This window comes from Chelon labrosus (genome assembly GCF_963514085.1).
Source record: "Chelon labrosus genome assembly, chromosome: 5".
Taxonomy (NCBI): domain Eukaryota; kingdom Metazoa; phylum Chordata; class Actinopteri; order Mugiliformes; family Mugilidae; genus Chelon; species Chelon labrosus.
In genome coordinates, this window is record NC_140341.1 from 9,450,938 (window position 1) to 9,523,026 (window position 72,089).

Consider the following 72,089-nt stretch of genomic DNA (forward strand, 5'->3'; position numbering starts at 1 on the left):
CGAACACAACCATACATTGAACAACAGTACATGAGATCATCACACTCAGGAGGGCTAGGTCTGCACGAGGTTTAATGGGGCAGATTATTAAGTGCCATGATAGCGGAGGGTACGAAGCTCTTGTTAAAGCGCGCCCTTCTCCACTTTAGGGTTCTATATCTGCGCCCAGACGGCAGCAGTGTGAAGTGTGGGTTGAGGGGGTGATCCGGGTCACTGGATATTGTCCGTGCGAGGCGTGTGACAGCTCTGTGATTGAGTTCTGAGAGGTTAGGTGTGGGGTGGCTAATGATCTTGGATGCAGTGTGTGTGATTTTTGTGAGCTTGTTCCTGTTGGTAGTGGACAGCATGTTGTGGAAGCAGGGGGAACAGTACAATAGGATGGGTTGGATGATGCTGGTGTACAGTAATAACAGAAGGTGAGGGGCAACAGAGAGGGCACGGAGCTTGCGGATGACATAGAGTCTCTGCTGGGACCTTTTGTATATGTCAGTGATGTGTTGATCAAATGTCAGTTTATTGTCGATGGTGAGTCCGAGGTATTTGAAATAGCTGACCTGTTCTACTGTTTGGTTATGGACCAAGGTAGGGACCAGTCCAGATGGTTGTGTGCGTGAGTTGTAGATGACCATTTCCTTTGTTTTATCCACATTCAGTTCTAGGAAGTTGTCGGTGCACCACTGAGTGAAGTGAGAGATGGAAAGTTGATAGGCAGTGATTGAGTTATTGTCACTTAGCAGTCCTGGAATGGCAGTGTCATCTGAGTACTTGTAATATGTGGTGATTGGTGAGGGGCTGATGCAGTCATTAGTGTAGAGGGTGTAAAGAAAAGGGCTGAGGACACAACCTTGCGGGTCAACAGTCTCTGCGGTCCTGAGGTTCTCTCACAAATCTCATGAAAATTCATCTGCCTTGCAAAATACAGATTTGCTGCTGCTGCAGTGTAGTAATATAATGTAGGTGCCACCATCTTGACAGTACTGATTCAAGTTTGATTTATAAAAAGTCTCAAAAGAGAAGACTCAAAAGACTCACGCTGAAGTGTTTTCAACTCTTTAGTCATCTCAGTCAGGTTGGCATCTCTCTCTGCAGTCATGGAGGAGAGTTTGCTGTTGCTGGTCTGGAGACACTCAGTCAGGTTGTCTTTGACGGCAGAGAGCTCTGCAGCTGAATCATGCACTGAGTGATGGACAGAAATAAATAAATACAGAGACATGTTTCAGAAACACAAATGAATTAATTGATTCTATACTAGTAGCAATACTTTAATCAAAATTCAAAATGCTTCCAAATTTTGGTTCATCTTTGGTTCTCAAACTGTGGGGCAGGCCCCAAAATAAACAATTAAAATTGACATCAACTCACAGTGGGCACAAGCGGCGATGAGGCCGGCCAGCAGGAAAACACTCAGCAGCCCCAAAAAGGCGATAACGCCTAAATAAAGTTTCTTCTCAGGGGCCCTAGAATCTGAATAGAACAGATAAAAGACCAGTGAAAACAATAAAGTGCACAGTAATAATGGCATATGATAAAACACAGTCACTCTACACACAGCTTCATATGCTTTCACCACAACAGGTCTAAGCCAAGCTGAGTGTGGTAATGTTGGTTTTTTTCTCTTGCCCGCTGCAAAGTGCTTGATAATTATTGGATTTCTCTCTAAATTATTGCGACATCTTAGCCTTTCTGAGATAACATACACATTAAAAAGCACATGAATGAATTTGAACTGAATAGAAATTCATTCTTACGCGTGCAATTCCTCGAACATCTTGGGTGGAGCGGTTCAGTGTTGGCATAGATTTCGTCCATACCTACTGCTTGGACAGGCAGCGCTGCAGTACAGGCTGTGGCACATGTGAACTGCAAATAGGCCAGTGGGTTTAGTTTTTCTTTCTCTTTTTTCAACCTCTGAGGAAGTCACATGTTTCAGAGGTGATGCATGTATTGTGTGCAGACAAACATTTTCCCACTGATACTGAATCTCATTGTCCTCTACAGACACGCAACTTCAACTTTTCTCACGGTGCTATTGAAATAGATCAAATTTGTTGATGCAACTTTCCAACTACCAATATAAAACAAGTGAGTCATTTTTGTCTGTGTGCCATCACCTTCTATTTCAGTGTAATGACATTTTTTCACACATTTACTGTAGAGATTGCGGACATGAAACTTCATTCTAAGAAGTGATGTCATCAGTTCTGATATGCACACAGTCCTCTTCATCCCACTTTGGGTGGGTAGTTGCTATTGCTATTTTCAACTGTACTACTGTACTCAGTTGTATTTATATATTTTGTCAATAACAATACAAATTGTCTCAAGATGCTTCACAAAACCTTTCCTGAAACCCCCAGAGCAAGCACGAAGATGACTGTAGTCAAGAAAAACTCCCTTTTAACGGGAAGAAATCTTGAGCAGAACCCAGGTCATATACATACGTCTGATGTAGATGTACATGTAGAATCCAATTGTGACACAAGTACAAGATATAACTGATGAGATGGGACACCCCCTCCCTTCCCTAGGGGAAACAATAAATTCAGCTGTTGCGCAAGTTAATGTGGTTACCGTGAACGTATGTGCTCTGTATGTGATGTTGCGGTGCGTCCTGCCTCGTCATTAGAACTTCATGAGACTTCAGTGAGGCAGATATTCAGCAGATCATATTCTTGAATTGATTCAAACAGTCTCAACGCACACACATGCATTCACACACACCACACCTCTTCCTTGATGCTTTGTGGTGAAAACCTCACATGCTTCTGCTCAGCTTCTCTGCATCTCACGAACACACGACAGCTGGAACAAAACAAACAAAATCATATTTGCACTCGTCTGATCAAAGTCAACGCTGAAGGCCTGATTGAGACAGTTGGGTTGTGTTTCTGCAACTTCAAGTCTTCGTATTATTGATGTGCTCTCGAATAGTAAGTGCTGTTAAGTGGTGATGACTCTTATGAACTTGTCCAGCAGAGGGAACTCTTGTCCTCTGTCCTGGGGCCGTCTTCATGAGAGCCATTTTCATGTGAGGCTCATTTCAGATCCTCTGGCAGAATTCATCAGCCAAAGAAACAGCCTTGAGCGTGTCACTCAAGGCTCTGTCAGAGGTGACTGTTATATTCCTTTGCGCAGGAGCACTTTCAGTAAGTCGGCCTGGTCAGTAAGGAGTGCAAGTGTGTGGAACTCAGTACCTGAGGAGGTTAAACTGCTCACAACATACAAGGCCTTTACAAAAAAAATGAAAATGTGCCTTATCAACACCTACAGCTGCCAACACTAAAAGATAAGCCTGTTGTGATGCTGTGATGTTTTGATGCTATGATAAAATGTCATGTGTGATGTTGTATTTTTTCTTAATTGTACATGTATTATATTGTACATGTATTGTGTGCTTCTTATTGCCTTTTTTACATCATGGCCAGGGGACTACAGATGAAAATTAGCCTTCTGGCTAATTCTGGCTTTTTTAACCATGTGTAATCATGTGTTCTATGAAATTGCACTGTCCCTTTCTTAAATAAACAGTAGTCCATACGCCACAAGACCAACTTCCTCGTTGGTGTCTGGGGAAGTGGTTTGTTACCAGTCACACCACAGCTGGTATGACTGAGCCCATACTCAAAAACTTGAAAAGGAACATTTTACATTATGTTTTTATAAATGTGAAATTTTCCCCAAAATAGGGCGGGGACATGCTGCAAACCCACGTTGTGTCACTCTTACGTATGACCACTGTCTGTATAATATCTCTATAATGTAGTTAAGTAATTATATGCTAACCTGTGGCCTTTAAAGCTAATCTTAATAATAATACACTAGTTAGCCAGGAATGCTAACATTAGCAGCGTATCTTATAGCCAACAAACGCACTGTTTAATACGTTCATTCAATACATACCTTAAACCATGCCACAGCTGTAGGCTTTTAAGTTAATTATGAAGTAATAAGTAATTATACGTTGCTTTTGTTAAAACTGTTGTTTTGTGTTTCAGGGAGTCTAGCATTCAGCAGGTCTCTCTCTCTTCAGCTGTGGAGGAAAGCTGGATATTGACGGTGAAAAGATCTGAAGCTGAATCACAATTTTCAACAAGCTCTTAGACAGTGGACATCGTTTATTGAACTGAACACCTCTCACCATCTCTCACAGTCTCACCATCAGTTTCTGGGAAGCAGCCAAAGCAGTCCTTGTGTAACATCGTTTCATATTCCACAGAAATAAAATAAAAACAGGAAAAGCAACAACTAGGACATAAACTGAAACATCTACTCCATACACTCCCTCGTCCTCAGTGAACAAACTCAAAATGAAATACAGTTCAAAATATCACAACATCACCTTTGGTTCCACATATTCCTGAACTCTGTTACTGGACTTCCTCCCTCAGACAGTAACACTGTGTCCTCTCTGCTGTTGAAGTCAGCCTCTCTGGACTAGATGCTGATGTAAAAACACACAATTGATCCTGGGAAATGGGGTTTAATGTAGACAATCTGCTTTGGATAACTAATTTAAAAGTTATTTTTGTCTATAGGTGATTTTACAGTTGCAGAATAAATGAATAGTGCTTCAGTAGCTAAAGTTAAAGCATTGGCAAATATCTGATCTTTAACAAGATGTACAACAATGTTATGCCTTTTTTTCACAAATACACTGCAGAGACCTGTCACATGGAGCATCATTCCATTTAGTGCCCTGTGTCTGTCTGGTATGAACACAGTCCCCTCCACCTCCATTATCAGGTTGGCCTGGCCCCCAGTACCTGGAAGGTAGAAGAAAGTAAGGATTTCAATAGGAACATCAAAATGTTTTCATGAGTCCATGATCTGACTGTGCAGCCTCTTCATAGCATTTTTAACTTCTTTCTGTGCTACTACTGATAAAGAGTGAGGTTTATTTTTCTCAGAAGATGGTGGTGAATGAAACAAGGTGGTATAAACAGTCACACATACAAGTCGATGTGAAACCTAATGTTAGTTGAATTCTCCTCAATGTATCAAAGGGAAATACTTTGTCATTATATCATATTTGTCATAAAATATTCTTGACATGTTATTCTGTCCCCATGTGGCCACAAAATACAGTAAATCAGACATTTCTTTTAAAATTGTCTCCACCCACTGATTTCCACCAGTGAGGTTATTTCTGTATGATAGTGTCTGTGACTGAGAGAAATGACCTCTGGAAAGTTTTATAAAAGATAGAGTCTTATAGAACAACACTGTTAAATGGTATTGCCAATATTGGACCAAAATAAAGACTTACTGCAGAGTCAGTGGAGTCCCATCAACCCATTTCAAGGTTCCTTCCACTTCTTTGTCATTCAAACCAATCCAAGTGAATGTGTTGGTGATGTTAGTGATGAAAATCTGTTCAACAAGAAAAAAAACAACATATTTTAGTGTTGTATCACAATATAAAAAGTAATGTACATTAATCATTTACCATGTATGAATGACTACACTTGTAAACACAATAACAAACACACAGTACCTGTTCTTCAGAGCTGTCTATCACCACCAGATCTGCTCCTTTGTTTCTACAGTCCTGTCTGCCTTCATCCCAGGAACCAGACTCTCCAGAGAGGAAATAACAGGAACCACTGAACATGTTCCATCCTGCAGGACATGTTTTATCTGGAAGAAATGTCAGGACACCTTACAAATCAACCTCTCCATGGATTTGTGTTTTTTGTTGAAGTTAGTTGTATAGATGACCACTGACTATTTGACCATTTGAAACACCTGTAACAATGTTGATTTGATTGGTGTCTCTATACAAATACCCCACCACCACCACACCACACCACACCACTCCACACCACACCACACACACACACCACACACGCACACGCACACGCACACACACATATCTTACAAGAATATTTGAAATATGAATTTATTCAGCAAAGTGTGCCAGAAGGATTGTCTCATATGACAGGTGGCTGAACCCTTAAATATTATGGTTAAGCCAATAAACTTTAAACTTTAACATGTCCAAAGACTCACTCGGTTCAGACAAAGACTGAAGTTTTTTAGTCATTTCAGTCAGGTTGTCTTTGACAGCAGAGAACTCTGCAGCTGAGTTACCATCTGAAATAAATAAAGATTCATGTATCAGAAACAAAATAGACCTCATGACTTCATATAGTTTTTTTAGTCATAAGTCACAAAATGTCCATTTTTTCATGAAAGTAATAAAAGATGTTCATTACAGATGGCTCCCTATCACACACTGCATCACCTATAAAATCCTCCTCTTAACATTCAAAGCCCTCCACAACCTCGCCTCTCCTAATCTGGCTGAACTTCTCCACATCAACATACCCAGCCGGACTCTTCGATCATCATCATCCATCAACCTCACCATCCCTCCTGCCCCCATGACCACCATGGGGTCCAGAGCCTTCAGCCGTTCCGCCCCCCACCTCTGGAATTCCCTTCCACCCAACATCCATAACACTGACACATTGACTGTTTTTAAATCCCACCTCAAAACCCACGTTTTCCCGCAAGCCTACCCTCCCTGACTGTCACTCTCTGCAGATTGGTAAACAAATCTTTTACCTTTTTATCTTATCTTTTAGTGTCTAATACTTGTAGTTTCTGAATGTTTTTTATGTCTGTTATGTATTTTCAACCCTGTTTTACTTGTATGGTGACCTGGGGTGTTTTGAAAGGCGCCTATGCATAAAATGTATTACTATTAAATGATTTCTTATTTTTTTCTGTTAATCTATCGATTAATACTGAAAGAATAAATACAAAATAAAAATCTTTTACCATTAAACGTTTATTGAAATATTGTGGGATTAGATGTTTAACTTGTGAAAACCAGACTCACAGTGGACACCAAGGACGATGAGCCCAACCAACAGGAAAACACTCAGCAGTCCCAGAAAGACAGTAACACCTAAATATGAACTCTCCTCAGAGCTCCTTGGACCTGAACAGAGAAAACAAAAAAGTCAGTAAAAATGAAGAAGTGATAATATACATCTAATCACCTCTCTCTCGTCTTACCTGTGTGATTTGTTGAATGTTTTGGGCTGACATGTTCGACTTCTTCAGTGTTGACATAAATTTCCTCCATTGATCTCAAGGATGCAGATTATTTCCTAGAAGATCTCTGCTCTGCTGAGTGGACTGCTGTTCAGATAAATTATGAAACTGCTCTTTGCTTCATTTTTTCTTCTTCTCCTTTTCTTTAAATTGTGAGGAAGTCACGTGTTTCAGAGGTAATGAATAAACACTCACTCACCAGTTCATTAGGTACACTAATGAAAACAAATTAATTCTAATACAACAGTCCTGTTTTAATGTTATCTTCTTGAAGGTTATTTTATTTTATTTTTATATCTTAGAGGTTTGTAGTACTACTGAATTATCCCACAACAAAACAAAGTGACACATTTTGGAGAAAACATGAAAAACAAAAAATTGACGGGGCAGGATCCATGTCATCATAGTAATTCAAATATTAACATACCACTGACCCTAAACTTGGTGGTCTTGCATTTTTCTTCTGAGATGCGGCATTATGCATTTTTAAGGAACAACTGAAGCAAAAACTCACACTCTTTTCATGTGGCAACTCTAAACTGTGGTTAAGCTGTTGCACCACTTAGTGTGTTTTGACATAGCCTATTGTTGTTTCAAAATGTGTTGGAACTTCTAAAGAAACGACGATTACGACTGCTTCTCATTCAAGCTCATCATATTTACTGATTTAAACATATAAACACCGTTACAAGCAAGAAAACAACAACGGCGACATTAACAGAGGAAAAAGCCTAGATCAGTTACCTAGCAACCATAAGATTCTTTTGTAGCAACTTAACGTCTAAACGCTACTCTGTTGGAAGACAACACAACACATTTCTATTTCAAAATAAAAGCATTTCTTATTGTAACCTGCTACTATTATTATTAATCTATTGTCAGAGAAAAATATTTACAACATATATACCCACACTCGGATCACCATGACTGAACAACTTGTCAAAAACTATAAGCCCAGTTTTAAAGATAACATTTAGAATGAAAGTATTACATCCTTAAAAAGATGCAAATAAGTGAGTGGAGAATGTGTCATGAACAAATGTATGTCTAAATAATCTGAGAGGCAAACTGACCTCTAACCTATAAATGTCAAAGTGAAGGAAAACTTTGGTCTCAAGCTGCATCTCTACCCACTACGCCACAGCTCCCCTGTTAAAAATTTAAAAAAAAGTCTAAACACCTGGTTATGTTACATTTTTTAAAGTTTTTAAGGAACAACTGCATCAAAGAACTTCACAGTCACTTGAGAAACAAGAGTTTAGCTGTTGCACAAGTTAATGTGGTTACCGTGACTGTATGTGCTCTGTATGTGATGTTGTGGTGTGTCATACCTCGCCATTAGACCTTCATAAGATTTCAATGTGGCAGACATTCAGCGGGTTGTTTCTTCCCCGTTATAAGGTTTCTCATCAGAGCCTATAGTGGGTCTTCACCTGCCTCTGTATCTATCCCATTATATTCAGTTCCACATTGTCGTGAACTTTCCTGACCGTATAAGTGTTGTCCTCTTTGGTGCTGAAGTCAGCCTCTCTCCAGGTTTATATTCTCAGTCTGAACTACTAAATGCTGATAGTTGTACACCAAGTACAACCACAGAACTGATTCTCTTACTGGCGAAAAAGGTTTTAATTTAAAAGAAACAATGGATTTGTGATTTGTGTTTTTTGTTAAAGTTAGTTGTATAGATGACCACTGACTATTTGACCATTTGAAGCACCTGTAACAATATTGATTTATTATTATTATTATCATTATTATTATTACTATTATTAAATAATTTAGTAAAACATGTTCATCAATAAACAAGTAAACTTTAATACGCCCAAAGACTCACTCTGTTCAGAGAAACGGCAAAGTTCTTCCAACTTTTTAGTCATTTTAGTGAGTTTACTGTTCAGCAGGTCTCTCTCTTCAGTCATGGAGGAGAGTTGGTCGTTGCTAGTCTAGAGAAACTCAGTCAGGTTGTGTAGGACGGCAGAGAGCTCTGCAGCTGAGTTATCATCTGAAATAAATAAAGACATACACAAAATACAGACACGAAATAAATAAACTTTCTTTCCAGAAGGTAATAAAATATGTTCATTACAACTGCTACCAATGAGGATTTTCATTCATTGATTGTTGGTTAATTCACCACTTAATAATAGCCATGACTTTTATTCAAACTTCAAATCTTTTTTCTTAATATAATACTTAATATTTAATGATACTGTTCATCAGAAACATTTATATTCATTCTGTGTTGACCTAATCAGGGACAGTGTTGTTTAAACTGTTCCAAAAAGTGACCAAAAGACAAGAAGAAAAGGATAAAATGGAAAACAATTGAGAAAGAAGACCAGTAAATCACACTGACCATCTTGAGACAATTCAATGTTCTGCTGGGAAACTTTTGGACCTGGCATTCATTGGTGTGGATGTTACTTAGACATGTAGCACCCACCTAGACCAGACCAGGCACCCCCACCCCTGAGCAATGACACTCCTTGATGGCAGCAGCCATCCCCAGCAGGATGCAGACACACAAAAATGCTTTAGGAACAACGAAAAAAAAACATGAAGAACAGCACAAGGTGTTGACCTGGCCTCCAAATTCACTAGATCCCAACCTGATCAAGTATCTGTGGGATGATCCACAGAGGCCCCTCCCTTCAAAGGCCCCCGCTAACAACATCCTGTTGCCAGACACCACAGGACACCCTCAGAAGGCCCATGTCCATTCTCTGATGAGTCACAACTGTTTTAGATGCACAAGGGAGACCTACACAATATTAGGACATAAGGTCATTATGAAATCATAATGTCATAATGTTATGCCTGTTTGGTGTATATTATCTATTATACACATCTACAGTATTTCAAAATTAATATTGTAACCTGATTATCCTAAGCATAACAGCTCTAATTATTAGTGTAAAAGGCTTAATACAAAACAAGTAAGTGTGTTTTGATAGACTGACTTCTTGTCCACGGTGAGACAGAGTAATAGTTCTAGATGTATACTGATTAATTATAGGACACATACACATACCTGTTCTTCAGAGCTGTCTATCACCACTAGATCTACTCCTTGGTTTCTACAGTCCTCTCTGCCTTGATCCCAGGATCCAGACTCCTCAGAGAGGAAATAATAGGAACCACTGAAGATTTTCCATCCTGCAGGACACATTTTCTCTGGAAGAAACACCAAACAAGAGACATTACAAATCAACGAGTCCATGGATTTGGAGTCGTTGAGAGCTTGGCAAACTGGATTGTCCTGTGATCTCACAAATGAAAATCTCTCTTGAAAATCCAGCTGCCTTGCAAAGTATAGATTTGCTGCTGCTGCAGTGTAGTAATATAATGTAGTTGCCCCCGTCTTGACAGCACTGATTCAAGTTTGATTTATAAAAAGTCTCAGTCAATAAGATCTTAGCAAGGGCTAAGACTCAAAAGACTCACGCCAAAGTGTTTTCAACTCTTTAGTCATCTCAGTCAGGTTGGCGTTCAGCAGGTCTCTCTCTGCAGTCATAGAGGAGAGTTTGCTGTTGCTGGTCTGGAGACGCTCAGTCAGGTTGTCTTTGATGGCAGAGAGCTCTGATGGACAGAAATAAATAAATACAGAGACATGTTTCAGAAACACAAATGAATTAATTGATTCTATATTAGTAGCAATACTTTAACCAAAATTCAATATGCTTCCACATTTTGGTTCGTCTTTGGTTCTCAAACCGTGGGGCTGGCCCCAAAATAAACAATTAAAATCGACATCAACTCACAGTGGGCACAAGCGGCGATGAGGCCGGCCAGCAGGAAAACACTCAGCAGCCCCAAAAAGACAATAACGCCTCAATAAAGTTTCTTCTCAGGGGCCCTAGGATCTGAGTAGAACAGATAAAAGACTTGTGAAAACAATAAAGTGCACAGTAATAATGGCATATGATAAAACACATTCACTCTACACACAGCGGCATACGCTTTCACCACAACAGGTCTAAGCCAAGCCGAGTGTGGTAATGTTGTTTTTTTTCTCTTGCCCGCTGCAAAGTGCTTGATAATTATTGGATTTCTCTCTACATTATTGTGACATCTTAGCCTTTCTGAGATAACATACACATTAAAAAGCACATGAATGAATTTGAACTGAATAGAAATTCATTCTTACGCATGCAATTCCTCGAACATCTTGGGTGGAGCGGTTTAGTATTGACGTAGATTTCGTCCATATCTACTGCTTGGACAGGCAGCGCTGCAGTACAGGCTGTGACACATGGCAACTGTAAACAGGCCAGTGGGTTTCGTTTTTTTCTTTTTTTTCAACCTCTGAGGAAGTCACATGTTTCAGAGGTGATGCATGTAGTGTGTGCAGACAAACATTTTCCCACTGATACTGAATCTCATTGTCCTCTACAGACACGCAACTTAAACTTTTCTCACGGTGCTATTGAAATAGATCAAATTTGTTGATGCAACTTTCCAACAACCAATGTATAACATAATGACATTTTTTTACAGATTTGCTGTAGAGATTGTGAACAAGAAACATCAGTGGTGTCATCACTTCTGATATGCACACAGTCCTCTTCACCTCACTTTGGGTCTCCACCTTCATTATCATCTGTTTATCTAGTAGTAGCAGTAGTAAAATAGAAATATTTTCATGACCTGACCGTGCAGCTCTTCATATCATTTTCAACTGCAGATTAAGAGTTAAGATGGTGGCGATGGAATGAAACAGGGCAGTATAAACAGTTACACAGACACATTCATTCAATACATACCTTGAACCACGCCACAGCTGTAGGCTTTCAAATTAATTATGAAGTAATAAGTAATTATACGTTGCTTTTGTTAAAACTGTTGTTATTTCACTGAGTCGAGCATTCATCAGGTCTCTCTCTTCAGCTGTAGAGGAAAGCTGGATATTGACGGTGAAAAGATATGAAGCTGAATCACAATTCTCAACAAGCTCTTAGACAGTGGACATCGTTTATTGAACTGAACACCTCTCACCATCTCTCACAGTCTCACCATCAGTTTCTGGGAAGCAGCCAAAGCAGTCCTTGTGTAACATCGTTTCATATTCCACAGAAATAAAAGAAAAACAGCAAAAGGAACAACTGGCACATAAACTGAAACATCTACTCCATACACTCCCTCGTCCTCAGTGAGCAAACTCAAAATGAAATACAGTTCAAAATATCACAACATCACCTTTGGTTCCACATATTCCTGAACTCTGTTACTGGACTTCCTCCCTCAGACAGTAACACTGTGTCCTCTCTGCTGTTGAAGTCAGCCTCTCTGGACTAGATGCTGATACTTGTACATCATGTAAAACCACACAGTTGATCCCAGGAAATGGGGTTTAATTCAAAACAATCTGCTTTGGATAATTCATTTAAATGTTATATATATAATAAGTGAGTTATTTTTGTCTATAGGAGAATTTTACATTTGCAGCATAAATGAATAGTGCTTCAGTAGCTAAAGTTAAAACATTGGCAAATATCAGATCTTCAAGCAACAACATTATGGCTTTTTTTCACAAATCCACTGCAGAGACATTGTACATGAAAGATCATTCCAAGAAGGGGTGTCATCACTTATGATATGCGCACAGTCCTCTTCACCCCACTCTGGGTATCCACCTCCATTATCAGGTTGATTTGTCAACCAGTACCTGGAAAGTCAGTCAACAACACAATCACTAAACTGTTTATCTTTGACAAAAGACTCAAAGTAGTAGCAGTAGTAAAATAAAAATGTTTTCATGATCTGACCATGCAGCTCTTCATATCATTTCTAACTTCTTTCAGTGCTACTACCGATAAAGAGTGAGGTTTATTTTTCTCAGAAGATGGTTTTGAATGAAACAGGGCAGTATAAACATGTTCTGTCCTCATGTGGCCAAAAAATACTGTAAATCGGACATTTTTTAAAAAAAAAATTGTCTCCACTCATTTTAACCAATTAGGTTCTTAATTTCTGCATGATAGATTCTTCATGTGACCAAGAGAAATCTCATATGGAAAGTTTTATAAAAGATAGAGTCTTATAGAACAACATGGTATTGTCAATATTGAACCAAAATAAAGACTTACTGCAGAGTCAGTGGAGTCCCATCAACCCAATTCCAGGTTCCTTCCACTTCTTCATTCAAACCAATCCAAGCGTATTTGTTGGTAAAATCAGACAAAAACTTCTGTTCAACAGGAAAAATATTTTAGGGTTGTACTACAACATAAAAACAATGTACACAGTGTACATTAATTATTTGCCATGTATGAATGACTACATTTGTAAACTCAATAACAAACACACAGTACCTGTTCTTCAGAGCTGTCTATCACCACTAGATCTGCTCCTTTGTTTCTACAGTCCTGTCTGCTTTCATTCCAGGAACCAGACTCTTCAGAGAGGAAATAACAGGAACAACTGAACAGTTTCCATCCTGCAGGACATGTTTCAACTGGAAGAAACATTAAACAATAGACATTACAAATCAACCATCCATGGATTTGTGTTTTTTTGTTGAAGTAGTAGTTGATTTGATTGGTGTCTTTTTATTTTATTTTCAAGCTTATTAGGTACACAAGCATTATTATTATTATTATCATTATTATTATTATTATTATTATCAGTGACAATTGTTAATTTCTTACAATTCATTTGGAATTTGGATTACAATAATATTTGAAATTTAAATTCATTCAGCAAAGTATGAAGCCAGAAGGATCACCTCACATGCTGGGTGGCTGAACCATTAAATAATTTAGAAAAACATGTTCATCAATAAACAACAAGTAAACTTTAACACGTGTAAAGACTCACTCTGTTTAGACAAACGGCGAAGTTCTTCCAACTCTTCAGTCAGTTCAGTGAGTTTCCTGTTCTGCTGGTCTCTCTCTTCGGTCATGGAGGAGAGATTATTGTTCAGCAGGTTTCTTTCTTCAGTCATGGAGGAGAGTTTATTGTTCAGCAGGTTTCTTTCTTCAGTCATGGAGGAGAGTTTATTATTCAGCAGGTTTCTCTCTTCAGTCATGGAGGGGAGTTGATCGTTGCTGGTCTGGAGAAACTTCAGGTTGTGTTTGATGGCAGAGAGCTCTGCAGCTGAGTTACCGTCTGAAATAAATAAAGACATCACAAACATTTATATTCATTCCGTGTTCGCCTAATCACGGACAGTATTGCCTAAACTGTTCCAAAAAGTGAACAAAAGACAAGAAGAAAAGGATAAAAATGAAAAAAAAAAGACAATTACAGAAAATACAGAATGACAAAAAACTAAAACCACATAATAAGTCAGCCTCTATATGCCACTAGAGACCTCAGAATGATTTAGTTGTGAATGAGGAAGTATTACTGCTGGTAACTTGAAATTGTTCACACTGTTTGAACAGTCTATTAGGATATTACATACAATTAGATCTTCACTAACTGATCCACTGTCAGAGACAAAGCTGCATGGGTAGTTAAAATCAGAGAGAAAAATAAAACATAAATCTGTGTGCATACACATGTGCTGACCTTCAGTTTGTTTGTGAACAACATCTGTGGCATTTGTCTACATAAAAAAAATAATTGATTGTGACTGGTCCATGTTAGTGAGTCACAGTCAGTGGAGGCTGGAGGCACTGAGTGTTAGAGGTTAATTTATGAAAACCAGACTCACAGAGGACACCAAGGACCATGATCCCAACCAACAGGAAAACACTCAGCAGCCCCAGAAAGACAGTAACACCTGCACCGTAACACCTCTCGGAGATTCTTGGACCTGAACAGAGAAAACACCAGTGAAACCAACAAAGTCTACAACAGTAAAAATGACAGATGATAAAATACATCTATTCATCTCTCTGTCTCTTCTTACCTGTGTGATTTGATGAATGTTTTGGGTTGACATGTTCATTCAAATGCATTTCCTCCATTGCTTGTAACGATGCAGACTACTTTCTGGAAGATCTCTGCTTTACAGGCGGCAGTGCATTGAATATAAACTGTAAGACAACTATTGGCTTTATTTCAACTTGTGAGGAAGTCACATGATATAGAGATGGTTAATGACAGGAAATGATCTTCAGCTGAAACAGCATTTTATTAATGTCGCAGTTGTATAGTGCCACAAGAATAGAATTTGATTTTGTCTTTCAAATCAGTTTTATATATATATAAAGAAAACCTTTCTTGAACTAGATACACGATACAGATCCTACTTTTCAAAAGATTTCTGAAATGTCGTAAAATGATAACTGTAGGGGCACTGATGGGACTGGTGATTCATTAGTCGGACAGATTATAATTCATGTGTTTTTATTATTATCTCAGTTCTCACACAGAAAAACTAAAAGTCAATTCACTTGAGAGATGAGAATGTTTTTAAAAAGCTTCTTTTTAAATCAGACTTCAAGACAGATTTAAAACAATATGAACTTACTGAAAAGTCACTGAAGTTCTATCAAGTCTTCTCACAGGATTTATCTTGACAGTAGATACTGATCTCATGCAGATTAACCCGCACACCCATATCCGCAAAACTCAGAAAAAAAGAAATACATTTCAAGTGTTGCTGTGGTTTGATTAACTCCACTGTAATTTATTTTATTTTATTTTATTGGTTTATTTAAGACAGGGACCATGTACAAGGTTCATTAATTACACGAAGTAAAAAGATGGCTTGTACCAGATTATAGCTAAGAGCTAATTTCCATCTGCAGTCATGACGCTCTTTCTAACCCAAATTTAAACGCACTGTCTCACTTCACTCCAATAATATTTTAAGCTGCTGTTTTGATACTGTTTCCCCAGTACTCATCAAAAACACTCTTAAAATAACATTGAAAAGCTCAAATCATCTAATGGCCTCCTGTGAGATTTAACGGACCTGTACACTATTGTAGATGTTGTTTTTCATAAATGAAAGTGGACATTTTTGTCCTTAATAGCTCAAGAGGGTAGTATTTTTTTACAGTTCTGTTTTTTTTTTTTTTTTAATTTCAAACTTTGTGTAGAGAGTGGCTTTGTTACAAAAAAATGTGCCACATGCACTAACACAGCCAAAATGGATGTGAGGTAAAGAGGAACAATTTGTCCAAATGGACAAAAATGTCCTGTATGATGCTTGAGGATTACTGAAGTGCTTATAAGACGTTTAAAATACGTATTTTTGTTTTGTAACATATTTGATACATCGATTATTTATGGAAGTGTGAGGGAAATTCTCAAATGTCCCTTAATATTTTAATATCATATATGAAACCTAACATTTGTGGATGCAACATTAGATTGTATGTAGGGTGGAAGGTTGTGTTTTGGACAGAAGCTCGGCCTTATGATAACCATGTGGTTGCAAGGTATGAATGGATATGTTGTTGTATGCTCCATTGTATAATATGATGTGAGCGTTAACATAAGGAACTCACTTTAAGGAGTTCATCCTGAGAGGGTATATGTGTTCTGAAAATGGGTCACTGTATATCACACAATAATGGTTAAACCGTAGGAGAAGTTTTATGTGCGTCATGAGGTGTATGTTGAGATGTTAGTACAATATTGTGTCAAGTCATATGTAATCTTATGATGTGACTACAGATATGAACATTGTTTACACCATTATAAAAGCTGAGGAGAAACTGCCTCTCTTCAGTCATCATCTGTTGCTGATGAGTGGCTCTTGCTTGCAAGCAATAATGCTTTTCTAGAAAAGAAACATTGTGTCATAACTTGGTATTTTGACCAACTTTCATTAGAACTAGACAAAGGATTGATTTTCAGTTGCCACGACAGAAGAAACATCAAACTAGTCCGTACACCCCCTATAATGTTGTACCGATTAGCCAACTTCCTGCTTACAGCGTCATGGCACAGAATAGAAGTTCATATGTGGGGGTGGGGTAGGAGATCAGTTATACAAAAATAAACTTTCTTGAACTAGATACATGATACAGATCCTACTTTTCACAAGACCTCTGAAACATCGTATGTAAAATGAATAGAATGTAAAATGAATGTCCCTGAAGTTTTAGCAAGTCATCTCACAGGATTTATCTTGACAGTAGATATTGATCTCATGCAGGTTAACCCGCACACCCACATCCGCTAACAATGCACACTGTCTCACTTCACTCTTATAATATTTTAAGCTGCTGTTTTGATACTGTTTCCCCAGTACTCACCAAAAATACTCTTAAAATAACATTGAAAAGCTCAAATCCTCTACTGGACTCCTGTGAGATTTAAGGGATCTGTACACTATTGTTCTTATATATATATATGTTCTTAGGGCTATACCGCTAGAGACACTCTCCCAGTTTGGTGGTCACGGTATTAGTGGTTGTGACCCCTAATATGAAATAACACTCAGATAAAATCTATTCTATTCTAAAAAATTAGGGATGCACCGAAATTAAAATTCTTGGCCAAAACCGAAAACCGAAAATGAGGCCACCAAGGCCGAAAACCGAAACGCCGAAAGAAATTATTATGACAATTATTAGTACCATTGCATTTATGACTGTGTACTAACCTCACTAAAATCAAGGCATTACAATTGCATAAATTAATAGTAATGTTTCAAAGAATAAATCAATTACAAAATTATTCAAATATTTATTTAGCACATTCCAACAATGCACAATATAATTAAAATAAAATAGAATAAAATAAAATAATATCAAAATAAAATGTTTAACTTGACCCCACTCATATGTACATTAAATAATAATGGAGCAGAAGCTTTTGCAGGTGAAAATCAGCATCGATCCACTGTGCGGTTAGACTGAGCATATTTGTTTTTATTTTTATTAAGAAAAATTGGTGCACTGCACCTTTAGAAAAATAGCACTGTTCTTTTAAGAAAGACGGTAGTCTTAATTGATGTTGTGCATGGCTATGGATGTGTCGCAGTAAAAAGTGAAAAAACAAAACAAAAAGATGAACGTTTGTCTTTCTGTTTGTTTTGGTGGTGCAGCAGCTAAATGATTAGCATTTAAAAAAATAAATAAATAAATTCCCCAATATCACACGATCTACCGGTCGATCACGATCGACGCATTGGCACCATCACTGGGAAACTTCCTTGCTTGGATATTTGGATTTCAGGTGATAAATTAAACCCGACATGGAGAAATTCTTTGCAGATGCACACCTCTTGAAATTTCAGCATTACCCGTTTTGCAAATCGCTATCAGTGGGTCTTTATATAATATTTATATAATACTTTATACACTGAAATACGTCCACGCGGCAGACATACCCGTGCTGGCATCCCTTCGGCTGTGTTGTTTCGGTGATGAAATGGCCCAAAAGGGTATTTTCGGTTTTCGTCCGCAAATTTTCGGTGGCCGAATATTCGGTGCATCAATACTAAAAATGTATTTGTGTTTTGTATCATATTTGATACATTGATCACTTGTAGTAATTTACTGAACACACCTTTTCTTTTTTTTACGTCGAACAGAAACTAAAATAAATAAAATATGACCAATATGGAATAAATTTACCTGTATCTTTTAAAGAGTAAGTTCAGTTAAATTAAATTGCTGATACTTGTACATCATGTTAAACCTCACAATTGATCCCAGGAAACGGAGTTCACTTCAAAACAATCCATTATGGATATTTAAGGGTCCATGCAAGGACCTCTTATATGACTTTAATGCCTATAACTTTTGAAGTATTCAATCCTTATGAAACTTAGCAACCATATAATATTGCGTACAATAATGCCAAGTTTTGTCAAATTTGGGCTGTAGGGGGCGCTACAATGCCTTCATATTTATATCTCACAAAACACCACAGTAAACTGCTTGAAATTTGACAATAATAATCTGTGGATGACTCCTTACAAGGGGGCGCTACTGGTCAATTATACATCTGTGTCCCGCTTGAGGACGACTTCGCCACGGCATGGACCCCTTTGCAATCATCTAGTTAATTTAGATGTTATATATATAATAAGTGTAGTAGGTGGATTTCACAGTTGCACTACGAATGAATAGTGCTTCAGTAGCTAAAGTTAAAACATTGGCAATTTTCTGATCTTCAAGCAAAGTATATAAAAACATTATGGCATTTTTCACAAATCAACGACCAGCAGCCAGGCCGCCTACCAACCAACAAGAAGATATCAGATACCTGGCTTAGTCAATAGCAGTATGTAGCATGTAATTTCAAACCTACAGTCAATGCGTTATGAAATATGAACTGAATAAATGCTGCTGGCTTGTACAGCCCGCTCAGCAGCCTTACCTTTAGCGAGCTCCCCAGCTAGCATGTTTCTTCCTTACCCACAGACATTCGCTTGCTCGCTCTGCTGCCAGGGACATGTTGCTTACCGCAGTCCGTTTTGCCACAAATCCACAGCAGCCCACCTCCACCGGCCGCACACAGGCCATCCAGCCATTCTGCTCTGCATCTGCTGCCATCTCTGCATATTTAGCTCTCTTGTGCTTGTTAGCCTCCTCAACTCTATCTTCTGACGGGACAGTAAGTTTGATGAAATAGAGTATCTTCTCTGGCTCAAACCACAACAGCAGATCTGGCCGTAGCTGGGTGCTAGCTATATGAGTTGGAATAGCTAGGTGCTCATTTAAGTCCGCCCTCATCTCCCAGGCTCCTACTCTTAGCTGTCCCGTGTAATGCCTGATGCTTGCTAGTCTAGCCTTTTCTCCCTCCCGTACAAATGTGATGTGTCTATTCTCCTTGTTAATATCTATGGAATTTACTTTTAACTGTTTTTCCTCAATTGCAGCTGCCAAACATTTTCAGTACCTGGTTGTGACAGCAGGTGTATCGTCCTAACCCTACAACCTGTCAGAACATGGCTAAGCGTACATACACAAGCGCACAGTGGGCAGGCAGCATTCTCACCTACCCGCCGGTTTAGGTTGTGGGGAGTTGGCAGCACATCATAAGTAGTTCCTTTTATGAATCTGATGCTGCTGGCCTCCATGCTCCACAGCTCTCATCACTTCAACTTCCTTTTCTCTACACTCTCCTAGTTCACCCGTTGTCATTTCCAGTCTAACCTTTGCACACTTAAACTCCTCTGTTAGGCTAGTAACTGGGAGCTCCAATATGCCTTTACCATACAAGGCTGCACCGCTTAAGCAGCGTGGGACACCAAGCCATATTCTGATAAATGAATTGATCATCCTTTCTAACTTTTCTACCTTTGAAAGAGGAACCGCATACACTGTCAGTGGCTACATTAATCAGCGCAATAAACCCAATTACAAGCACCATAACATTAACTTTCCAGGGAGTCCTGATTGGTCTATGCTTCAAATGCCTTCATTTCCTGCCTCAACCCTTCAAACTGTGCCTTATCAATGAGACTTGCATCATACCATCTCCCCAAACTCTTCACTGGCTTCTCCAGCACTGTGGGAACCACCTCATCATTTATAACAAACTTCTTATCTACTACCTTTCCTTTAACAATGGAAATACTCCTAGATTTATTAGGCTTCACTTTCATCCTAGCCCACTGCAGGTTGCTGTTTAGCTTATCCAGCAATCTTCTGGTACAAGGAGCGGTTGACGTTGTAGTCATCATGTCATCCATGTAGGCCCTAACTGGGGAGAGGCGAAGCCCTCCCAGCAGATAATCTCCACCTACCACCCATTTGGAACTCCTAATAATGACCTCCATTGTCATTGTAAAGGCTAGTAGAGAGATTGTACACCCTGCCATGATGCCTTCCTCCAGCTGCTGCCATGCTGTAGTGTATACTCTGCTGTGGTAAAGCGAGTTGTATGTCTAAAAAGTAGGCTTTGACTAAGCTTTTTATACTACCTTGGACTCTAAAGAAGTCAAATGCTTCCCATAGCAGACTATGTGGTACTGACCAAAAAGCATTAGCCAGGTCTAAGAACACAATATGCAGGTCTCTCTTCTCTTTCTTTGCTAACTGAATTTGATGCCAAATCATACTGGTGTGCTCTAAACATCCGGAGAAGCGGGGGATTCCAGCCTTTTGCACCGACGTATCAATTAGTCTGTTTTTTACAAGTAACTGGACAACTGGACCATGCAAAGCAGATGTTTTGAGAGGTGATGTCAGAGCAGTCGCAGAACTGTAGTTTTAAATGAAACATCAGTAGAAGTTGTTGAACACTAAGAGACGAGCTTTTAACTAGATTAGATCCATCTGAATGTTTCCTCTGAGGGAACAATCACAACAAGACCTCATGACTGTGAAGTTCACCAAAGTGGTCCTTCGGGGTAATGATTGAAATTCAGATGAGCAAAGGCAAATTAATTTCTGGCTGTAAAAGTGTAGCTTGCTGACAATCGAGCCCATTTGGTGTTGAAGAAATGCAAAACGTTTTGGATAGTCAAAGGACACACCGTTGTACCCAAGATGGTGCAGTAAAACATCAGAATTTCGTTTTTGGTTCACTTCCTTTTCAGTGTGTTGCCCAAGGACACCTCAGCATGAAGATGGGCCAGGAATGGATCCACCAACCCTGGAATCAGTGGACAACACACTCGACCACCTTAATCACATTAATTACTCAAAGGCCAACCTGCTGGTATATAGAGTATACTGAGGGACTAATGAGAGAAGTGAAGGCAGGCAGGTCAGGGGGGGCATGGTATCACTTCCATTGCATAGCTGTGGATTATCTTTGTGCAGACTTTATTTGTCTTCTCTGAAACATATCACGTCATCAGAGGTTGAGAAAATAAGTTTCACACTTATTCACAGTCGTAATATTTCTCACCTGTGGAGCTCCATACTACATCTGTTGTTGTGGTCTCATTAACCTGCCCAGTCTTCACGGCCAGCAGTTACCCACTCCTATCTGAATCAACATTTCTCCAACCTGCCTATGACTCCTCTTATATTCTTTAACTGTAATGTAATCAGTTTTATCTTGTATTTGTATCATCAGATTGCACATGTACGCTTTAGTTAGATGCATGTATGTTTCCTGTTAAAAGGGAGTTTTTCCTTGCCACCCTCACCTCTATATTTGCTCTGGGGGTTTTAGGCCGGGTTTCAGACCGGATGTTGTTAAGCGTCTTGAGACAATCTGAAGTGGAGACAGGCAAGGTCAGGGTAGGGGGAGCATGGTAGGTCGGAATCAACAGTCATTAATAAATAAACCTGACAAATGAAGCAATTCAGATATCTTCCTAAAAACAATTTGCTGCTTCACAAAAACTGACAGTAATATTGTTAGAGATGGTGATGGTTCAGGTCTGTAAAGGATGTCCACTGTTGAAATTTTTATAAAGCAAAAGAGAAGAGTTGAAGGTTGATAAGTATCAGCTCTCTCTATTTTAAGAATGCATAGTGTGAACTTTGTTCCTGTTGATATCACTTCCATTGCATAGCTGTGGATTATCTTTGTGCAGACTTTATTTGTCACCTCTGAAACATGTCACGTCATCAGAGGTTGAGAAAATAAGTTTCACACCTGACATACATGCATGCTATCAGTTTGTCACGCTGGCTGTCTGTGGAGTCACTGTCATTGGCACAGGCAATGGAGACGATTTATGCCAGTGCTAGACCTCCCAACCCAAGATGTTCGAGGAATTGCAATGGTAAGGATGTATTTCTATTGAATTCACTTTTATTTATAGATTATGAAATCATAGCCGATGCTATTGCAGTAAACTTTACAAAATAAGGTTGAAAACCTACAATAGTATATAGCGACTAAACTATTTCTTCAACTAGCACTTGGTGACGGACAGAGGCAAATACACATAGCTGCATTAAAAAAAAAAAAAAAAAAAAAAGTGCATTTCAGGCCGGGTTTCAGACCAGATGTTGTAAAACGTCTTGAGACAATTTGAATTGTTATTGATGCTATATAAATAAAATTTAACTGAAATGAATAATGTTATGCCTGGTCAGTGTAAATGTATGCTGTCATCTGTAATTGTTACTGTTGTACACTTCCAATGTCCTCAGGTCCAACGTGGAGTTTCTATTTAGGCATTACCGTCTTTCTGGGGCTGCTGAATGTTTTATTGTTTTCTGGCCTCATTACCATTGGTGTCCTCGCATGTCTTTTCATAAACTGTCATGATTCATCATTCTGCTCAGAGAAAAAAAAATCTTTTGGCAAACTTTCTGTTTGTTATTTTGCATTTTCTGTGACTGTCTTGTTTCATAACAGTTTTCAACTTTATCCTACATACTTTGTTAGCCTTTGTTAGAAATATTTGTGTGAGTTGTTTGGTTTAGATGAGGGTTTTGGTAAACTTTGTTCTTGTTGATATCCCTTCCTTTGCATAGCTGTGGATTAGATTATCTTTGTGCAGACTTTGTCGCCTCTGAAACATGTCACATCGTCAGAGGTACAGCACATTGTTTCAGCTGCGGTCGCTTTTAACGTGCTTTATAAACAAAGTTGAGTTGTAATCATAATGTTATACATCACACTGCTTCCACCATGTTTTAAAGATGATGCAGTTGTATGCTTTGAATCAAGAGCAGTCCCAAGCCTTCCCCCTCATTCTGGTGCAGGTTTATCTCCGCTTTGTTATATATTTTTGTATGCTTCTCTGCTTTGCTGAAGCTTATGAAAGCTTTGCACCAGAACTGAAGTCTCTGTATTGGCTCTCACGAAGTCTTCTCTTTAGATTGGATAATTATATGCCTACCATCGTGCAGAGTGAGTGGATGTTGTGAATTATTTTTCCACCACTCTCTTCTGTGAATGTAGGCCTATTTATTCTGCTAAGCTCATCGGTATATACGCTTTATACGCCTTCTGTCTCTCAGATGGCCTGATTCTCATGCATTGAGAGCTCCTTTGAATGTATGACGACAGTTTCCACATTGAATACCACACATATAACCGATCCAGAACGTTTGCCTGCTTAATGGATGAAGAAATATTGAAGAACTGTCCAGTTTAAGGGGAAGTTGGTTGTTCAGGAAGCTACAACCATCACATCTCAAACATGTAACTTTCTAGCAGGTCGATCAAAAAAGAAAAACAGTTTAGATGTACATCAGTTCATGCTGCAGATCAGAGAACAGAGCTCATCGAGAAAAAAATCTGCGTCCTTGTGAACAATGGAGGAAATTTATGTCAATGATGAACTAGTCAAACCTGTCAACCCAAAACATTCATCAAATCGCACAGGTAAGGTTGAATTTATAAAGAGGAATACAGGGGTGGACTGGGACAAAAAATTGGCCCTGGCATTGTGGACTAGACTGGCCCACCACATTATATAACGCACACCTGTTTGGCCCTTTTGGTCTCTTGACTGTGCAACTCTTTAAAGTCACGTGCCTTAAGCCTCTTAAGCTTAAAGCAGTATTCATCCGTTTTTACTGGTCAATACCCCTTGCACTACTGGATTTTTGGCATTTTGTTGTGGGTGGTGATCCAAAAAGCTCTGTAACATAAAAGGCTCAGTACGGGCAATGTAATCTATGTCCTCCTGCTCTCCTCTCTTTCGCCGTGTCTCTCTTCTCTCTCACTAACACTGTCCTCTTCTGGGGATGCTACGTTTTTTACGTAAGGATGAAACATTATTGGATTCTCTGATAAACAAACAGTTGCATTGCCATAACATTGGCACTGAACAAAATTATGTCATTTTAAAAAGTGTGATTTTCTTTCATTGTAGCCTACATTGTTTTTAGCCACCTAGGCTTTATAAAAACTACCTCAAACTAATTGTTTTTCAAGGCCTAAAGAGCAGCTTAGCCTAGGCCTACTAGTTAAACAATTAATAGCCTAATAACAAAATCAGAACGCTGCCCGCTAACTCACTTTTCATGTTGGTGAGTGGTGGCTTTACATTTACAAATATGCCTAGAATTATTGGATTCTCTTGTAAAGAGGCGCTCAGCTGCATTGGCATAACATAGGCAATAGACAAAATGACATAATTTTTTAAAAGTGTTATTTTATTTCATTTCTGTTCATTGTCCCTAACCGCCTACATAAAAACTGCCTAACACATTTTGCCAGGGTCAAAAAGTCGCTTAGCCTTGGGCTAGCCTACTACTCACCCAAAAACATTAATAGACTAGTAATGAAATTAGAATGCTGCTCGCTGACTTACCGTTATTGTTGGTGAATGGTGGTTTTAAAAAGTGTTATCACATTCAAGACTATTTAGTCCAGGATGGAAGACTTAAAAGTACTAACCTAGTCTTCTCATTCAGTCAGTGTACCCAATGTTTCATAAATAGCTACTAGTGATAAGGATATTAGCTAATTTCACCTGCGTTTACAATACAAACTATCTTGGCCATAGAACATTAGCCAAAATAATTTTATTGACGTTTTATCATTTCATCAGATTTACCAATGGGTTGAGTTGCTTCAGCCTTCTCATTACATAGCCTAAGTGTTCTAAAAGTAGCGTTTGCTTGAAGAGCAAGTTTCTTTTTTCTTGCAGTTTCTCTCCGCCTCCTTTGCATTTTCTCTCCATCTCTGAAGATTCTAACAGATAACATTACGTTCATCCTACATTGCACTGCACACCGGCGCACCAAGCCAAAGGGAGGTTTTTTCATGATATGATTAGGCCAGCCCCGTCTCAGTCAAGACACAGACCAGCGTGTGTGAAGGGCTGGTGGTTAGGAAACAAACTCTTTCGCTGACTTTCATTTATTTATTTATTTTTTTGCTGAATGTATTACACAGGCAGGACCAAAGCGAAAGGGGTTGATGTTTAACAATGTGATTGGGCCAGCCCGGTGTCAATCAGGCGACTGATCTACTGGTTTTATGGGCCGGTCAGACCAAAATGTAAATTAAAAAAAAGTGTTGGGACTGTCTGCCCAAATAGCACATCGGCCCACCGGGAAAATGCCCGGTATGCCAGATGGCCAGTCTGTCCCTGGAGGTATATTATCCTTTTTCATTATCACTGTTGGAAAATTTATCTTTTTCACTGGTTTCTCTGCTCAGGTTCAAGGAGCTCTGAAAGGAGTTCACGTTTCGGTGTTATTGTCTTTCCGGGACTCCTGAGTATTATCCTGTTGGTTAGGCTCATCCTCCTTGGTGTCCACTGTGAGTCTGGTTTTCACAAGTTAACCCTCTAACACTCATTTGGAAATATATTTTGAATAGCATCAGCACATTCTGGGTCAAATTGAAAAACTGAGCATAGAGAGTCAAATAGTTTTAACCATTTCAGTAATGCCTGAAACAATAATTCCTTAATCTTTACTGTTTTCTATAGGGACATATACAGGCATCATGGGCTGCACACTACTTTCATTAAAACAGTTCAAAGAAAAAAATGCTTCCAAACTGTCTTTTCAGTTAAAAAGTGGGTGAATGGTTATTTCCAGGATCCCATCTCTGCTCTGAAAAGGGCAAATGTTTTACCAAAGTGTTTATTTGGCGTCACGTCTTTTCTTCAATTGTCTTCTTTGATAACAATTTGTCTTTTGATCACTTCTTAGTCTTTGGACCGTTTGTGAGAAAAAGTGATTCAGATTTTTTGAAAAAACAGAAGTGAATATTCCAATAAAGTCACCACAACATTGTTTTTCTACCAATAACAGCTGTGGCAGTTGAAATCGGGTGACGCAATAAAACTAAAAACAGCTACACTTCTGCTTTTGAGTTTAGATATTTCAAAAACTGCATAAACCAGTTCACAAGTTCTATTAAGTCAGGTTATATTGAATCACAAGAGGAGCTAACTTTAATTTATGGAAATAGAGCAAATTAAATCTTTTTTTATTTAAGTTAGTTCCAGTCTACATTTTTCTACTGGTCATCTATGTCACTGAAGCTGGACTATGATGACCCTCAGTTAGTCAACCCCCCAGTTTGAGAGCCACAGGAATAAACTTGCCTTCATTTATGAACATGTTTCATTACGTTCAGAAATAAAAATAATAATAAATATCTAAGCCATCTCTTTATTCATTACAGATGGTAACTCAGCTGCAGGCCTCTCTGCTGTCAAAGGCAACCTGACTGAGCTTCTCCAGACCAGCAACGACAAACTCTCCTCCATGACTGAGGAGAGAGACCTGCTGAAAGCCAACCTGACTGAGCTTCTCCAGACCAGCAACGACAAACTCTCCTCCATGACCGAGGAGAGAGACCTGCTGAAAGCCAAACTGACTGAGCTTCTCCAGACCAGCAACGACAAACTCTCCTCCATGACCGAGGAGAGAGACCTGCTGAAAGCCAAACTGACTGAGCTTCTCCAGACCAGCAACGACAAACTCTCCTCCATGACCGAGGAGAGAGACCTGCTGAAAGCCAAACTGACTGAGCTTCTCCAGACCAGCAACGACAAACTCTCCTCCATGACCGAGGAGAGAGACCTGCTGAAAGCCAAACTGACTGAGCTTCTCCAGACCAGCAACGACAAACTCTCCTCCATGACCGAGGAGAGAGACCTGCTGAAAGCCAGCTTGACTGAGCTTCTCCAGACCAGCAACGACAAACTCTCCTCCATGACCGAGGAGAGAGACCTGCTGAAAGCCAAACTGACTGAGCTTCTCCAGACCAGCAACGACAAACTCTCCTCCATGACCGAGGAGAGAGACCTGCTGAAAGCCAGCTTGACTGAGCTTCTCCAGACCAGCAACGACAAACTCTCCTCCATGACCGAGGAGAGAGACCTGCTGAAAGCCAAACTGACTGAGCTTCTCCAGACCAACAACGACAAACTCTCCTCCATGACCGAGGAGAGAGACCTGCTGAAAGCCAAACTGACTGAGCTTCTCCAGACCAGCAACGACAAACTCTCCTCCATGACCGAGGAAAGAGACCTGCTGAAAGCCAAACTGACTGAGCTTCTTCAGACCAGCAATGACAAACTCTCCTCCATGACTGAGGAGAGAGACCTGCTGAAAGCCAGCCTGACTGAAATTACTAAAGAGTTGGAACGGCTTCAGGGTTTGTCTAAACAGAGTGAGTCTTTGGATGTGTTATGATTTACTGGCTGTTCATCAGCGCACCTGCTTTACTCAAACTGAAGATGTGATTAAGTCACCTTACACTGTGATCAGACCCTTCCAGTAATATTTGGATAATAGAGAGGAGCTGGAGAGCAGCAAGAGGTGGATCTGACCCAGAACCTCTGTGGGGTCTTATCAGTCCATACAGACATGTCAATCGAGTCAGGCACACCCTAAGACATACCCCTCTTTTAGACCCAATATCTACTTCATTGTGGAATTATTTTCAAATGACTTATCTGGCATGTCAGGTTTCTAAATCACTTGATCACAGGTTTCAAATCAATGTAAACTTACAACTTTATGTTTTGTTGTTGATGTTTCTTCCAGAGAAAACATGTCCTGCAGGATGGAAAATGTTCAGTTGTTCCTGTTATTTCTTTTCTAAAAAGTCTGGTTCCTGGGATCAAGGCAGACAGCACTGTAGAAACAAAGGAGCAGATCTGGTGGTGATAGACAGCTCTGAAGAACAGGTACTGAATAACTAGAAGCCTGTCTTACTACAGACATGTTCATGATAGTTTACAGTATTCAACACTTGTTCCCTCTGAATAAAGTTTGATTACATTTATAATTAGGTTACTGTTCTAGTTGATAATTTAAAGTTTTTTTGAATGACATTAAAAACTAAAACATGTTTTTCTACCTGCTGAACAGACGTTTCTGTCTGACTTCACCAACACATACACTTGGATTGGTTTGAATGACAGAGAAGTGGAAGGAACCTGGAAATGGGTTGATGGGACTCCACTGACTCTGAAGTAAGTCTTTATTTTGGTTCAATATTGACAATACCATTTAACAGTGTTTTTCCATGACTATCTTCTATAAAACTTTATACAGTATATGAAATTTCTCTCAGTCACATGCAATACCATCATGCAGAAATAACCTAATTGGTGGAACTCAAATGAGTGGAGACAATCTAAAGAAAAAAAAATCAGATTTACAGTATTTTGTGGCCACATAGAGGCAGAATAAATTGTCAACAACTCATGGCTTATATGACGTTATCACATTCAAATATCTTATGGCAAATATAATGACTATGATATAATGACATCACAATTTTCTATTAACACAATGAGGAGTGTATCTACCCTGGTCACTATCATAACTGGACTCAAAAAGGCAAGTGACAAAATCAGGTTTATTTTGTACTGGGCAGTCAGGAAAAGAGGCAAGACTTACAAATCACAACGGTTGGGACGCTTGACAAAACAGACAAGATGAACTGGTAAAGGCAAACACCAAGGACAAGAGTTAAATACACAAGGGAAGGACAACGACACAGGTGCAAACAATCAGGGCGGGGCTGCTGCAATCAGCACACGGGAGAACACGAGGGCAGGAAGTCAAGACGCCTGAAACGAAAAGAGAGGGTAAATTCAACAAAATAAAACAGGAAGACAACATACAAGAAAACATGACCTCATCAAGGACGAGACTTGAGAGTTTCACGTTGCTTACTGATGTCCACAACCATATTATTCTCTCCATAAAGTTAGAACACAGTGAAAAGCGGAACAAAAAATACACATTTCACATACATCATCCTCAGAAATGATTTTCTTGTACAAACATGCGCTGATCAGCTGGCACCTCTGTTCACAGTGATATTTAACCTCTCCCTCAGACAGTGTGTGATCCCAACCTGCTTTAAGAAGTCCACAATAGTCCCTGTCCCAAAGAAACCACACCCCAGCAGTTCCAACGACTTCAGGCCCATAGCCCTCACATCTGTGGTGATGAAATGTTTTGAGAGACTGATCAAGACATTCATCACCTCCACACTGCCCACCACCCTGGATCCACTACAGTTTGCATACCGGCCGGACACATCCACAGATGACGCCATAAACCTCCTCCTCCACAAGACCCTCTCCCACGTGGACACTGGTAAGGGAAACTATGTGAGAGTGCTGTTTGTTGACTACAGCTCAGCATTCAATACCATAGTCCCCTCCAGACTGGCTGCTAAGCTGCATGACCTGGGCCTGGACTCCTCCCTGTGCAGGTGGATCTACAGCTTCCTGACCGGCAGACCACAGGTGGTCCGAGTGGGTCACCACACTTCAGCCCCCCTGACTCTCAACACTGGATCCCCCCAGGGCTGTGTGCTCAGCCCTCTGCTGTACTCGCTGTACACACACGACTGCGAGGCCACTTCAGATTCCAACATCATCATTAAGTTTGCTGACGACACCGCTGTTGTAGGACTAATCTCCCACAACGACGAGACAGCCTACAGGAGGGAGGTGTCCCACCTGGAGGACTGGTGCCAGGAGAACCACCTCCTGCTGAACGTCAGCAAAACAAAGGAACTGATAGTGGACTTCAGCAGGAAACAGCAGAGGGACTTCCATCCACTCACTATCTGTGGCTCTGAGGTGGAAAGAGTGGACACTTTCAGATACCTGGGAGTGACCATCTCACAGGACCTGTCATGGACACACCATCTGAACATCATCGTGAAGAAGGCCAGACAGCGTCTCTACCTCCTCAGACGCCTCAGAGACTTCAAGCTCCCTCTCAAGGTGCTCAGAAACTTTTACACCTGCACCATCGAGAACATCTTGTGTGGGAGCATCACCACCTGGATGGGAAACTGTACCAGGCAGGACTTCCTGGCCCTCAAGAGGGTGGTCCGTTCAGCGGAGCGGACCATCAGAACTCCCCTCCCCAACCTGCAGGACATTTACACCAAGCGTTGCAGGTTAAGGGCCACAAAGATCCTGAAACAGCCCAGTCACCCCGGACACTCTCTCTTCTCTCTACTGCCATCAGGCCGGCGTTTCCGATGCCTGAGGACAAAGACTGAGAGGCTAAAGAAGAGTTTCTATCCCCATGCCATCCGCCTGCTCAACTCTGAGCCTTAACTGGACTTAAATATCACTGCACTTTATTCATGAAGCTGCTAACACTGTAAATTGATGTACATATACAACCCCCCCCCCCCCCAAGTTTACCAGTCTATATTTTTATTTTTATTCAGTCTATATTATTATTTTATTTTTATTTTTTATTCTTATATTTAATTCTCTATTGGTGTACATTACACTTATATTGCTTACCTTGTGTGCATACTACTGTTTACTGTAGTACTATATTTCTTTCTTTTTATTTCTTTTTACTACAGGCTGCAGGTACAACAACACATTTCACTGTACATTGTACTATGTATAACTGTGCATGTGACAAATAAAAATCTATCTATCTATCTAAACATACACAAGTTTCAGTATCCAGAATAATTAGCATGTACGCCTGGTTAGCCAGTAGTAGACAGTCCTCTCTCCCTCGATTCCCACTCACAACTTCCTGCTCACATTACTCAGACAGGAAGTGACCTCTCACAACAATTTTAACTTAAAAATTTCAATAAGGTCTGTCAGCATTACCATGAGTTACACTGCAGGAGGTTTCATCATAAATTTATGTATGCATAATAAAAAAACACAATCAGGAATCAAATATGACGATCTCACTCTAACTACGGGTGTTGCCGCGGTAACATATAGCCATAGCCATGCCCTGTTTCAATTACCAACATCTTTTGCAGACTATTTATCAGCAGTAGCACTGAAAGAAGTTAAAAATGCTACAAAGAGCTGCATGGTCAGATCATGGATTCATGAAAACATTTTGATGTATTTATTGTAATCCTTACTTTCTTCTACCTTGTATAAATGTTTCTAGTCTGATTCTTTTGTCAAAGATAAACAGTTTAGTGATTGTGTTGTTCACTAACCTTCCAGGTACTGGGGGGCAAATCAACCCGATAATGGAGGTGGAGACCCAGAGTGGGGTGAAGAAGACTGTGTCCATATCAGACATGGATCCAGCACTTCTTGGAATGATCGTTCATGTGCAACATCTCTGCATTGGGTTTGTGAAAAAATGCCATAATGCTGTTGTAAACTTTGCTTGAAGATCTGATATTTGCCAATGTTTTTAATGTTTTAGCTACTGAAGCACTATTCATTTATTCTGCAACTGTAAAATGCACCTATAGACAAAAATAACTCACTTCTTACATATATATATATAACATTTAATGAATTATCCAAAGCAGATTGTTTTAAATTAAACCGTAAATGGCGTTTAATTTAAAACAGTGTGGTTTTACATACACAGTGTTACTGTCTGAGGGAGGAAGTCCAGTAACAGAGTTCAGGAATATGTGGAACCAAAGGTGATGTTGTGATATTTTGAACTGTATTTCATTTTGAGTTTGCTCAACGAGGACGAGGGAGTGTATGGAGTAGATGTTTCAGTTTATGTTCCAGTTGTTGCTTTTGCTGTTTTTATTTTATTTCTGTGGAATATGAAACGATGTTACACAAGGACTGCTTTGGCTGCTTCCCAGAAACTGATGGTGAGACTGTGAGAGATGGTGAGAGGTGTTCAGTTCAATAAACGATCTCCACTGTCTGAGAGCTTGTTGACAATTGTGATTCAGCTTCAAATCTTTTCACCGTCAATATGAAACTTCCCTCCACAGCTGAAGAGAGAGAGAGACCTGCTGAATGCTAGACTCACTGAAATGACTTCAACAGCTGTGTTTAGCCTTTTTATATCCACTGTAGGTTCAGTGGAAGAAAACTATTTAACTCTACAACGTGAAGTGTGTCACATGCATTTCATAATGCATGATCCAATTTTTCTAGTTTAATATTGGGTCTTTAAAGGGTTAAATGTCAGCATATGAAATCTGTACTAATTTATTTCTTATTAGTGGGATTTAAAAAAAAAAAAAAGAAAAAGAAAAAGCCTTTCTGAAGATTACAGATCTACTACCTTTATGTTGTAAATGAGCCTGATCATGACAAACTCATAACAGAATATGTAGGGGACACTTATTAAAAGAAAATGGTGTCAAAATGTCTTTTCTGAGGCTGTTAACCTTTCATAACTGAAGTTTAAGCAGTTCATCCTTGTATTTACGTGAACATTGAAGAGAAATTTTGCAGACAGTGGTTATACATAAACATGACATAACTTGGGTTTTGAGGTAAAATCACATTCATAATGTAAAAAAGTTATTTTTCAAGTTTTTGAGTTTGGGTTCTCAATGAAATATCAAATGAAAGAATGATACACAGATATCAGAGGCATGCAAGTGATCGCCCACCTATATTGTAGGTTAGCACACTAACCAGTGTGACTGGAAAGAAACCACTTCCCCAGACACCAACAAGGAAGTTGGTCTTGAGGCGTATGAGCCTCACATGAAAAGCCCCAGGAAAAAGGACAAGAGTTCCCTCTGCTGGACAAGTTCATCAGAGTCATCACCACTTAATAGCACTGACTATTAGAGAGCACATCAATGCACAACTCTTTGAATCAGACATTCAGTGTCTGACTGCAGCAAACACACCACGACTTAAAGACAGCAATAAGACAAAAAAAGAGACCTGGACTTTGGTCAGAATAGTGTGATATGAGAGTCTGTTTTTTGTTTGCGCGTCCAGCTGTTGTGTCTTTGTGAGATGCAGAGAAGCTGAACAGAAGTGTGAAATTATTACAACAAAGCATAGAGGAAGAGGTGTAATGTGTGTGAATGTATGGGGGGTGGCTGTTGTGGTGGATGAGGTGAGATGATGTGAGGGGTACGTGTGAGGAGGATGAGGAAAAACAATTCAGTGCAGGCAACACTATGGGCACATAATGTTGCTGAACCTAGACCTGAGCAACTGCAGCAACCCCAGATCATAGCACTGCCCCCACAGGCTTGTAGAGTAGGCACTAGGCATGATGGGGGCATCACTTCATCTGCCTCGCTTTGTTTATTTGTTTATTTAAAAAGGATCCCCATTAGCTGACGCCAAGGCGACAGCTAGTCTTCCTGGGGTCCAGTCGGTAATATTTAATAGAGCACAACAGGCATTACAATCTCAAGTAATTATAAAATATATAAAAATGAAAAAAATAAATCAAAACAAAAGCAGTATACAGTCATGTATCACATAAATCCAACCACACTCAAGTAGGATGATGATATAATTAAGGTGTTGATATCAAATACATTCTTAATCTTCTTTTAAAACCAGCCTTTCCCTTAATTTCACGAACCTCACCTGGAAGACTGTTCCAAAACGCAATTGACCTATAAAATACTGACAACTTCATAGAGTCAGACTTAGGTAGTGGTAGAGTAATCAGTCCACTATTCGCCCCTCGAGTGTTATAAGAATGAGTATTTGAGCAGTAAATTATATTATTATAAAAAAATTTAGGAGTCTGGGTATTAATTATTCTATGCAAGTACATTAGTACATTAGCAGATAGCCTGTCCTTGACTTTCAACCAGTTGAGACGTTCAAGCATTTCTGCAACACTAGTTCTTAGAGAACAACCAAGAACTAGTCTTGCAGCCTTGTTTTGAGCCACTTGTAATTTGTTTAAAAGACTGCTAGATGCAGCAGACCATACAACTGAACAGTAATCAAGGTGACATAAAACCAATGAACAAACTACCTGATGAAACAACTGTGAGTTGAGAAACGGAGCACATTTACGCGTTATGGCAACTTCTTCTTACCCTGATGCCCCCATCACTCGGGAACAGGGTAAATCTGGACTCATCAGACCACATGACCTTCTTCCATTGCTCCAGAGTCCAATCTTTGTGCTCCCGAGCAAATTGAAGCCTTTTTTCCAGTGAGTCTCACTGATTAGTGGTTTTCTTAAGGCTACACAGCTGTTCAGTCCCAATCCCTTGAGTTCCCTTTGCACTGTACTTGTGGAAATGCTCTTACTTTCACTATTAAACATAGCCCTGAGTTCTGCTGTTGTTTTTCTATGATTTGATTTCACCAAACGTTGAAGTGATCACTGATTACATTCAGGTTTTTTTTCTCCGACCACATTTCTTCCTGGAAGACGATGGTTCCCCACTATCCTTCCAGTTTCTAATAATGCATTGGACAGTTTTTAACCAGTTTTAGTAGTTTCTACAATCTCCTTAGATGTTTTCTCTTCTTGATGCATGCCAATGATTTGACCCTTCTCAAACTGACTAACATCTTTTCCGCGACCACGGGATGTGCCTTTAGACATGGTTGTTTAAGAAATGAGAACCTCCTCAGTTAAAGGTGCAGTAGGCAACTTTTATAAAACTAACTTTCTGTCATATTTGCTGAAACTGACCCTATGTTCAAGTATAATTGCATAAAGCAGGTCATTTAAAAAAAAAAAAAATCGGCTCCTCTGGCCCCTCCTAGAGCCTGTAGCGCGATTTGCAAGACACCCACCGCTCCACATTCAGATGCACCAATCACGTCCAGGGGTGTATCTAACAGAGTGTCAATCACTGCTCATGGACACGCATTTCATAGCGCCCTCCCCTCCCTCCACCACCTCGCACCACTTGGCCGTGGGCGTGTAGAAGGAGCCGGGACGTAATCCTCGTCTGAGGCCTGTGCCTCAGCTTCACTCTCAAACGTCTAACCACATCAACAGGTAGCGGTCATATATCTACCACATAGCAAATTGATAAATCTAAACTGTGGAATAAACAGGGTTTCTGCAGGTTTGAGCAAGTGAAATTTAAGACTTTTTAAGACCTTTTTAAGACCATTATAGGTTAAATTTAAGACCTACTCGAAGTACGAAAAATTAGGAAAATCAGAGACACAGAATAACTTTTAAAATAATACTTAATAATCAACTATCCTCTTGACATGATTTAACATGCACTGAGACATGTCTCAACCTCCTACATCTAATGTGCCATGAATAGTTTTGTAATGGTTTTGTAATATTTCAATGGAATTAAACAGCTTTGAAACACATCGCTGTAGACCACTATAGAACTCCGGGTGTCACGTGACTTTTTTTGGGTTGACACCGCCATATTGGCAGGAAACCTCTGAGGAAAAATTAATAGAGCCAGTGGTGATTTCCTTATAAGGACTGTTCAGCACATAGTTAAGCCAAACAACGAAATCATTTCGTTCAAGCTCTAACAGCCGAGTTTTACATGGAGCAGTACCAGTTTACGCCACACGATGGCGCCTCATTTGTTTTCATCGCTTAGTTCAGCAGGTGTCACTCTTGAATCCGTCTCCTTTGTTTTTTACTTTCTCAATCTCCGTAATGTGGACGCAGGTGAAGGGTACACGCCACGAACGTTTTATTATCTGTTATTATAGTTTGTAATATGCCGTGTAATATGATTTATATGGTTCTGTTTAATAAATGTATTGTGCGTAAATCCCTCCACTTCGTCTCCTGCCTGTTACTTCATGTTCAAGCATACTACTAGCAAACGTGGCTATAAGCTTCTCTCTATTTCCCAAGTTGACAACGAGGTTCATGTGACAGAAGAAGTCTCCAGTCCAAAAGGAGGCAAAAATACATAACGCTAACAAACGTTACGCGACGATAAAATCTCCCCGCTTCGCCTGCGCCGTACGACCGGACCATCCTCGGTGCAGCAACACATCACAAACCGGGCTGAACACCGGATTCCACTTCCAGGTCTCATTTGTAGTTTAATTTCGGCGCACTGCTAATAGTTATATTTAATAAAGAACTACACAGAACACACGGAACTAACTGTGAATGCCACCGACGCACTGGACGAAATGCGAATGAAGCGGTAAATGCACGTCAGGATTTAAGACTTGATGAAATGTAATTTAAGACCTACGATGCAAAATATGCTCATATTTAAGACTTTTTAAGGCCTTAAATTGGCATTATCAGATTTAAGACTTTTTAAGACTTTTTAAGACTCCGCGGAAACCCTGAATAAAACGCCACAATGAATGCTTCTAACTGTTATTGATAGCAAACATCACCGATGTAGGCTACTTTCAGAAGCATCCTAACCTTGGTTTTGTCCTAAAGTTGACTATTGCTAAATATTTTGACCTAAAATGATTTAGCAATAACGAAGGGTATTATAAAAACTATTTTGTTGTTCTTACGTCGGTGTGTTCCATGCTAGTTTGTTTACTCGCTCTCTCTCGGTTCTCTGCTCGTGCACAGCATTCCAGGGCCAATATGCACGCGCTCTATCGTGCACAGCTCTTCCTTGTGGGGGGAGGGGCTTGCGAGACCTTTTTGGGCTTTAGCGGAAAGTGGGGAGGGACTGAGAAGTTGTCGATGTTCAAATTTTTTGGCAAAGTCCTGGATCTTCGCAATCCTGCCTACTGCACCTTTAACCTTACCTCGATGTATTCCATCTTTATTGATCCAAAACAACCAATTTGAAAATTGCTGAGATGGAGAAGCAGCGGAAATACTAAAGCGGAAACACGCAACAACCAAGCGGATCAATCACAGCTGTTGCGCAATGTCAAATGTTCCACAGTCAAATAAAACCTCGATAAATAAAAGAAAAACCTCTTACCTCTTGGAAGAAGTCGGATAAGCCACAGCTTTTACCAGCATCAAGGCGGAGGTGAGGACGAGGTGAAAGACGAGCTGTCCCACTATACAGTAGGCAGGTTTCCGTGGAGAAAACTGGAGAAAACAGCCAATTGTGTTCGCTTTGTCAGCTACACTGTGACTATCAGGGCATTTACTTGGCTAGAAACTTCGACCAGAAATCCCCTCAGTTGCTTAAAAACCGCGTGCATTCAAAATATCCTACTCCAGAAAGACAGTCGGGCAATCCCTGGATATTAGAGTTGAAACGTTCGCGAAAGAACCGAATCTATTTGCCGACTCTTGTCGCAGTTGCGAGCATAGACTGTAAATAAAGATGGACGGCGGAACTGCTCCTCAAAAGTGAAGTAAGTAGAGCTCCCCCTGGTGACTGGCTGCAGTATAGGTCATAAACTCCATCTCCTCTATGTTAGTGGATGGGACTTGGGCAGAAATAAAACACATGTAAAATACATGTTAAATACATTTCTTTCAAGGATGGTTTCTGTCATTTAAGGTAGTTAATATAATATTGTATACGTTCAAGTGTCATTTTGTTTGTATAACTTTCGTTTTAGTTAGTTATTTGACACTATTGAAACAGGTGTAGCAGCTTCTCAAAAGTGAAGCCAAAGCAAGTAGAGCTCCCCCTGGTGGCTGGCAGCAATATAGGTCATAAGCTCCACCTCCTCCATGTTAGTGGATTCCTGGTGAGCGCAAATGTGTTTACCGAATTTCTCACGTAATAAATAAAGCAACTTTCTATCTAGAATCTCTATTTTAGATATAGATAAACCCAGATATCCCAGCAAGAGCATATATGTATTGGTGGGATGTCTAAGTTTGAATGATTCTGATCCAAATCTTACCCTATCACAGTGCTTATTTGAAGGATAAAATAAGTCACCCCCAGGCTGGCATCTTAAAAATGAATAAAAATCAAAATGAGCCACATTTTTGAACAGCTCTTTGAAACGATCTTTGAAAAAAAAAAATGGATCTACAAGATCTCAAAAAGCCATAAATACCATCTCTACTGTATATGGACAGCAACACAGTTTGACTCCAAACTCTTTTCACACACACCTGCCCGTTGACCCTTGACCTCCATCACCTCTCTCCTCTCCTTGTGGTCAAATCAACTCCCACCATTCACATCATCACACTCTCTTGTCCTGTCTCTAGCCTTGATCCCTTCCTTTCAATCAACAGAAAACCAGTATCACACACCTGGCTCAACCGGTACCTCCTTTAATAAACTGAAATACAATATACATATGATTTTACATTTTAACTCTTTAATGTCAATTCTAAAGAGCAATGTATGCACTGTAAATACAAGATATGTATATATTAAACAGAATCGCATTATTAGCAAGGTATTTTCTCACAGATCCATTGCATAGAAGTTTCACACCTCAGGTCGTTCCACTCAGGGGTGTCAGCTCTGATATGTGCACAATCCTCTTTGATCAGGGGGGCATCTTTACCTCCATTATCAGGCTGCTCTCCCCCCCAGTACCTAACAGGTCAACGAAAAGACAACTGTGAAACATGACATAAACACTGTTCCTCAATCACACATAACGGTTTGTGATTTGTTGTTGTGTGTTATCTGCAGAAAAAAAATGACGGCGAGGGTTTGAGCAAAGCCAACAGTGTGAACACACTTGTTAATCTATATTCACATAATGTTTTGGGACATGTAAACAAATATATTTTATTATGATTTAGTGTCTGTGTGAAGAGTGAATTCTCTTATCAGAATGATGTCACTCAGATTTAAGTATTGTCCATATAAATGCAACCATTGAAGTTTAGTATTTTTTTGGGTTTTTTTTTTTTCATTTGGCTGGTTTTGATTCAGGGTGTGATTCATTCTATAATTATTTAGAATATCTAATTAAAGTGAATCTAAATGTCATCAATCCACTTCCAGGTCCCTTCCTTGTCTCTGTCACTCAAACCAATCCAAGCTTGTTTCTTGGTCAATGTGGACAAAAACGTCTGTTCAACATGAAGAAAAACCCGTTTTTAGTTTGGTATATGCAGTTTTATCTATATTACATCGATCAACCACAACATTAAAACCACTGACAGGAGAAGTAAATCACATTGACCATCTTGAGACAATTAAGTGTTCTGCTGGGAAACTTTTGGACCTGGCATTCATTGGTGTGGATGTTACTTCGACATGTAGCATCCACCTAGACCAGACCAGACACCTCCACCTCTTAGCAATGACACTCCTTGATGGCAGCAGCCATCCCCAGCAGGATGCAGACACACAAAAACGCTTAAGGAACAACTAAAAAAACATGAAGAACAGCACAAGATGTTGACCTGGCCTCCAAATTCACTAGATCCCAAATTGATCAAGTATCTGTGGGATGATCCACAGAGGCCCCTCCCCTCAAAGGCCCCCGCTAACAACATCCTGTTGCCAGACACCACAGGACACCCTCAGAAGGCCCATGTCCATTCTCTGATGAGTCACAACTGTTTTAGAGACACAAGGGAGACCTACACAATATTAGGACATAGGGTCATTATGAAATCATAATGTCATAATGTTATGCCTGATTGGTGTATATTATCTATTATACACATCTACAGTATTTCAGAATTAATATTGTAACCTGATTATCCTAAGCATAACACCTCTAATTATATTTATAGAGTGCAAAAGGCTTAATACAAAACAAGTAAGTGTGTTTTGATAGACTGACTTCTTGTCCACAGTGAGACAGAGTAATAGTTCTAGATGTATACTGATTAATTATAGGACACATACACGTACCTGTTCTTCAGGGATGTCTATCACCACTAGATCTGCTCCTCTGTCTCTACAGTCCTGTCTGCCTTGATCCCAGGATCCAGACTCCTCAGAGAGGAAATAACAGGAACCACTGAAGATTTGCCATCCTGCGGGACACATTTTCTCTGGAAGAAACATAAAACAGGAGACATTACAAATCAACGAGTCCATGGATTTGGAGTCGTTGAGAGTTGCTGGGTTGAAGTTCCAAGACGACTGGGGTTCATGTCCCGTGTTTTCATTTGCAGTTCTGGTCAAGCAACAAAACTATAACACATGCTAAAACCAGAAAGTCCTGAAGGCAAATATGCAGTGCTCATCGTTCAAAGAGAAAATGTGCCCATCAGCTACATCACATACGAACACACTTCAGGGATGCAACTGTACACTGACAGATCTGTATTAACTGTGATATTGAAGGCTGGAATCGGATGCAACCAAATGAACCCTGCATTAAGCCAGTCTGCTTTGACATTAGTAGAGAAAAATGGAAATTGGGCAAGTTGCAATTATTCCTTTATGTTTCATGCTGCCCAACAAATGCAATTATTCAGGAAGGGCTGTGCAACAACGAGTGTCATACTTCTTCTTCTCTAGGAAACTTATTCATAAAAAGGTTTTCTATTTCCTATTGAGCGCATTAAATCTTTTTTACATAAGGCAAAAAATAATAACAATACATACATGCAAGTCTAATGTGATGGTTACGTGCATATGCAGTGGTGTACACCTACGCATATTGTCACACCAAAAACAGGGCCATAGCTGCCTGTAGATTTGCGTATTAGCCACAAGTGCATAACTTCAAGCTTGGCAAACTGGATTGTCCTGTGATCTCACAAATCTCTTGGAAATCCAGCTGCCTTGCAAAATATAGATTTGCTGCTGTTGCAGTGTAGTAATATAATGTAGGTGCCCCCGTCTTGACAGTACTGATTCAAGTTTGATTTATAAAAAGTCTCAAAAGAGAAGACTCAAAAGACTCACGCCGAAGTGTTTTCAACTCTTCAGTCATCTCAGTCAGGTTGGCGTTCAGCAGGTCTCTCTCTTCAGTCATGGAGGAGAGTTTGCTGTTGCTGGTCTGGAGACGCTCAGTCAGGTTGTCTTTGACGGCAGAGAGCTCTGCAGCTGAATCATGCACTGAGTGATGGACATAAATAAATAAATACAGAGACATGTTTCAGAAACACAAATGAATTAATTGATTCTATATTAGTAGCAATACTTTAACCAAAATTCAATATGCTTCCAAACTTTGGTTCGTCTTTGGTTCTCTGTGGGGCTGACCCCAAAATAAACAATTAAAATCGACATCAACTCACAGTGGGCACAAGCGGCGATGAGGCCGGCCAGCAGGAAAACACTCAGCAGCCCCAAAAAGGCGATAACGCCTAAATAAAGTTTCTTCTCAGGGGCCCTAGAATCTGAATAGAACAGATAAAAGACCAGTGAAAACAATAAAGTGCACAGTAATAATGGCATATGATAAAACACAGTCACTCTACACACAGCTTCATATGCTTTCACCACAACAGGTCTAAGCCAAGCCGAGTGTGGTAATGTTGTTTTTTTTCTCTTGCCCACTGCAAAGTGCTTGATAATTATTGGATTTCTCTCTAAATTATTGCGACATCTTAGCCTTTCTGATAACATACACATTAAAAAGCACATGAATGAATTTGAACTGAACAGAAATTCATTCTTACGCATGCAATTCCTCGAACATCTTGGGTGGAGCGGTTTAGTGTTGACATAGATTTCGTCCATACCTACTGCTTGGACAGGCAGCGCTGCAGTACAGGCTGTGGCACATGCCAACTGTAAATAGGCCAGTGGGTTTCTTTTTTTTTTCTCTTTTTTCAACCTCTGAGGAAGTCACATGTTTCAGAGGTGATGCATGTAGTGTGTGCAGACAAACATTTTTCCACTGATACTGAATGTCATTGTCCCCTACAGACACGCAGCTTCAACTTTCTCACGGTGCTATTGAAATAGATCAAATTTGTTGATGCAACTTTCCAACTACCAATATAAAACAAGTGAGTCATTTTTGTCTGTGTGCCATCACCTTCTATTTCAGTGTAATGACATTTTTTCACACATTTACTGTAGAGATTACAAACATGAAACTTCATTCTAAGAAGTGATGTCATCAGTTCTGATATGCACACAGTCCTCTTCATCCCACTTTGGGTGGGTAGTTGCTATTGCTATTTTCAACTGTACTACTGTACTCAATTGTATCTATATATTTTGTCAATAACAATACAAATTGTCTCAAAATGCTTCACAAAACCTGGCCTGAAACCCCCAGAGCAAGCACGAAGATGACTGTATTCAAGAAAAACTCCCTTTTAACGGGAAGAAATCTTGAGCAGAACCCAGGTCATATACATACGTCTGATGTAGATGTACATGTAGAATCCAATTGTGACACAAGTACAAGATATAACTGATGAGATGGGACACCCCCTCCCTTCCCTAGGGGAAACAATAACTCAGCTGTTGCGCAAGTTAATGTGGTTACCGTGAACGTATGTGCTCTGTATGTGATGTTGCAGTGCATCCTGCCTCGTCATTAGAACTTCATAAGACTTCAGTGAGGCAGACATTCAGCAGATAATTTTCTTGAATTGATTCAAACAGTCTAAACGCACACACATGCATTCACACACATCACACCTCTTCCTCTTCATGCTTCTGCTCAGCTTCTCTGCATCTCACGAACACATGACAGCTGGAACAAAACAAACAAAATCATATTTGCACTCATCTGATCAAAGTCAACACTGAAGGCCTGATTGAAACAGTTGGGTTTTGTCTGCAACTTCAAGTCTTTGTATCACTGATGTGCTCTCTAATAGTAAGTGCTGTTAAGTGGTGATGACTCTGATGAACTTGTCCAGCAGAGGGAACTCTTGTCCTCTGTCCTGGGGCCGTCTTCATGAGAGCCATTTTCATGTGAGGCTTATACGCTGCAAGACCAACTTCCTTGTTTGTGTCTGGGGAAGTGGTTTGTTACCAGTCACACCACACAGCTGGTATGACTAAACCCAAACTCCAAAACATGAGAAATAGTATTTTATATTATCTGTTTATACATGTGATTTTACCCCAAAAATAGGGCAGGGACATGCTGCAAACCCACGTTGTGTCACTCTTACGTATGACCACTGTCTGTATAATATCTCTATAATGTAGTTAAGTAATTATATGCTGACCTGTGGCCTTAAAAGCTTTTCTTAATAATACACTAGTTAGCCAGGAATGCTAACATTAGCAGTACATCTTATAGCCGACAAACACACTGTTTAATACATTCATTCAATACATACCTTAAACCACGCCATAGCTGTAGGCTTTTAAGTTAATTATGAAGTAATAAGTAATTATATGTTGCTTTTGTTAAAACTGTTGTTTTGTATTTCAGTGAGTCAGGCGGTCATTAGGTCTCTCTCTCTCTTCAGCTGTGGAGGAAAGCTGGATATTGACGGTGAAAAGATCTGAAGCTGAATCACAATTTTCAACAAGCTTAGACAGTGGACATCGTTTATTGAACTGAACACCTCTCACCATCTCTCACAGTCTCACCATCAGTTTCTGGGAAGCAGCCAAAGCAGTCCTTGTGTAACATCGTTTCATATTCCACAGAAATAAAATAAAAACAGGAAAAGCAACAACTGGAACATAAACTGAAACATCTACTCCATACACTCGATCAAAATATCACAACATCACCTTTGGTTCCACATATTCCTGAACTCTGTTACTGGACTTCCTCCCTCAGACAGTAACACTGTGTCCTCTCTGCTGTTGAAGTCAGCCTCTCTGGACTAGATGCTGATGTAAAAACACACAATTGATCCCGGGAAATCTGGTTTAATGCAAAACAATCTGATTTGGATAATTAATTTAAAAGTTATTTTTATCAATAGGTGATTTTACAGTTGCAGAATAAATGAATAGTACTTCAGTAGCTAAAGTTAAAGCATTGGCAAATATCAGACCTTCAACAAGATGTACAACAATGTTAAGCCTTTTTTTTCCACTGCAGAGACCTGTCACATGGAGCATCATTCCATTTAGTGCCCTGTGTCTGTCTAGTATGCACACAGTCCTCATCACCACGTTCACTATTAGGTTGATTTGGCCCCTAGTACCTGGAAGGTAGAAGAATGTAAGGATTTCAATAGGAATATCAAAATGTTTTCATGAGTTCATGATCTGACCATGCAGCTGTTCGTAGCATTTGTAACTTCTTTCAGTGCTACTACTGATAAAGAGTGAGGTTTATTTTTCACAAAACTTTGTCATCATTACATCATATTTGTCATAAAATATTCTTGACATGTTATTCTGTCCCCATGTCGTCACAAAATACAGTAAATCAGACATTTCTTTTAAGATTGTCCCCACCCACTGATTTCCGTCAATGAGGTTATTTCTGTATGATAGTGTCTGTGACTGAGAGAAATGACCTCTGGAAAGTTTTATAAAGGATAGTGTAAAGAGGTTCAAAATGCCAATTTGACCAACCACTTATAGATGGGCAAGACACAACCAAACCAGATCATAAAAATATATCTTTATTTGCACTTCTAAAAATATAATTAAAAATCATGAAGCGACATCTGGGGCTGACTAATTAAAAGAGGGCTGCAAGTTCTCTGGCTGGGTGTCCCGGGTGTGTGTCCTGGTGTGAGGCAAAACCGTACAATCACCAGGGCTGGTACTTTATATTCGGCGGGGTTGGCTGCTGTACCAGGTGTCTCCATCGGCACTACACCTTGGCTACTGCTGCTGCTCTACGCTGCGCTGTGCTGTTGCCGGCACTTTCTTACTACACGTCACACACACCCCACTGACACCAGCAGACAAAGAGAGAGAGACTCATTAAGAAACATCACCAAACTACTAATAGGGAGCTTAAACACACAATACCTGGCACCAGCAAGCAAAGAGAGAGTGATTAACAAGAAACATCAAACTACTAATAGGAAGCTTAACACACAGTACCTGACACCAGCAGACAAAGAGAGAGACTGAATGGTGAATGCACTGGTGGTACTTAAGCTGGGTGTGACAAGGTCACACCCAGCACACCTGTATCAGATCAACCCATCACCTAGGATCACTGCACACACCCACATGTGGAAGCCACACCCACTCTTACACACCCCAACACACACACACACACACACACACCATGTGCTCACAAAATGCCTGATACAGATCTACCCTGTTACAATAGAGTCTTGAAGAGTGACACTGTTAAATGGTATTGCCAATGCTGAGCCAAAATAAAGACTTACTGCAGAGTCAGTGGAGTCCCATCAACCCATTTCCAGGTTCCTTCCACTTCTCTGTCATTCAAACCAATCCAAGTGAATGTGTAGGTGATGCTAGTGATGAAAATCTGTTCAACATGAAAAAAAACAACACCATATTTTAGTGTTGTATCACAATATAAAAAGTAATGGACATTAATCATTTACCATGTATGAATGACCACATTTGTAAACACAATAACAAACACAGTACCTGTTCTTCAGGGCTGTCTATCACCACCAGATCTGCTCCTCTGTCTCTGCAGTCCTCTCTGCCTTTATTCCAGGAACCAGACTCTCCAGAGAGGAAATAACAGGAACCACTGAACATGTTCCATCCTGTAGGACATGTTTTCTCTGGAAGAAATATCAAGAGACATTACAAATCAACCTCTCCATGGATTTGTGTTTTTTGTTGAAGTTAGTTGTATAGATGACCACTGACTATTTGACCATTTGTTTGAAGCACCTGTAACAATGTTGACTTGATTGATGTCTGTATACAAATACATACACACACCCACACACCCACACACATATGTATCTTACAAGAATATTTGAAATATAAATTTATTCAGCAAAGTGTGCCAGATGGATTGTCTCATATGACAGGTGGCTGAACCCTTAAATATTATGTTTAAGCCAATAAACGTTAAATTTTAACATGGCCAAAGACTCACTCGGTTCAGACAAAGACTGAAGTTTTTTAGTCATTTCAGTCAGGTTGGCTTTCAGCAGGTCTCTCTCCTCAGTCATGGAGGAGAGTTTGTCGTTGCTGGTCTGGAGAAGCTCAGTCAGGATGTCTTTGATGGCAGAGAGCTCTACAGCTGAGTTACCATCTGAAATAAATAAAGATTCAGGTATCAGAAACAAAATAGACCTCATGAGTTCATTTTTTTTTTTTTAGTCATAAGTCACAAAATCTCCACTTTTTCATGAAAGTAATAAAAGACATTCAAAGCCCTCCACAACCTCGCCTTTCCTTATCTGACTGAACTTCTCCACATCAACACACCCAGCCGGACTCTTAGATCATCATCATCCATCAACCTCACCATGGGGTCCAGAGCCTTCAACCGTTCCGCCCCCCGCCTCTAGAATTCCCTTCCACCCAACATCCATAACACTGACTGTTTTTAAATCCCATCTCAAAACCCATCTATCGATTAATATTGAAAGAATAAATACAAAATAAAAAACATTTATTGAAATATTGTGGGATAATAAGATGTTTAACTTGTGAAAACCGGACTCACAGTGGAGGATGAGCCCAACCAACAGGAAAACACTCAGCAGTCCCTGAAAGACAGTAACACCTAAACAGAAAATCCTCTCAGAGCGCCTTGGACCTGAACAGAGAACAGTCAGTAAAAATGAAAAATGATAATATACATCTAATCACCTGTTCCTCTTCTTACCTGTGAGATTTGTTGAATATTTTGTGCTGACATGTTCGACTTCTTCAGTGCTGACATAAATTTCCTCCATTGATCTCAAGGATGCAGATTATTTCCTAGAAGATCTCTGCTCTGCTGAGTGGACTGTCGTTCAGATAAACTGTGAAACTGCTCTTTGCTTCATTTTTTCTTCTCCTTTTCTTTAGATTGTGAGGAAGTCACGTGTTTCCGAGGTAATGAATATACACTCACTGGCCAGTTCATTAGGTACACTAATGAAAAGAAATTAATTCTAATATAACAGTCCTGCTTTAACATTATCTTCTTGAAGGTTATTTTATTTTGCTTTTATATTTTAGAGGTTTGTACTACTACTGAATTATATTATATTGTATATAGTCGCATGTTATTCAGTGGGCTAGGCTAAAGAACAGAAATACTTTAGAGCTGAATTCAGTCCAGTTTAACAGCACCACAAACTACATCCTTCAAAATGATCATACAGTTGAATTACCAGTTCAGTTCAACATAAACTGAACATTATACCAGTCATTCGTAATTGTTCAACATTCATTAACGTTTTTGCAAGAAAGTGTTAAAACACAAGACATTAATTTGAGTTTGTTTCAGAAAGGCTTTCAAATTTCAGTGTTTCTTTCACTACAGGGAATATAAAAGAATAAACATATCTGTTGAAACAGCAGAACTTTTGCAGATTTCATTTACAAATGACAACGTATGCAATGCCACTGTAAAACAAAGTGACACATTTTGGAGAAAATATGAAAAATAAAAAAGTAACGGGACAGGATCCATGTCATCACAGCAACTCATATATTAACATGTCAGTGACCTACAACTTGGTGGTCTTGCATTTTTCTTCTGAGACACGGCATTATGCATTTTTAAGGAACAACAGAAGCAAAAACTTCACACTCTTTTCACGTGGCAACTCTAAACTGTGGTGAAGCTGTTGCACCACTTAGTGTGGTTTCACATATAGACTTTAGCACCCACACTCAGATCAGCATGACTGAACAACTTGTCAAAAACTATAGGCCCAGTTTTTAAGGTAACATTTAAATGAAACTATTAAGGAGAGGAGAATGTGTCATGAACAAAAGTTATGTCTAAATAAACTGAGAGGCAAACTGACCTCTGACCTATAAATGTCATAGTGAAGGAAAATGTTGGTCTCAAGTTGCATCTCTAACCACTACTCCACAGCTCCCCTGTTAAAGATAAAAAAAAAAGTCTAAACAGCAGGTTTTTGTGTTTTTTCATCTTCTTAGACCAGGTATGGTGCTTTTTTTTTTTTTTAAGTTTTTAAGGAACAACTGCATCAAGAACTGCACAGTCACTTCATATGAGAAACAAGGGTTTAGCTGTTGCACAAGTTAATGTGGTTACCGTGACTGTATGAGCTGTGTGTGTGTGATGTTGTGGTGTGTCATGCCTCGCCATTAGACCTTCATAACATTTCAAAGAGGCAGACATTCAGCGGGTTGTTTCTTCCCCGTTATAAGGTTTCTCATCAGAGCCTATAGTGGGCCTTCACCTGCCTCTGTATCTATCCCATTATATTTGGTTCCACATGGTCGTGAACTTTCCTGACTGTATAAGTGTTGTCCTCTCTGGTGTTGAAGTCAACCTCTCTCCAGGTTTACATTCTCAGTCTGAACTACTAAATGCTGATAGTTGTACACCAAGTACAACCACAGAACTGATTCTCTTACTGGGGAAAAAGGTTTTAATTTAAAAGAAACAATAACATTACTGTGGATTATTCATTTAAAAAGATCTATATCATGTATGTACATATAACAAACATATAATGTTAGTATTTATTACCTAAAAGCTGCAATTTTACACAAGTTTAAAATTTGACTTTTGAAGAAAGTGTCAAAAGACTAGACTTTAATGGCTGTGTTTACTTCTTCCATTAATATTAGTTGGTTTTTCACCAACTGTAGTTATTAGTATTAGTAATAATAGTTGGTTAGTTACTTTAAATCTAATACAGTTCTATATCCTATATCCTATTGTTCACACGGATGCTAAATGAAATGATCTGATGAGATATATTTCTTTATGTTCCCCCAAATCATCCAGTAGTTGTTTCTTTGATGCAGTTTCTTTGATACACATACATTCACACACATCACATCTCTTCTTCGATGCTTTGTGGTGAAAACCTCACACACTTGTGCTCAGCTTCTCTGCATCTCACAAACACATGACAGCTGGAACAAAAAAAGAAAAAAATCCCATTTGCACTCATCCCATCTAAGTCCAGATTTGTACTAGTCTAATGTCTCTTCCTTGTGTTTCAAGGATCTCCGTTTCTCATTGCTCTCCTGCAGTGGTTGTTTATCTGCTGCAGTTAGGCCTGATTCAAACAGTTGAGTTGTGTCTGCTACTTGGAAGTGTTCTCATGAGAGCCATTTTCATGTGAGGCTCATACGCCTCAAGACCAACTTCCTTGTTGGTGTCTGGGGAAGTATTTTCTTACCGCCAACAGTATAGGTGTGTGATCACTTGCATGTCTCTCAGGTCTGTGTATCTTTGTCTCATTTGATATAAAAGTAACTTTTAACATTGTGTTTATGAATGTAATTTTGCCCTTAAACAGGGCAGGGACATGTTGCAAAACCAAGTTGTGTCACTGTCTGCATAATATCTATTCAGTACGTACCTTAAACCACACCACAGCTGTAGGCTTTGTGTTTTCAGGTTGCCCGTCCACACCTACATGTGTACGTCCCATCCTGGTGAACGCCTGAAGGAAATTTTAGACATAACCTGTTCATAATTTGCAAAGATTTCTCTGCAAAAACAAAAACTAGAAAGTCAGTCCATGAAACTAAAAGTCTGCAACTGGCTGCAGAGCATGAATAAATCCACCAGAGGTGTCAGAAACTCATGAACCAAATATGACACACATGACTTTGTAGGGTAAAATAGTTTTCTTCCACTGAACCTACAGTGGATATAAGAAGTCTAAACACAGCTGGTGAAGTTATTTCAGTGAGTCTAGCATTCAGCAGGTCTCTCTCTCTTCAGCTGTGGAGGGAAGTTTCATATTGATGATGAAAAGATATGAAGCTGAATCACAATTTTCAACAAGCTCTTAGACAGTGGACATCGTTTATTGAACTGAACACCTCTCACCATCTCTCACAGTCTCACCATCATTTTCTGGGAAGCAGCCAAAGCAGTCCTTGTGTAACATCGTTTCATATTCCACAGAAATAAAATTAAAAAACAGCAAAAGCAACAACTGGAACATAAACTGAAACATCTACTCAATACACTCCCTCATCCTCAGTGAGCAAACTCAAAATGAAATACAGTTCAAAATATCACAACATCACCTTTGGTTCCACATATTCCTGAACTCTGTTACTGGACTTCCTCCCTCAGACAGTAACACTGTGTCCTCTCTGCTGTTGAAGTCAGCCTCTCTGGACTAGATGCTGATACTTGTACATCATGTAAAACCACACAGTTGATCCCAGGAAATGGGGTTTAATTCAAAACAATCTGCTTTGGATAACTCATTTAAATGTTATATATATAATAAGTGAGTTATTTCTGTCTATAGGTGATTTTACAGTTGCAGAATAAATGAATGGTGCTTCAGTAGCTAAAGTTAAAACATTGGCAAATATCAGATCTTCAAGTAAAGTGTACAACAACGTTATGGCATTTTTCACAAATCCACTGCAGAGATGTTGCACATGAAACGTCATTCCAAGAACTGGTGGATCTATGTCCGATATATACACAGTCCTCTTCACCATATGGTCCACCTCCATTATCAGGTTGATATGTATCCCAGTACCTGGAAGGTCAGTGAACAACACAATCACTAAACTGTTTATCTTTGACAAAAGAATCAGACTAGAAACATTTATACAAGGTAGAAGAAAGTAAGAATTACAATAGGAACATCAAAATGTTTTCATGATCTGACCATGCAGCTCTTCATAGCATTTTAACTTAATTTAACTTGATAAAGAGTGAGATATTGTTCTCAGATGATGGTGGTGAATGAAACAAGGTGGTGTAAGAAAGCAAAATCACAAGTCCAGATGAAGCCAAATGTTGGATGAATTCTCCTCAGTGCTTTAATAGGAAATACTTTGTCATTATATCATATTTTCCATAAAATATTTGAATGTGATAACATGTCATATATGCCATGAGTTGTTGACAAGTTATTCTGTCCCCATGTGGCCACAAAAAAAAATAAAAAAAAATATAGATATAGATAAAGTCATTTGTTGATATTGGACCAAGATGAAGACTTACTGCAGAGTCAGTGGAGTCCCATCAACCCATTTCCAGGTTCCTTCCACTTCTCTGTCATTCAAACCAATCCAAGTTGGTTTGTTGGTGAAGTCAGACAGAAACATCTGTCAAACAGCAAAAAACACATTTTAGTGTTGTAAAATAATGTACATTAATCATTTACCATGTATGAATGACTACACTGATAAACACAATAACAAACACACAGTACCTGTTCTTCAGAGCTGTCCATCACCACCAGATCTGCTCCTTTATTTCTACAGTCCTGTCTGCCTTGATCCCAGGAACCAGACTCTACAGAGAGGAAAGACTCTACAGAGAAGAAATAACAGGAACTACTGAACATGTTCCATCCTGCAGGACATGTTTTATCTGGAAGAAACATCAAACGAGACAAGTACTACTTTTTAATAAATGACCATTTGAAGGTTCTCACATAATTAACAGATTGTTACAATTATATTTTTGATAGGAACAATAAAACAGTTGCATTATGGAGTTTAACTCATCACTGTGGTGAATTACTTTGTTCCTAGTTGTCTGTGAAGGTTCTCAGTCATCCGGGTCATGGTATATCCAAAAACGGTTCAAAAAAGGCAACTGGAAGTTAAAAGGCAATTTTAACTTCTGTCCCCAAGAAGTTTCAGTCTCATCCACACCTTGACACTGGAGCCTCTGACGGACAAGAGTCATTAGAGCACCATTCATAGGGAAGAGGACAGGGACAAAAACAGTTCCCCCTCAACAACAGGTAAGTACCCAGTCGTTAATGGAAATTAGCCGCACCAGTTTCTGGTTATTAGCATAACAAGCAAATTTTTTCAGGAGGAGTTCCTATTTAAACCTCAGACTTCCCACCAGTCCCCTAAACACTTTCAATAAATACAAAGGGGAAGGGAAAAATAAACAAATAAATAAAATAGAAAATGGACTTACTCAACATTCTTCATATAAACATAAGAGGGATAAGGGCAAATAGAGAAGAGCTACTTCACATCCTTCAAGAAAAAGATGTACAAGTAGCCTCAATAAATGAAACATTCCTCTCTCTCCACATTGATTTCTCTCTACCTGGATATAACATCATAAGAAACGACAGACCTGGAGGAAAACGTGGAGGAGTGGCCCTGCTAATTAAAAGACATATTACTTACAGTGAAACAACCATTTCTTTAAATCCTGCACAAACCCAGAACAACGAATTTGTTGCTGTAAGAATCAAGTTGTCTTCAGACTCCAGCATTCTTGTCCTGTCAGTCTACTGTCCACCAGGTGTCACCCCCTCCCCACATCTTTTTCAAGAAGCCCTCCAAAAAGAAAGGGCAGTTATAATAATGGGAGACTTTAATGCTAAACATCCAAGCTTCAATAATAAAACTACAAACCTATCCGGTATTACACTACACAATATAATAGAACAGCTTGATTTAGTTGTCTTAAATAATGATGAACCAACACATTTCTCCTCTTCAAATAACTCTGTAGATATTTTGGATCTCTGCCTCGTCACGCCTGATCTCACAGGCAAAGTTACACAGTTTGCTGTTTGCTCCGATATTGGAAGCGATCATCTCCCAATATTTTCCTCATTTAATTTGAAGGCCCACATTGCTCCAAGGAAACCACAGTTTGACTATAAAAAGGCAAACTGGGAGGCCTTTAAACTCTCAACAACTAACCAGAGCACTAACCTCCCTCCTTGCAACCCTGAGCCTGCAGCCATTGACCAACGAGCACTTTTGCTAGGACAAATTCTCCTCACAGCCAGGGAAACCTCAATAAAACGTAAAGGAAATACAGAAGGTTCAAAAAATCTCCCATCATGCCTGATGTCCCTCATCAAATCCAAAAGGAAGCTAAGAAGAGAGTTTATGAAAACAAGATCCACAGAGATTAAACAAATAATTAACCAAATGCAAACACAAATACGGAGGGAAATCAAGAGAGACAGAGAAAGAACATGGGATAAATTTTACAGAGACCTAAACAACGACCCAAACCCAAAAACCTTCTGGCAAAAAGTTCACAAATTAAATGGAAAGAAGAAGTACTCTAAGGTCACAGTACTAAAGCATGAAGGCAAGATAATTGAAGAAGAAAAAGAAAAGGCTAACATTTTCAAAGAACATCTGAAAAATGTTCATTCGTGCCCAGAAGATCCTCTATTTGACCCAGAGTGGAAGGAGATTGTAGAGCGACAGGTTAGCCTGCCTACCCATCTGCCCATATAAATAAATACAGATATCAATAACCCGCTAATCAAAGTCGTCACTATAACCGAACTCCAACACCACTTTCAAAAACTTAAACCAAAGGCCCCTGCAGAAGATGGAGTAGAAAATATACTTATTAAGGAATCAGCAATAGAATTTTTAGCTCACCTTGCTGATCTCTACACCATCTGCCTACACACCGGATACTTCCCTAAACCCTGGAAATCAGCACTGGTCACCATGATCCCAAAACCAAATAAAGATTCTCACCTGTCAACAAACTACAGACCCATTAGCCTCCTGAGTAACCTGGGCAAACTATTGGAGAGAGTGCTGACAGCCAGACTCCATAAACACCTCGATGACCTTGGAATCCTGGGAGTCCACCAGGCTGGCTTCAGAAAAGAAATAAGTACCACTGATAATATCCTACGACTAGCAGAAGATGTGCAACGAGGATTCAACAAAAAAGAAATAACAATTGCGGTCTTCTTCGATATCGAAAAAGCCTTCGATAAAATGTGGCATGAGGGACTCATATACAGGCTTCAGGACCAAAATCTTAGACTTCCACACCAACTAGTAGTGCTTTTAAACAGTTTTTTAAAAGATAGAGCAATTGCAGTCAAGGTCGGCACATCCATTTCTAACAGATTTTGTCCAGAAGCAGGTGTACCCCAAGGATCAGCCCTTAGTCCATTACTATTTCTCCTTTATATCAGTGACATATATTACCCACCAAGAGGACAGGGAAAGTTTCGCAGTTTGCAGATGACATCTGCTACTGGACTTCTTCCAAAAACATAAAATACGCTGCAAAAAAACTTCAAGTGTGCATCACTGAAATGGAAGAATGGGCAAATATGTGGAGAGTAAAATTAAACCCTGCAAAAACACAATGCCTACTATTCTCCAGATACCCTCGCAAAAAAGACAGAACAATCCCCAGTCTCAAACTCTATGACAATACCCTTCAAATAACCCCAACAGCAAAATTTTTAGGAGTGATGTTCCAGCAGAATATGAAATGGACAGACCACATAGCAGAGGTGGAAAAAGAGGCCAAGCGCAGACTTAACCATCTAAAAGTGCTGTGCAGAAGAAAGGGAGGAGCAACCCCAGGAACAGCCTCAAGGGTGTACCAGTCTTACATTCGGCCTTTGTTTGAGTACGCAGCTCCTGCCTGGTGCAATATAAGAAGCACAGAACTCAACAAACTTCAGGTCATTCAAAACGCTGCAATAAAGATGTGCTACAGACTCCCCAAATACACGAGCAATAAATACACGCATGAACTCTCTGGTTTCATGACTCTAAAAGATAGAATGGCCTTTCTGGGGAAAAAATATTTGCACAGGGCCCAAAACAACCCATCACTCCAACCTATCATTCAGGAGGAAAGAACCAACCCACTCCGGTCCTTCTGTACCACACCGTTGTCGGTCTTACTGCAATATTGATAAAGAAATCTATCTTAATATAACCTCAATACATCTTACTCAATTTAGATCACACGAATAGAGTTACTTATAGTATTTTATGTTACTGGATTTTATCTATTATTATATATTATACCACTTTGCTTTTAGAATTTGATTCTTCCTTTCTTTTTTTTATTTTTTTTTATGATGTCCTAAAATGTCCTAAAATGAGGGGGAAAAAAAGGGGAAAAGAAAAGGGGAAAAAAAAAAAAAAAAAAAAAAAAAAAAAGGGGGGGGGGGTGCGTGAATATTTGTGTATGTGTGTGTATATGCATGCATGTATGCATATATAGGTACGCGTATGTATGTGCGCATATTTAGAGTGAGCAGAGTGAACAGTTGGTGATTGTGTCACGGTGACTAATCCTATTGGTCTGTTTCTTTCCCTTTGCCCCCACCCCCATGGAGAAACCGGAACTGAAGAGGGCGGTTGCCCTGAACAGTTCCTACAAGAATCAAGACTTTCAGTCAGTCAGTCCAGTCCCCTAGAACTGAAGAAGCTACTCGGATGAGTGGTGAAATGCCTTCTCTAAAAATCTACAAGTCCAGTTGCCTTTTTTGAACCTTTTTTGGATATTTGTTCCTAGTTACTTTTTAGTCATTTGCAGTTTTCAAACCAGTGTACACAATATGGCTACCCAAGGCTACCTCCTGCCACCAAATGTTAACAAGGATTTTCACATGATGGGTGGCGTTACCACTGAGTATTTTAATAAAACATGCCAATTTTAACATTTCCTTTCTTTTTTTTTTCTTTTCTTTTTTTTTTGTCCTGTCCAGCATCGAAACAAGCAGAATAATGGTCTGTTCATTATATTGTGCTGAGCAGATTTTGTTTTGCCAAGGGGAGCTTTATGGATGATAAGGCTCCTCTTGATAATCTAAGTTAAACTTATTTAAATTTTATTTTATTATTTATACATGTTGATGAATGGACCTTTACATAATATTGCCGAACCTGACAAGGAGAGAGAAAGTGAAGAGAAGATAGATAGAGTTGGGGGGGGGGGGGGGGGGGGGGGGAGAGAGAGAGAGAAAAAGAGGGATACGCCAAGCAGCAACTGCTACACCTGTTGAGAAACACAACAAAGAACATCACCCGGCCTCGGCCGGAGAGCAAGCTGACAATACTGAAAGGCACACCAAAGAGAAAGATTACAGAGAAAGATTACATTGGAGTACATAGCAACCATGGCACAAAAGTTTCATACACTCGTGTTTAAGTCTACACATACATGTTTGTATAACACAGCAGATAACTAAACCACAGTAGTCCTTAATGTTCACGGTTTGTATACACGGTTTAAATGTTCACCAGAGGATGCAGTGACTGTGTCACCATGCAGAATGAGTTGAAGAGTGTTTAAAGATGGCTTAAAGATGGCTGTGATGGTGCAACCGTTCCCCCAAGGAGAGCAGAGGATAGACAGGAAGCCCCAGGACCCCGACCACCAGCAGCAACCCCAGGGTGCGTGTCCCCATCACCACACCACAGAGGGACATGCCTCCATCCAGATGGTGGCATAGGAGGCCCCCAGCCAGAACCCCCCCCCCCCCCCCAGCTGCGGCGAGCAGGCCCCGGCGGCCCAAGAAAGACAGCCACCGACCTCCCCAGGCAACCGGCCACCCGGGACAGGCACGGAGCAGGGTCCACGGCCCCACGAGCCCGAGGGCAGCACCCCCCACCCCCACCAGACACGAGGCCCAGCCGACGCCCACAAGGACCAGGCCGCCCCAGACGGCCGCCCGGGATGGGGCAGCACCCCCCCCCCCCCCCCCTTCCTCCCACCCACCCAGCCCTCCCCCGCCAGCTACTTGCACACCCACTCACTCATACACTTCCATCCATCCCTCTCATCCCTCCTCTCATTTCCTCACTCATTCGCTCCTTCCACCAGGTTCTCCCACTCATTCCGTGCACTCAGCAATTTTAACATTTCCAAAGACTCACTCAGTTCAGAAAAACACAGAAGTTTTTTAGTCATTTCAGTCAGGCTGGCTTTCAGCAGGTCTCTCTCTTCAGTCATGGACGAGAGTTTGTCGTTGCTGGTCTGGAGAAGCTCAGTCAGGTTGTCTTTGACGGCAGAGAGCTCTGCAGCTGAATCATGTAACTTACGGTCTGAAATAAATAAACATACATGTTTCAGAAACACAAAAGACAAAACTGAATATTTTACAACCTATAAGACATGTTTTATGTGAATGAAACATCAAAAAAGAGAAATTATAAACTAACAAGTCCATGGGTTTTTAAATTTTGCATTGATCTTTTAATGATTGAGGATTTACAGCTGTAATGAAGCAGTGCAGAGGTGCTACAGTCTTCATTTATCAAATTTGATTTAAAATTCTCTTAAAGTACAGAGGCATTAAAATATTTAGTCTGATCATAATGCCAGATGACTTAGTCACCTGATATCATTTTATTACTATCTTAGCAAATCCAAAGACTCACTCTGTTCAGACAGACTTTCCAACTCTTTAGTCAGGTTGCTCAGCAGGTCTCTCTCTGCAGTCATGTTGTCTTTGATGGCAGAGAGCTCTGCAGCTGAATCACGTACTGAGTGATGATCAAAAAGATGCATGTTTCAGAAACACAGAAGACCCCTTTGTAACAATGTTGTCCTAACAGCTCCAAAAAGTAACCAAAAGACAAGAAGGAAGGTGGTCATAATGTTATGCCTGACTGATGTTCCATAAGAGCTTCACTGTTGGAGAAAATCAAAGAGACACATCAGCTGGAATTCAGTTTGTCCATGTACAACATCTGTGACATTTCTAAACATAAAAATATAAATGTGTTTAATATCTGTGATATGACAGTTTGACTGTGACTGGTCCATGTTAGTGAGTCACAGTCAGTGGAGGCTGGAGGCACTGAGTGTTACAGGTTTAACTTGTGAAAACCAGACTTACAGCCAACAGGAAAACACTCAGCAGTCCCAGAAATTTCCTCCGTTTATCTTAAGGATGCAGATTATTTTCTGAATACTCTCTGCTCTCTTAATAATTGCTGTTCATATAAACTATGAAACCATTCTGGGTTTCAGTACATTTGTCTCTTCTAAGAAAAAAAAAATGCAAGGAAGTCACGTTTTTCACGGGTAATGCTCATACAGCCACATGTCAGATCATTAGTTACACTAGTGAAAACAGCCCTGCACTAAATCTTATCTTCATGAAGGTTATGGTTTTCAGTATTTGTTTAAAATAACAGAGAGCTGTCAGCAGTGTGTTTATTTTAGACGTTGTGGTTTTGTTGTACTATTTAATTGTGTTGTACCGACACATGCTTCTATCAGCCTGTTTCAAGAAGGATAAATTATATCAGAATTTTTGCACATTTCAACAAATTACAACCTATGCAATGCCACTGAAATCACAAAGTGACACATTGAAAATCCTATCATAACAATTCCTAACATGCCACTGACAGAAAACTTGGTGGTCTTGCATTTTTCTTCTGAGAACTGGCCAGTGTGCTAATATGCAAAGAACTTCATACTCTCTTCACATGGAAACACTAAACAGGGGTTACGCTGTCACACCAGTTATGTTTCACACACGTAGTAGCAACACCCGAAGTACCATGAGTGAACATTTTGTTGTAAGGATTAGGCCCAGTTTAAAAGATAATATGGAGAATCAAAATAATTTCAAGCTCTTTCATCAACAATATATTGTCTAAGATTTTGTCAGAGCCCTTCTTTAAATCATGACAAGCAATGGCACAAGTTTGAGGCTTTGGCAAGTGTTCTAGCTTTTTTGGATACAAGACAGGAAGTAGCAGTAGGACTTGACTTTCATTTTGAAAGTCACAGATGTGCTCTCATTCATCTGTTCTGGTCTTTTGGCCTAAATATAGTCAATGCTTTTGACAGGCAACATGGTGGACGCTGGTAGAGTGACCATGGATGGAGTGGTCTCCAAAAACAAACATTAAGAGAGACGCAGAGGTAGACAGACGGCTGGTAAGTATTTGTTTTAACACTGAAGATCTTTGAGGAGTCTGTCAAACTAAACCAAGACGTTAGTGTTAGGTAACCTAAATGACCGCTAACAGCATGTCGCTGTGTTAAGTGATGGCCAATCGAGGCTTTGTTGAAGCTTCCACACTTGATTCTAAAAATGGTTCATTACTGGAGGCTTCATTGACACATTGCTCTATTAGGACATCTAGTGGAGAATAAAACGTAATGCAATTGAGATGTGTCATTTATTGGCTCATGCTTGTATGGGATTTGATTTGCCATCATATTTGCACTCATCTGATCAAAGTCCAGATTTGTACTAGTGTAATGTCTCTTCCTTGTGTTTCAGGGATCTCCTTTTCTCATTGCTCAGAGAAGGCCTGATTCAAACGGCTGAGTTGTGTCTACTACTTGAAGTGATTGATCATTGGCCAGGCTGGTAGGTGGGGGCGGGCCGTCTCTTGCGGGCCGCAGCTTTCTTGACCCAGTCCCCTTGGCGGACTAACACCTGCCGGGTGGCTGCCCAGATACGGCAGCAGCGGCAAATCAAGGCATAATAATAAGAATAAGAAAAACCTTTATTTGTCCCAGAATAAAAAATAACAAGAGCAAAAAGAATAGCTTATAAAATATAAATAATGAAATAGATGTTTTTACACCTTGTGGTGCAATTTTATTGCACATATATCAGGTGTGTTCGTTGTGGAGCCTAAAAGCAGCAGGAAGGAAGGACCTTCTGTATTTTTCCTTCACACATCGAGGGTGAAGCAGTCTGTCACTGAAGCTGCTCCTCAGTTCTGTCAGGTCACCGTGCAGGGGGTGGGACTCATTGTCCAGCATGGATGACACTTTTGCCAGGACTCTCCTGTCACCCACCTCCCTCATTGAGTCCACAGGGCAGCCCAGGACAGAGCTGGACTTCCTGATGATCGTATCCAGCTTCTTCCTCTCCCACTCTGTAGAGGATGGCTGATGCCACTACAGAGTCATAGATGATCTTCAGGAGTGCCCCTTTCACTCCAAAAGACCTCATTCTCCTCAGAAGGTCTGCTCTGTCCTTTCCTGTAGAGTGCATCAGTGTGGTGAGTCTAGTCCAGCTTGGTGTTGAGGTGAACACCCAGGTACGTATAAGAGCAGAGGGAACAGACTCTTCTGGCTCATTGTCTGCAAAGACAGGTGATTGATATCCAAAAACATACCTAAATGGTGAAAACCCTGTGGCTGAAGTGGGCAGGAAATTGTGGGCGTATTCGACCCAGATCAGGTGTTTGCTCCATGTAGAAGGATTCTGAGAACCCGGAGGCCGGTTTCCAGTTGTTGGTTAAGGCGTTCGGTCTGTGCGTTAGTCTCCAGGTGGTATCCCAAGGTCAGGCTGGCTTTGGCTCCAATGAGACGACAAAACTCCTTCCAGAACTGGGATACAAAGTGGGGCCCCCGGTCAGAGACGATGTCCTTAGGAAATCCATGAACTTTGAAGACATGGTTAATCATGATTTCTGCTGTCTCTTCGGCTGAAGGCAGTTTAGGCAGAGCAATGAACCTTGCCATCTTTGAAAATCTGTCCACAACAGTGAGAACAGTGGTGTTACCTTGAGAGACCGGGAGCTCCATGACGAAAACCATGGAAATGTCAGCCAACGGTCTGGAAGGAATTGGGAGTGGCTGCAGCAGGCCCATGCGTGACCTGGAGGACATCTTGTTTCTGGCGGAGACCGAAAAAGCCTCTACGTACTCCCGGACCTCTGGCTCCATGGACGGCCACCAGAATCTCCGGAAGATGGCGAACATGGTTCTCCAAACTCCTGGATGGCAGGAAAGCAGCAAGGCATGGGCCCAGTGAATCACCTGTGGGCGTAACTCAACGGGGACAAACAATCGATTCTCTGGGCACCCACTAGGTGGTGGAGCCTCACCATTAGCCTGCTTTACCTACTTTTCTATCTGCCTGATGTATTCAAGGTTCTTATGGTCTGTCCAGACTATAAATGGATGTTCAGCCCCCTCTAGCTAATGCCTTCACTCCTCCAAAGCCACCGTAACTGCCAACAGCTCACGGTTGCCGACGTCATAGTTCTGCTCAGCTTTGGACAGCCACCGTGACAAGAAGTCGCAGGGGTGCATCTTCTCATCCCGCACAGAACCGTTGAGAGAGGATAGCTCCAATCCCCTTGTTGGATGCATCAACCTTGACTACGAACTGCCGCAGGGGGTCTGGCAAGGTGAGGATGGTATCTGAGGTGAAATGACGTTTGAGCGACCAGAAAGCTGTCTCCACCTCTGGAGACCAGAGGAACCGTGCCCAAGGAGAGTTGTAATGTCCACTAGGAGTACTGAACCCCGTCTTCCATTCATCACCTTCCCGAATTCTGATCAAATGGTATGCGTTGCGGAGGTCTAACTTTGTGAAAATCTTGGCCTGCTGAAGCTGATCAAAAACCGATGTCATGAGAGGGAGAGGGTAACGATTCTTGATAGTGATATCATTTAGACGACTGTAATCTATACAAGGTCTTAGGGACCCCTCTTTCTTTTCTACAAAAAAAGCAAAACGGCACCTGCTGGAGATGATGAGGGGTGGATAAGCCCCACCTTAAGTGAGGTTTCTATGTACTCTCTCATAGCCTTCTTCTCAGGCTCGGAAACCGAATACAGGAGTCCCTTGGGAATTGTGGAACCGGGGATCAGGTTTATGGCGGAGTCATATAGCCGATGTGGAGGATGCCTTGGTTTTGCCTTGGTTTTATAAAGAATATGCCGGAGGTGGTGTTAGCAGAAGGGAACAGAGCTCAGGTCGGAGCAGCCATGGATGTCCCAGAATGAGTGCATGTGTGGGTGACTTGAGTAAATAAAAGCTTATCTCGATGCTCGTCGATGTGTGTGTGATGAATAGTTTGCTGCCGCCAAGAGAGCTGGCTTTGATAGGCTTAACCAACTGTTTGGTTGTGAGCCCCAGTTTCTTAGCTAACCCCCAGTCCATCATACTCCCATCAGCCCCCGAGTCTATGAGTGCATCTAGTTTGGTAGTGATGGCGTGGTGCGTAACCTTAACTGACGTGAGATTACGTGGAGCGGAGCTTGATGCCATGAATTGGCTCACCACTGTGGGTCTCTTGGCTGTGCAGGAGGCGACGAGATGACCCGACTCCCTGCAGTAGAAGCACCTGCCCTCCTGCTGTCGACGCTGTTGCTCCTCTTGCGTCAGCCGGGCCCTACCTACCTGCATGGGCCACTCCTCAGGTGCAGTGGATGGGACAATCTCTTTGCCAAGGTGGTCTAGTAGATCCTGAACCCTAGATGAAAGAAGACCCAATTGAGTCCCCATGGTGGTCTGGAATTCTTCCTGACGGGAGATACAGGCTTCTTGAGCGCAAAGAGCCACCGTCATTGGATCAGTCTCTGCTGAGTCCATTCTGGCCGGAGTGTACTGTCAGGCCAGGACTCAAAGCAGAACCCAGAAACAGAGATAAAAAGCAGATTTTATTAGAAACAAAAAACTCTCTCAAAGGAGAGATCTAGAAAACAAAACAAATAATACAAAATCACTCCAAATAGGAGGCAGACTACACACAACGGTGGAAAATAACTGAGAATTCGTGGATCACAAAACAAAAATTGCATTAGAGCATTTTGGGAGTACTGTTTCAGGTCTATTCAATAATGTGTGGTGATAATATCTCTCCCAACCCAATATGCGCCATTTTTGGTTTCACTGATGAAACCCTTTCGCATAAAGGCAAATTCCATGTTATCACAGCTTTTACTTCTCACTAGACGTCAGATACCGTTCCTATGGAAGGAACAAACACCACCCACATTCAATAGATGGATCATAGACACCATGTGATTCCTAAAACTCGAGAAAATGTTATTTTTTTATTTTGTTTTCCCTGTGTGTCTGCATGTGTTTGTATTGTACTTCTTCGTTTTTTGTGCTTGTGAATGTATGGGATAGGCTGGCTGAGGGTGTTTTTTTTGTGGGGGTGGGGGGTTAAACATTGTATTTGCAATGTGTAACTGTAATTTTATTGTCTTCAAAAGAAAATAAATAAAAAGTGTTAAAAGTAAGAATCTCGATGAATTTACCAGCTATGGCTTGGTGAAGATATCCGGCTGGGGTGCACGATTGGACGAAACTCTCTGGCACAAGACGCAGACCATATATAAACGAGGGTAATGGGAAACAGGTGGAAACAATCAGGAATCAGGGAATACAATCAGACCAGTGACACATGAGGGAAGGGCAAGTGACCTGAAAAGAGAGGTTGTAGCGTAGGAACTAAAAACTGTTACACACACACTAATAGTTGGGCGCCAGACAGGAGATTAATAAAAAGTAGAACTATAATCCTGTCAAATTAAATTAGTTTAGTAGGTGTGTGGGTAACCTATATAAATTTACCGGCTAGCCATTAAACCTACTTACAGAAAGGATATCATGCGTGAATATAAATCGAAAAGTATTTCATATATAAAGCAGATTTATGCTACTTCAAGAAGCAACAGATAATGTGTAACCCAAATCTAAACAGGTGAAGCCTGGAGAGTGATAGTCAGTACTTAGCTCTACTGGGGTTTTCTCCAGCCCAGGCAAGTATGGGGTCCAAGTATACAGGGGCAGGGCACACAGGCAACTTTTTCCTCCTACAGACTTCGGGGATCCTCACCACTCCTCAAGCCATTGGTTTCCAGAGTCCTCCAGTAAATCCAACTGGTTCACTTTTTTCCGATGCTATTGTTTTTCTTTTTGCAATATTTATTTTACTCAATTTCTTCGAATAGCAGTCAGATATAAATGAACTTGGATTGCTTTTTCTTTGTTCCTCTCACTCCTCTCTTTTCCCCTCCTTATTGCTTGTGTCAGTAGCTTCCTCCTTCCCGGCTCACAGGTGTCACTCCTTTGTTAATTCACCTTTTCTTTTCTTTTTTTCTCACTCCTTCCGCCCCTCAACAGTTTTCAACAAGCTCTTAGACAGTGGACATTGTTTATTGAACTGAACACCTCTCACTATCTCTCACAGTCTCACCATCAGTTTCTGGGAAGCAGCCAAAGCAGTCCTTATGTAACATTGTTTCATATTCCACAGAAATAAAATAAAAACAGCAAAAGCAACAACTGGAACATAAACTGAAACATCTACTCCATACACTCCCTCGTCCACAGTGAGCAAACTCAAATGAAATCCATTTCAAAATATCACAACATCACCTTTGGTTCCACATATTCCTGAACTCTGTTACTGGACTTCCTCCCTCAGACAGTAACACTGTGTCCTCTCTACTGTTGAAGTCAGCCTCTCTGGACTAGATGCTGATACTTGTGCATCATGTAAAACCACACAGTTGATCCCAGGAAATGGGGTTTAATTCAAAACAATCTGCTTTGGATAATTCATTTAAATGTTATATATATAATAAGTGAGTTATTTTTGTCTATAGGTGAATTTTACAGTTGCAGAATAAATGAATAGTGCTTCAGTAGCTAAAGTTAAGACATTTGCAAATATCAGATCTTCAAGCAAAGTGTAGAACAACATTATGGCATTTTTTCACAAATCCACTGCATAGATCTTGCACATGAATTATCATTCCAAGAAGTGGCGGAACCAGATCTGGTATGCACACAGTCCTGTTCACCATACTTTCCACCTCCATTATTAGGCTGATTTTTCCCCCAGTACCTAAAAAGTCAGTGAACAACACAATCACTAACCTGTTTATCTTTGACATAAGAATCAGACTAGAAACATTTATACAAGGTAGAAGAAAGTAAGAATTACAAAATGTTTTCATGAGTCCATGATCTGACAGTGCAGCTCTTCATAGTATTTTAACTTCATTTAACTTGATAAAGAGTGAGATATTGTTCTTGGATGATGGTGAATGAAACATGGCAAAATCACAAGTCCAGATGAAGCCAAATGTTGGTTAAATTCTCCTCAGTGTGTTAAAAGGAAATAGTTTGTCATTATATCATATTTTCCATAAAATATTTGAATGAATGTGATAACATGTCATATATGCCATGAGTTGTTGAGAAATTATTCTGTCCCCATGTGGCCACAAAAAAGTAAAAAAGTTTTTCTACCCATTGATTTCCACCAGTGAAGTCATTTCTGCATGATAGTATTTGTGAATGAGAGGAATGTCATCCGGAAATGTAATAAAAGATAAAGTCATTTGTTGATATTTGACCAAAATAAAGACTTACTGCAGAGTCAGTGGAGTCCCATCAACCCATTTCCAGGTTCCTTCCACTTCTCTGTCATTCAAACCAATCCAAGTGTTTTTGTTGGTGTAGTCAGACAGAAACTTCTGTTCAACAGGAAAAATATTTTGTTGTACTACAATATAAAAATAATTTACATCAATCATTTATCATATATCAATGACTACACTTGTAAACACAATAACAAACACACAGTACCTGTTCTTCAGAGCATTCTATCACCACCAGATCTGCTCCTTTGTTTCTACAGTCCTGTCTGCTTTCATTCCAGGGACCAGACTCTTCAGAGAGGAAATAACAGGAACCACTGAACATTTTCCATCCTGCAGGACATGTTTTCTCTGGAAGAAACATTGAACAAGACACATTACAAATCAACCATCCATGGATTTATGTTTTTTTGTTGAAGTTAGTTGTATAGATGACCACTGACTATTTGACCATTTGAAGCACCTGTAACAATATTGATTTGATTGGTGTCTTTTTATTTTATTTACATGCTTATTAGGCACACAAGCACTATTATTATTATTGTTATTATTATTATTATTATTATTATTATTGAGAGTCAACGAGAATTGCTAATTTCTTTCAATTAACTTGGAATTTGGACTACAATAATATTTTAAATTTACGTTCATTCAGCAAAGTATGAAGCCAGAAGGATCGTCTCACATGCTGGGTGGCTGAACCATTAAATAATTTAGTGAAACAACAAGTAAACTTTAATACGTCCAAAGACTCACTCTTTTCAGACAAACAGCGAAGTTCTTCCAACTCTTCAGTCATTTTAGTGAGTTTGCTGTTCAGAAGGTTTCTCTCTTCAGTCATGGAGGAGAGTTTACTGTTCAGCAGGTTTATCTCTTTAGTCGTGGAGGAGAGTTTGTTGTTGCTGGTCTGGAGAAGCTCAGTCAGGTTGTGTTTGACGGCAGAGAGCTCTGCAGCTGAGTTATCATCTGAAATAAATAAAGTCATAAAGAAATAAATAAACATTCTTTCCAGAAAGTAATAAAATATGTTTATTACAGCTGCTACAAATTAAGATTTTCTTTAAAATAATTCATTGATTGTTGGTTAATTCACCACTTAATAATAACTTTTATTCAAACTGTTCAAACTTCAAATATTTATTCTTAATATAATACTTAATATTTTTTAATGATACTGTTCATCACAAACATTTATATTCATTCTGTGTTGACCTAATCAGGGACAGTGTTGTCTAAACTGTTCCAAAAAGTGACCAAAAGTCAAGAAGAATAGGATAAAATGAAAAAATAAATTGAGAAAGAAGACAATTACAGAAAAGGAAGAATGACACATCATTTAAATCACATAATAATTCAGCCTCTATATGCCACTAGAGACCTCAGAATGATTTAGATGTGAATGAGGAAGTATTACTGCTGGTAACTTGAAATTGTTCTCACTGTTTGAATTTTGAGGTTTTTAGACAATGTTCAGTTTTTCACATTTGATTTAAATGGGCTCATGTCATTCAAAAGAACAGTCTATTAGGATATTATATACAATTAGATCTTCACTAACTGATCCACTGTCAGAGATAAAGCTGCATGGGTAGTTAAAATCAGAGAGAGAAAAATAAAACATAAATCTGTGTGCAAACACATGTGCTGACCTTCAGTTTGTTTGTGAACAACATCTGTGGCATTTGTCTACATAAAAAAATCGTCTCACATGCCGGTTGGCTTAACTATTAAATAATTTAATAAAACATGTTCATCAATAAACAACAAGTAAACTTCAATACGTGTAAAGACTCACTCTGTTCAGACAAACGCTGAAGTTCTTCCAACTCTTCAGTCATTTTAATGAGTTTACTTTTCAGCAGGTCTCTCTCTTCAGTCATGGAGGAGAGTTTGTCGTTGCTGGTCTGGAGAAACTCAGTCAGGTTGTGTTTGACGGTAGAGAGCTCTGCAGCTGAGTTGTCATCTGAAATAAATAAAGACAAAGAAATAAATAAACTTTCTCTTCAGAAAGTAATAAAATATGTTCATTACAGCTGCTACAAATGAAGATTTTCATTAAAATAATTTACTGATTGTTGGTTAATTCAGCACTTAATAATAGCCATGACTTTGATTCAAACTATTATCACAAACTTGTATTCAAATATTTTCTCATAATATAATACTTATTTAATATATGTTTAATGATACTGTTATCAGAAACATCATATTCTTTCTGTGTTGAACTAATCAGGGACAGTGTTGTCTAAACTGTTCCAAAAAGTGACTAAAAGACAAGAACAAAAGGACAACACTGAAAATGATTGAGAAAGAAGACAATTACAGAAAATGCAGAATGACAAATAATTTAAACCACATAATAATTCAGCCTCTATATGCCACTAGAGACCTCAGAACGATTTCAGAGAGAGAAAAATAAAGCATAAATCTGTGTGTATACACATGTGCTGACCTTCAGTTTGTTTGTGAACAACATCTGTGGCATTTGTCTACATAAAATAATAATTGACTGTGACTGGTCCATGTTAGTGAGTCACAGTCAGTGGAGGCTGGAGGCACTGAGTGGTAGAGGTTAATTTATGAAAACCAGACTCACAGAGGACACCAAGGACCATGATCCCAACCAACAGGAAAACACTCAGCAGCCCCAGAAAGACAGTGACACCTACAGCGTAACACCTCTCAGAGATTCTTGGACCTGAACAGAGAAAACACCAGTGAAACCAACAAAGTCTACAACAGTAAAAATGACAGATGATAAAATACATCTATTCATCTCTCTGTCTCTTCTTACCTGTGTGATTTGATGAATGTTTTGGGTTGACATGTTCATTCAAATCCATTGTTTGTAACGATGCAGACTACTTCCTAGAACATCTCCGCTTTACAGACGGCAGTGCATTGCATATAAACTGTGAGACAGCTATTGGCTTTATTTCAACTTGTGAGGAAGTCACATGATATAGAGATGGTTAATGACAGGAAATGATCTTCAGCTGAAACAGGATTTTATGAATGTTGGAGTTGTATAATCTCACAAGAATAGAAGTTGAATTTGTTTTCGTTTTTCAGTTCAGTTTTATATAAAAAAAACTTTCTTGAGCTAGATACACGATTCAGATTCTACTTTTCACAAGATTTCTGAAATGTCGTAAAGAGAAAAAATTAAAGTCAATCCAGTTGAGAGACAAGAACATCTTTGAAAAGCTTCTTTGTAAACCAGACTTCAAAACCTCATTATCATTACAACAGAATGTCACACTTCTCTTTGCAGATCACTGAACATGGACGAGAGCAACGACAACACTTGGCATGCTTTTTGCTTTATAGTCAAATTTGTAATTTTTAGTGTCAACACTAAAATCAGGCACTTCCCCATTATAGGGACTATTCATAAAATATTTGTTATTTCATTAGTTTTTGTGCATGTGTTATTGAGCTTAGCAGGCTAATTTAAGGTGTGTGACGTCAAAACCTCATTATCACCACAACAGAATGCCACTCTTCTCTTTACAGATCACTGAAATTGGACGAGAGCAACAACAATAGTTGGCATGCTTTTTACTTTTTTCCATCAGATTTAAAACAATATGAACTCACTGAAAAGTGTTTTAAAGTCACTGAAGTTTTAGCAAGTTTTCTCACAGGATTTATCTTGACAGTAGATATTGATCTCATGCAGATTAACGTGCACATTCACTTCCGCAAAAAATGCACACTGTCTCACTTCACTCTAATAATATTTTAAGCTGATGTTTTGATACTGTTTCCCCAGTACTCATCAAAAACACTCTTAAAATAACACTGAAAAGCTCAAATCCTCTACTGGACTCCTGGGAGATTTAAGGGTCCTGTACACTCGGGAGTCCCAGAAAGACAGTAACACCTAAATATAAACTTCTCTCAGAGCTCCTTGGACCTGAACAAAGTAAACAAAAAAAGTCAGTAAAAACTAGAGGATTGCAAGCGATCATAATCAAATATTTACACGTCACCAGTAGCACCCCCCTATAGACCGTATTGCACTAAACTTGGTGGGCTTGTAAGGAGCCATCCACAGATTATTAATGTCAAATTTCAAGCTGTTTACTGTGGTGGTTTGTGAGATATGAACATGTAGTGGTTGTAGCGCCCCACGGAACTTGGCATGATTGTACACAACCATATTATAATGACGGCTGCTAAGTTTCATAAGGATTAGGTAAATACTTTTAAAGTTATAGTCCTTAAAGTAATATTGAGATATTGAAATGTTGCTTGTGTAGCGCCCCCTAGAGATCAAGGGGGCTTGTATAGAATCATATTATTGTCAATGATCTGAAGTTTGACTAAGTTTGGGTATATACTTCACAAAATATTATCTTTGGAGTATATATACTGCGCCACGCTGTAAAAACTAAGTAGCCATTAACTTTGTAATCAATAACCCTGCTGAAGTTCTTTTGAATTTTTTTCATTATCTTTGTCCATAAATGATACATGCGAAGTTTAGTGAGAACTGGATAAACAGGCTAGGAGGAGTTGATTTTGCTTTGAGGTGCAATTTTTTCCAAAATGGCGGGGAAAAAGGCAGACAAAATGGGTGTGGCCTAGTCCATTAGAACCAGGGCTATCTAAAGAATCAGAGGGAGAAAGAATTTTGTTTCTAGGGCACACGGTTCTGTAAATGTAAATAGACTTATTATAGCGCCACCTAGCTGTAGGCATGTCTATTGACACCTTGTCAAAGTGACATGCTGGGACTTCTACCAAGTTACCAGGTTAGATGCCTTTCGCCTTTGCAGTTTGTCCTGGGCAGACACTTTTAGCTAAGCAGAAAATGAAGGCGAAGACAAAGAATAATAAAAATCGAAAGAAAAACAATAGGGATCCTGCCATGTCATTGCATGGACCCCTAATGAAAAAGTGATAATATACATCTAATCACCTCTCTCTCTCGCTCTTCTTACCTGTGTGATTTGTTGAATGTTTTGGGCTGACATGTTTGACGTCTTCAACGTTGACATAAATTTCCTCCATTGAGCTCAAGGATGCAGATTATTTCCTAGAAGATCTCTGCTCTGCTGAGTGGACTGCTGTTCAGATAAATTGTGAAACTGCTCTTTGCTTAATTTTTTTCTTCTCCTTTTCTTTAATAAAGGGGAACTCCGGCGCTCACAATATCACCACACTTGCACGGTAGCATAACTAGGGTCTCTACATGTAAATCTTGGGGAAACTGAACTGTCTGTTGTCGGAAGAAAGCAATGAGAGCATAGAGAAGCACTGAACGAAGAGAGTTCAGTTTCCCCAAGATGGCGTCCGCCTGGATATGCGAGCCAGACGCCAACGGTACTGTGTTCCTTTTTTAATAAACTGCCTGTATACTTGCAAAGTTCTCAATGCTTCGGTTTACATCTAGAGACCCTAGTTATGCTACCGTGTAAGTGTGGTGATATTGTGAGCCTTGTTAGTGGTATAGAAATAGCGATTTCTTTTTATGTGTAGGTGTGCCCCGAAGGCTAGCGTTATACGCTAAATAGCGGTTTGCAAGAAAACTGGTCACATTTGACTAACAAAACAAATGCATGAAAACAAATACCAGAGAACGGTCGAACTCGGTACACGTGTTATTAACCCCAGGTTCATTTTGCGCCGGAGTTCCCCTTTAAATTGTGAGGAAGTCATGTGTTTCAGGGGTAATGAATAAACACTCACTTGCCAGTTCATTAGGTACATTAATGAAAAGAAATTAATTTGAATATAACAGTCCTGGTTTAATGTTATCTTCTTGAACATTATGGTGTTCCAGTTTAACAGCACCACAAACTACATCCTTCAAAATTATCATACAGTTGATTTACCACCTTTCTGAGGCCGATGTTAAACCACAAGACATTAATGTGAGTTTCTTTCAGAAAGGCTTTAAAATATAAAAGTGGAAACACAACAGGGCAGGATCCATGTCATCATAGCAATTAACGATAATTAAATATTAACATGCCACTGACCCGAAACTTGGTGGTCTTGCATTTTTCTTCTGAGACGTGGTGTTATACATTTTTAAGGAACAACAGAACCCACAAACTTCACACTCTCTTCACGTGGCAACGCTAAACTGTGTTTAAGCTGTTGCACCACTTAGTGTGGTTTCACATATAGATCGTACACACACTCGGATCACCATGACTGAACAACTTGTCAAAAACCATAGGCCCAGTTTTAAAGATAACATTTAGAATGAAACAATATTACCCTTAAACATATACAAATAAGTGAGTGGAGAATGTCTTATGAACAAATGTATGTCTAAATAAACTGAGAGGCAAACTGACCTCTTACCCATAAATGTCATGAAGGAAAACTTTGGTCTCAAGCTGCATCTCTAACCACTACTCCACAGCTCCCCTGCTAAAGATTAAAAAAAAAAAGTCTAAACAGCAGGTTTTTGTGTTTTTTCATCTTCTGAGACCAGGTATGGTGCTTTTTTTTAAAGTTTTTAATGAACAACTACAGCAAAGAACTTCATTCACTTCACATGAGAAACAAGGGTTTAGCTGTTGCACAAGTTAATGTGGTTACCGTGGTTAATGTGGTAGCCGAAATTATGCTTCCGCGTTGACACAGCGCGTCCGTGCGTACGGACCTATTACGGACCTATTGCGTCCTTGCGGACCCCCGTGCGTCCTACGCAAGGGCCAGACGCGCACCTCCCAAAAATCCTCGACGCGCGTCGAGGCGACGCAACAGCAACGCAGCAGCAACGCAGCGGCATTGGCTGTGATTGGTCCGCTAACTACATCCGCTGGAGACCGCTTTTCCGGTTTCCACTCATAAACATCATTGTCTCCTTTGTCGTGCCCTAATTTGCAATAGAAGTATTTCTTCCTCTGCTTGAATAATTTGGAGCTCCAACGCCAGTCTCTCTGTCTCGGTGTCCATCGTTCACTGTGACTACGGCAAAAGCCGGAAGGTAAATAAGGAGGCGAGATAGTCACAAGAGTGTCGGTCGGTCGGTCACAAAAAACCA

At 39.8% G+C, this 72,089-nt stretch overlaps 1 protein-coding gene across 1 annotated transcript; it reads right to left on the reverse strand.

The window, feature by feature from the left end:
• Positions 1-12,541: 12,541 nt before the first annotated feature.
• LOC311488785 (CD209 antigen-like protein A) lies at positions 12,542-43,795 on the reverse strand (the record flags this gene model as incomplete). Its single annotated transcript, XM_084545635.1, has 6 exons — positions 12,542-12,727; positions 13,149-13,249; positions 13,374-13,516; positions 41,149-41,301; positions 41,484-41,585; positions 43,735-43,795. The coding sequence occupies 6 exons, from the start codon at positions 43,793-43,795 to the stop codon at positions 12,577-12,579; spliced, it is 711 nt and encodes a 236-aa protein (XP_084401761.1). The 3' UTR covers positions 12,542-12,576.
• Positions 43,796-72,089: the final 28,294 nt, after the last annotated feature.